The sequence below is a fragment of the Rousettus aegyptiacus genome, unplaced genomic scaffold, assembly GCF_014176215.1.
Source record: "Rousettus aegyptiacus isolate mRouAeg1 unplaced genomic scaffold, mRouAeg1.p scaffold_m13_p_9, whole genome shotgun sequence".
NCBI lineage: Eukaryota > Metazoa > Chordata > Mammalia > Chiroptera > Pteropodidae > Rousettus > Rousettus aegyptiacus.
This window is the reverse complement of record NW_023416312.1, coordinates 19,583,797-19,655,885: the sequence shown is the minus strand read 5'-3', so window position 1 is coordinate 19,655,885 and position 72,089 is coordinate 19,583,797. Positions and strand designations below refer to the sequence as shown.

Here is a 72,089-nt window from a genome sequence, read left to right as displayed (position 1 = left end):
CAAGGACCTTGTTAGTTTACGATCCTTTATTTTTTTAATTTTTTTATGCCTACAGCACCTGGTTTTTCTATGTGGTTTCTCATTGGAACACTAACCAGGCCTGACCCTGCTTAGCTTCCAAGATCAGATGGGATCGGGTTGTTCAGGGTAGCATGGCCGTAGACTCCCAAGTGCTCTCTTTTTGTCCATAACTTTTTCTTAAATGTAACTGGGAAAAGTTCTTGTACTGGAAATGGTAGTCATGAGAGGATTAGGAAGTGATAACTACTTGATTTGTGGGGAATTTCTGAGTCCAGTGTACAGTAAGTTATGTAAGGTATAAGTTTCATTCTTTGCACTTTTGACAGTTCAGGCTATTTAAAAATCTTTTAAAACTCACAATACATGACAGCATATTTTATGTGATTAAATTTTGGATACCAAATAGCACACTATAGTATTTTAAGGAAATCCTATTAAGGTTAATAAAGAGACTCTATTCTAAGCCCCCTGAGTAGACCTCTGCTGCCCAGAATCTTTACCTTCACTCCTGGGGCCCCTCAAATCTCTTCATGATTAAGAAACTGCCCAGCAGGTCACTTTGAAGATGCTGCTCCAAAATGAAGTCTGTTTTTCATTTGTCTAATCGAATTGTCAATCGGTCATTAAAGATATTAAATAGCCCTCAGGTTCCCATATACTTCTCGTTTTTTCTTTATGGCACTTACCAAGAGATATTTATTTGTTCAATGCCAAAAGGTCACGATCCTATTCTGTTTGATTCGTCACTGTAAACCCAGAACCAAGAAAAGATTTTAGCACAAGGGAGTATACTAAGTAGGTGTTGAATTAATGGATGAGTGAATAAATGAATATATATCTCTCATCTAAGTACAGATGACCGCTTTTTGAATAGTGTGCTATATCTGAAGTCTGGCAGAGAGTTATCAACAAATTTGAATACATACAATAAATTTAGTGTTGGGGACATTTAATAAGCACCATGAACAGACTTAAGATATTAACATTTGCATTTCATCGATATTAAAATTCATGTCATTTTTCTCATAATAGATGGAAAGTCTCACTCCTTACTTTATTGATGCTAATTACGATGTAAAACACATTTTAATGTCATCATAATGGATGAGATAATTAATCTTTGCAAACTGGTGAAACACTATTTAAATTACTAATTGGATTTCGATAAGCATTTAGTAGAGTATCAATGATTTTAAGTCTGTGTAATGAATGATTGGAAACCTTATAGAATATGGCATATTAATACCAAAGAATATGAATAACAAATATAATTCAGAAGTATAAGATTTTAAAGGATCTGTTAAAAAGACATTCAAACTTTAAAGACATTAAGTTCATGTTAAAGAAGTGAAGTCTACTTATCTAACATGTAGATGACTATTTGATTATAATAATTTTATAAATGCATAACATTGCAGAAACCTGTGGAAAATTATAATTTAAAGGAGAGGGAGCAATAGAAGGAATAATTTGCTTTGAAAATTTACTGGTGATAGAAATTCTATTATAGCTATGTGACTTTGGCATCAGACTTGAATTTAGATTTCAGTTATATCACTGACAAGCTGGGAGACTTAGGAAAATTCTAAACACTTTCCAAGCCTGTCTGCCTGCCTTTCTTTTTCAACATTTCTCTTTCCTCCTTTATTTTTAATTTCTCTTTTCCTTCTTTCTTTTTCTCTTTCTCTCTCTCTCTCCCCCACCTCCCCCCACACCACTTCTTCCCTCCCTCACTCTCCCTCTCTCTCTGATGACCACACATAGATTTGGTGATTGAGAACTCCAAATTTCTTTCTCTTTAGATGCAGTGTGGTTTTAGCAGTATTATTACCAGAGAATCTCATTGCTTAATCATGCATAAGACCTATTTTTCTCCTAGGGGGAAATATTTTCCATGCAAAAAGCTGATAAACATTAGGACAAATATAATGAAGACTGAATTTATTGCAGAGAAACATTTTACTCATCAACTCCTACTGATGCCTTCTGTGCCTGTTTTCGAGACAATTTAGTTCAAAAAATTTATAGATCGTATTCAACATTTCTTGTGTCCAGCTCATATCAACATCATTCTAGATTGACAGACAGACTTTGTTTTTATCTGCCAGCCTCTTTTATTTCCTAGATCCTAGGAGTAGGAAAATACTGCAAGGAAAATACATATGAGGATAGTTTCTCCTTCTAGTTTACCCTCTCTTTCAATAATTGTAATTTTTTGGTTGAAAATACCATCCTGGAATGCAAGAGGATTCAAGTATTTGTATTTCAGATTTTATGTGAGAGCATATAAAATATTTATATTTAGACTAAATGCATGCCTACTTATGGGATCTGCAGTAATGACAGGCAATCCAAAATTGGCCTTTTACAGAGTGGCACTCCAGCATTTGAAATAGTGGACATAAATATTGTAATTTTTAAGGTAATGTAATACCTGTTGATCAAGCAAATCTGTTTATTAGATTTACCGTAGTAAGGAGGAACATCTCGACAGAGGATTAGCAATGTCTCAAAGTGAGGAAGTTAAGAAAGGATATTTACAAGGTTTGGGGGCCTGGAATGGATGATTTTAAGGCAGATCTTGCAATGTGGGAAAATTGACTACAAGTAGGCAGAGTTTATAAAAATAACTTTCAATTGGTAAATCCATTGGGGCAAGGACTTGAATTAGTCTTGTTGAGCAAGCAGTTATTCTTGCTAAAAGAGCTTTCTAGTTAGCTCATAGTTTTACCTTTGAGTAGTGATGTTTCTTGGCTCAAGAGCTCAAGTACTTTTCTTTGGTATCAGTACAGTTAAACATAGGGAAAGAAAACATGCCTGGTCCCAGTATTGTTTAACATATGGACAGGAAATAATGCTGGTTTTAGTTAATTAAAAATAAATGAAGAATAAGTAAACCTTCATAGAACTACCTAATGACAAAAATCATCTTTGTGAAGTAGTAGCATCTACCTCATTGCAAAGAATTCAATTGCATTATTTTTAGGTAATTTTATGTTTACTCAATGTTTTTCTGAAAATAATTGAATGGACTGAGAGAGCAACCACCCCTTTTCTGAAGTAATCAATACTTTGTATCAATTTTATTAACTGTTTTTGGCACTCAAGAGATTTTGCATTTGTACATCTGCCCAACTGATTTTTTTCACACTCCATTTGAAAGACGGTGAGCAATAAGAGAAGACTGAATTTATTTTATCTTTCTGCTAATTAATATTTCTGGTATTTCAAATGTTGGTATTTTATTATGTACTGTAAATCTCCCTTTGGCTGTATTACCTTCCATGCACACTCTAGATTTTTGCTTCCTCTACCTTGCTTCATTAGTCCATGGCATCTTATCTTATAGGAACTCACAGATATCGCTTTTTTTTCCATTCTCTCTGTTATTTTGGGTTTTTATATTTTCTATTCCTTTGGTGTGACTTAATGGGGTTTTAAGAGTGCATGGGGAGAAAATAGTGCATATTTGGTCTGTCATCTTGACTGAAAAATTTTTGGTTAACTTCATGCATCGATTTGGATATTATATTTGTTTTAAACTATTAGGTAATGAAATCTGTACTTAAGAAAAAGTCAAACTTACCATTATAGTATGTTACAAAGAATACAAATGAACAGCCAGGTGTGAAGTATATAGGTCAAGGCCTGGAAGGTTCCTGAGTGCAGAAGCCTCTGTCCTGTATAATTGGGATACGCCATTCTCCCAACACATGGATGTGTTCACCAATTCAGAAGCTCCCCAAACTCCATCATTTAGGATTTTTTTGTGGAAGATTCATTCCATAGGCATGATCGTGGCCATTAATGATTAATTCAGTCTTCAGCCCCTCTCTACTCCCCAGCGATTGGGGGGGGGAGGGCCTGAAGTTCCAAGCTTCTAATCAAGACTTGATATTTCTAGGACCAGCCCTCATCCTGAAACCATTTAGGGGCTCACCAAGAGTCGCTTCATTAAAACATTAGAACAAAAAATGTTCTTATCACCCTTATCACTTAGGAAATTCCAAGCATTTTAGGAGATCTGTGTCAGGAAATGGGGACAAAGACCAAATATATATATATATATATATACACACACACACACACACACACACACACACATATATGTATATATACACACACACACACACTTGATCTTAGCCAAAGGCCGAGAAGTGATGACACACACACACACATACACACACACAAACACACATACAATTAAAATTGGTAGAAATGTCTCTTACTTAAAAGTCATGGATTTTGATTCATTTTTTTTTTACTAAAGGAACTTTTACAAGAAACTGATTAGAATGCATAAGCAAACAATATCTAGAATTTTACATATATACTCAACTAGTTTCATCAGGGGCATAAACTACTCCCTTATGGTATGTTAGATACTTTGGGAAGTTATGCTGACTCTTTGAGTCACCAGGGTACAATTTAGTAAATTGCAACTTAAGTGGATTATTAATGGTTTACATAATACATTTCGATTAAAACAAAATTGGATCCTGATGAAGTCAAATAGTTGATATTGAGTTTAGTCTATGAGCAGGAAAGTAGCCCAGAGAATGTTACTTAAAGCCATATTTTCTACAAGAAAGTCAATCACTTCAGAAGTGAGTTCACTTATATTTGACTGCAGGCAACTATATATAGGATAAGTGGATACACATTTTAACCTTTGATCTTCCTCAAAGATTCTCCCAGATCTTATCTCCAAAAGGGAGAGTCTTACAAAGAAATCCTCACTTGAATACTACAGAAATAACCACTTTAGAAAATTCAGCTTGAAAGTATTGGTATTAATTTCCCTTACATAATTATTTTGAATAAGTAAGAATTCTTCAAACCTACTATACTTATAGACCTAGAGTGTATCTGTCCATATAACTACACTCTATAACAACCAACTAATTTTGAAAGTAGAATTAACTTGACCACTAAGGAAAGACCCATTTGAATGCACTGATGAATAGTTAATTTAATCCATATCACCTAAGCTTTCATATACTGTTTATTTTTTAATTGTAATTTGAAGCTTTACTGGATTCACTGAATTCTACAGAAAAAAAATATATTTTGTTACTTTTATTTATAGCATTTTTGATTGATTTTTGTTATACTATTTTAACATTGTGTAGTTTTCACTGTCTATTCCTGTTAGTGTCCTGGACGTCCTAATACACAAACCCACTGAGGAACGGGTCCATTAAACTGTGTTCCTATTAGTGCAATGTAAGTTCTGTATAGTGCCAGTGTAGAGTAAATATTTGATGGAATATGCTACTCTCTCTTGAGATATTTTGACTTTATCTTCCACCCCCAACACATTTGTGCTTCTAATTTAAATAGACTGGCTCAGTACTCCCTCATTCTGACTGAATTAAATCTTTGGTGATACTTATTTCTAATGTATCCTAGTGTTTAGTTCCATTCATTAAAAATATATCTCTCGGGTTCTGTCTACAAGAAAAATCTTGATAGTAGACTATATCTAAATTTTTAAAGGAAATATTCCTTCTCTTTCTGTAAAAATAAAACAGGTATATAAAAATATAACTGCCATTATTACTTCCAAATTACTACTTCATCATTTGACCATCATGTGCACAATGTAATCTTTCTCACCTCATATAATAATTAACTCATTTATAGAACTTGAAAAACTTGAAGAAATTCAAGCCAGATCCATCCTGCTAAGCTACTCCTGAATTGCTGCCTAACTAAGGTTTGGGGTAATGTACAGCAATAGACAAATAATATACCATATAAAAGACTATACCTAACATATATGTTATTATAAAATGTAGTAATAAAACATCCATGACACTGTCCCTCCCCCCAAGTTTATAAAATAGGACATTATCATATAATTGCATCCATCTCTACTTATCTACCCCTATGTTAGTACAGCACTTTTAAATTACTGATGGGTATTGTCTCCTTTTCTGGCAGAATATGTGTCCCCCTTCAACTTTTTTTTCTTCTTTAGGAGTAGTTTTGTTATTTTCTTTACCTTTTCCTATACATTTTCTTTTCAATTAACACAAGCTCAAGATCTCAGGATCCATAAAGGACACTTTTGGGACACTTGTTTGAACTGTATTTTGGACAATTGCATATTTGATATTGAATCCTCTTACCTATTAACTTCGTTCGTTTAGGTCTTTCAGTAAACTTCTATAATATTCTTCATACAGGTTTCACACTTCTTTTGTTGTACTTATTCTTGGGCACCTTACATAGCCTTAGAAGCTGTTCTTCATTAACTTAATTCATTAAAATTTAATTTCTAATTTTCATTGGCATTTTACCCCAGAAGTAGGAACATAATCATCATTTTAAAATGAAATAATTTATTATTATTATTATTGCTCAACTCATTTATATCTCACATAAAGAGATTAGGTTTGGTAATATTAGAAATCAAAACAACTTTTGCAACCACAGCCTAATGAAGAGCAGAAAAAATAATTTATTCAACATTGTATTTGCTTAGCTTTTAAAAACAGATTCTGTGTGACTTATGCTTTTTCCTAGGTGAGTTTAAAATAACATATGATTTTTCCCATACATTGCCAAATATGATGGTAAAACTGTAGTAATAAAAACACATAGGCCAAATCAGAAAGAATCAGCCAAAATAATATATATATAAAGTAAAATATGAGTAAATAACCTTTAGTGAATATGTTCGATATTCTTTATCATTCATTTCACTATTATTCCTTTAGATTTAGTTTCTACTGAAAAGTGAGAGATAAATTATATGCTATCCAGTCAATTTATTGAAAATGTATGTACCTATATTTTGCATAAGAAAAATGGTTCATTTATATAATAATTGCTCTTTGTAGAGTTAATAGTAGTCAACCTTAAGATCAATCTATTTTCAGACCAACCATGACTCTTTGGATCAGAGTACACATAAAACATTGTCTCACAATTCTTAAATTTGTAATCAAAGATATTTTTAAACAATAAATATTATGAAATTGATGAGAAGCTAAAGTAATTTCTCAAGACAAACTAGTTATGAAACCTAAACAAAAGATTTGCTAGTTCCTCACCTTTTAATAACAGCTTCACAGATGACTTAGAAAATCAGCCTAGAGGTAAGTTTAATAAATGACATTTTCCCCCATTCTCGAAGCTGACCATTCTTGAGAAATAATCTAATAGCACTTGTCTTTGAATATCACAATAAAGGTTAAATTTAATACTAAAGACTCGATTCTGAATCATTCTTGGACTGATAACAGTAATTTCTTTCCTGGAATCCTCATTAGTGAATTTTAACAAGTATATATGAGCATTTTCTTCTCTTTCAGCTCTGCAATCTCTTCTGGTAGAGAGATCTATTGTAATTTCCCATCTCAGATGCACTTACTAAAGCTTTTATTTTTAAGATCTAGTGTACCAGAAGTAAGGTAGAAGTAACCTCTCAAAGCATCGGTGGAATGAAAATGGAAACCAATGGGAATCTAATAGGTTTTATAGAATAAAAGATTATAGGTGCTGCCCATGAATGAACTTTCTATGTCATTTTGGAAGGGTGTATCCCAAAAGATGTCCTCTCTGACTTCTTGGGCTGCAGCCAGGGTCTTGGCTCCACAGGCCTCAGTCCTCCAGGACCCAATACTGGGGACTTCACCATCTGCTTGTTTCATTCCATGGAATTTATCAAAAAATGTTTGATGATTACTTTCCTAGTCCTACAATCTCAAAAGTTATCCTGTAGAAACTTAGCAGAGGACCAAACACAGCCTTTTGATATCTGAAGAGGCACTTTCTATGTTTCTGTGTTTATTTTTGACTTATGATTGAGGTAAAAAAATGAAGCTGTAATCTCTCAGTGCTGGAGTGTCTAATTGAGAAAAGCCTTTTGGTGTTTGAAATATTTTCCTATCTCTGGAGGGTGAATTAAATTATTCGGTCTCCAAAATGAATGGAGCTTATTTTAATAGATTCATCGAGATGTTATAAATGCTTCTCTATATCTTGCAGTTCTAAAGATTTTTAGAAAATAAAGAAACTGATATTTTAAATGTGCTAGGCTTTCAATAGACAAAAAATCTTTTTTTTTTTTTACAGAAATCGTGAGCAGGTTTATATAAGAACTGAGTTCACATATTCAAGTTGCACCTTTGTACAAATTAGACTTGTTTCAAAATATATGACTTTTCTCCAATTTTATAAGTGTTAAATATAATACAGTCAAAGCATTTTATTTCTTATTATATTTAGGTTTATTTTTTATGAAGAGACTAGTAATTCTGAGTTTTGTAAACTTTTTATTAGTTTATTGATTAGATAAGCAAATTTATTTCTATACACTTTAAGACTGTGAACAATTTAAAATTATGTGTTTATAATTCTGACAAAGTTTGTATATCAGTGTTAATTATGTACAAAATAGTATGGATGTCTGTACATAATTTCTAAGATCCTTATACAGACCCATGAGCTTTGCTCCATTTTGCTAATTATTTTGCATGATAGACATTTCTTTGTAAAAAAAAATAGGTTAGTTAAATTGATTAAAACATATGGTTTCTGTCCGTAACAGAGACTCTACTAAATTAATGATAGCAAAAAAAGGACAACTGTGTGTGCAAGGCATTAGGATGTATTTTATTTAAAAAAAATGACAGTAGTTTGTAAAACAAAGTGTCTGTTCAAAAATATAAAAGAGGATAACAAAAGACAGATATAGGAGGCTGCAGAATTTTTGCAGGTAGAAAATTTAGTCTTGATTTATAATAACTTCAAACGATAAAGGTGAAAAGAAGCATTGAAGTGTATAACATTTTGACAAATTTTGTTCAATGTTGATGGGCTTATTCACAAGACAATTTATAAAGAAAGGAGCCTGTAAATCTTTTATTCGGTTTTCTCTTTGTTAAAATGAAAATTGATATTGAAATTTTTAGTTTTAACAAAAAGTAGTCAAAAAGTTACTCTTTGTGTAATCTCAGAGAGCAGAGATTCATTATCTACCAGAAAGAATTTTAACGTTTTCTGTTGACTTCATTGAATTCTAGAATAGGAGTCATCATTTTTTTTTTTCTGTAAAAGCCTAGATGGTAAATATTTTAGGCTTTGTGAACTATAAGGACTATAAAATCTGGTACAACTTCTCTGTCACTGTAGCAGAAAAGCAGCTGTAGACAATATGTAAATGATTAAGTGTGGCTTTGTTCAATAAAACTTTATGAGCATTGAAGTTTCATATAATTTCCACATGTCACAAAATGTTATTCCTATTTTCATTTTTTTCAAACAATTAAAAATATAGAAACTATTCTTAGCTTATAAACTGTACCCACAAACTCATGAATAGGCCCATGGACTGCTAACTTCTGTGGTAGATTATTCAGAAATAAAAGAATGAAGGGTCCTCATTTTTGAAAGAGCTAAAACTTCTTACAGCCATGTAAACTTCTATGTTTATTTAAAAATGTTATATTGCCACTTTGTTTAATTAACCAAATATTATTTCTCAGGTTCCAATCATCCTATCTTAATAAAGTACTTAAATATCCCTTGATTAAAAAAAGATAATTTAAATATTTAGGTTTATTTGTTCTGTTCCATATTTATAAATGAGCTCAATAGTATTTCAAGAGATGAATGAGAAGAATAATCAAAAAATAAGAGAAGTTTATGCTTACCTAGGTTAATTTTTCACATGTGAAATGTTTTTAATATAATAATTTAAGATATTTAAAACTTCACAGCAAGGCCCTGGGTATTTGTCAATGTGTTCGCTATTCACAATATTTGGTTCTTGTCCTAAAGGGAAAAAGAATTAAAATCTTATGAAATAGTTTTGTGTTGTACATCCCAATGGCTCTTTTCTATTTATATATTATTGATTAGACATTTATTCTTATTTACAGGTGAAGCTTGTTTTCCTCTGGTTCTTATTTGAAAACTCAAAGGTTAGAACTCATGTCTTCAACAAAGAAGGCTAGTTTCTGTAGCTCAAGAAAAAGACTCTACCAGGTATCTTAATTATTGATACATCAATGAATAGGTTTTGTCTAAATATTGTTAAGCTGTTATAGCTTAGAAATCTTTTCAACTGTATCAGAGGACTGCATCAGGCTTTCTAGAAATCCTTATTTTACAAGAAGATGACTTCATGAAGGATAACTGCTTATCCAAAGTCCAGAGGATAAAGAATTAATTACATAAGACTGAATAAACTGATGAGAAAATTTTAATAGCAGTTATTTGTTTGAAATATTGTTGATGTTTTAATGCTCTATTTACTGATGAATATATAAGGAATCATTTTTTTCTTCCTTCTAGCTCTCTTATCCTCAATTTAGAACTATTTAGAACTATATGCTTTTATAAAATGAAATGAAACATTAAAAATGGAATCTAATTCTCACCGAAGTCTCATAATTCAGAACCAAATATATTTAACATTTTCTTATTTTGTAGTAATAGTTATTTTCATCATTTCCAATTTTATCTCAAATTGGAAAAGGTGATTGTGCAACCAAAGATATACTGCAGTAATATATTTGGGAATGAATCACTTTTAATCATGCATGACAAGCACACTGTTAAAGAACAAGAGCACCAACAAATACAAAACCCTCACAGGAAATTGGCCTGTTACTTGGTTTATAGGACTCTAGACTCACAAGTGATAAATAAAATCATGTCCTGGCAGGCCAAGAACTTAGCATATTTTTAGGACCTTAAAAAGGAGGAATTTTCTAGTCCTCTGGGTACTACTGCAGTGATATCTAGGGGAGAGCTTTTCTTCGCCTTGACTTCTTAGCCTAAACTTAATAGAGTCTTTCAAATTGTTCAATCTTAGATTCTTTAAGAAAATTTACAAACAAAAGCTAATAGTTTTGCCTTAGTATCTGTTGAATACAATATGATCAGGGAAGCTTATATAGTTATTTAACACCTTTTATTGCATCTGTGAAAATAATCAGTCCAAACTATAATGAAGCCAACTTTTTATTTTATTTTATTTTATTTTATTTATTTTATTTTATTTTATTTTATTTTATTTTATTTTATTTTATTTTATTTTATTTTATTTTATTTTATTTTATTTTATTTTATTTGAGATAATTTTTGACCAAGACAAGTAATATTATGAATTGAATGTTTGTGTCCTCCCTGCCCCCTTAAATTATATGTTGAAATCCTAATCCCCAATGTGATAGTATTTGGAGATGGGATTTTTGGGATGTAATTAGGTCACGCAGGTGGAGCCTTCATGAATGAGATTAGTGCACTTATAAGAAGAGACATGACAGAGATGATCTGTCTCTCTCTGCCATGTGAAGACACAGCGATATGATGGCTATCTGCAAACCAAGAAGGGAGCTCTCACCAGAACCTGACCATACTGGCAACCTGATCTTGTACTTCCCAACCTCTAGAACTGTGAGAAATAAATTGTTATTTAAGCCATCCAGTCTACTGTATTTGTTGTACCAGCCTGGACTAAAGGATATTTCAAAGAAAATTATTAAAACTGGAAAAAGGCAGAAAGGGGTGGTGGTGGTGGTGACATGTCTTTTCAATGTTATTCCGAGACACTTTAAGTAAGCTCACTCACAGATTATATAATTTTTTATGGGAATGTACCGTGTTTGACTTTGCTATTTACTACTTGATCAGAATCCAGACAGTATGAAGTTGCTTGGTAACATGTAAATTTCCATCTGATAGAAAAGATAATCCTGATTATAGTTTGATTTCCCCATAGGACAATAATAAGTTTATATCTAACCTAGAGTCCTATTCTAAAAATTTTTAGATTTCATTTTTGATAGACTGTATAAACTCCTGTTCATCAAATGCTTTTGGAGCACATTTTACCATTTTGGTGGTTTTCTCATTAATAAAATATTTGCTACATGCTCATTTTATAAAAGCTTGCATTTTATATAAAGAATTCATATTGGTAATCATATGAGATTTCAATGTCATAGAATAGAAAATAAGGCTATATTTTAGTCTCCTTTTACCTTGAGTTATATTTAAATTTTCTTATTCAGACTTTTGATTAATGAGATATGTATCCTTCTGTGATGGCAAAGAGAATGGCAGGCGTTCTGAACACAGACTAAATGGTCTTAATGTCGTGAACCAAGAATTGTCCTAGAAATAACTGATCCTATTTTCCAATTACTTTCAGAAATGGCAGAATAACAGTAAGTCTGCCAAGGCCAAAACTGTTTTTGGTAGATATTTTCCAGAGGTCATACTGTGAATACTAATGAAGCCAGTGCAGCAGTTTGTTTAGTTATATCAATGTGCATTTAGTAGCTGACTCAAACTTGGCAGGCCACTGGGAAATGGTGTTGCACAAAATTGGAATTATTTTCCACACAGGAGTAATACTGAAATTTTCCTCTGGCCAAGGCGGAATATACTTGCACATATAAATTTCCCATGTAAAGTACTTACACTGTAGTTTGCAATATGGTACCCTGGGGTCTTCATCCACCATTTGCTAAGGCAGGTGAATGAATTCAAAGCTGTTTGTAAGAAAAATGCTGACCTTGTCTATAGACAAAATTACTTAAGAGTTGAGAAATAATTTTGTCATCTCATCTGGGTGACGATAAGGTTTTTAGTTATTTTAATTTAAAAGCTCACACTCCCCCTCATCCCCAAACTGCAGTCCTTACATGTTTCTTCTCAGAAATTATCAACATATAACATAATACCTTTTATTTGGTAATTTTCTCTTTTCCTTATAAACTTCACAAGGTCAGAATTTAGTCTGTATATTTCTTCCTGCTAATTAATAAATATGTCTGGTACATAGTAAGTGCTCAATACACACAAATTAATTGAATCAAATGAAGTGAATGAATGAATAAATGAATAGGCCTAATCTAAGTCCACTTAATCCTGTGATAATATAAGAAAATTTTAAACTGGTCAAAGGATTTCTCATTTGAAATTTCCTTTTATTGCATTATGAGACTCATACTTTCTTTTAAATTCTATTTTGCTTTAGCAAAATTTAATGTTTACTAAATGACAGAAACTATTACCCTAGGTCATTATTATATTGCCTTCTTACAAATTCAACAATTTGTAAAGTTTTTCCTTTCCATTTTAGTAATTTCTTATGTATTTTTATAGGTCCTCTCAAATTTTGTTATTAACCAGATAAACTATACATCATAAATGTCATCTATACCTAACTCATAAAATATTCATTGATAAAAGCTCTGAAATGGTTGTTATAATATTATTCATATACCTATTCAATCAAAACCCTCCAGAAAACAAAGTAAGTTTGAAAGAGAAATACTTTTTCTACCTCGAATGTGCGAACAACCACGAATTTTGAATAATTAAAGAATCCCCACAAAATTGTTACATACATTTAAGTTAATTTGTAATAATAGATATTTTCTCTTAGGATATGTACTTTAACTACATTGGTAAGAAAAATGCGACATTTTCTTTTGAGAAAGAGATGATCAAAGCAATTAGTGTAGAGGGATAATTAAATACATGCAAAAATTGAATTCTAACTTCTAGGAGACTTTGCTTTCTATGTGGTGAGTTCAAATAAAATTTGCCAGCACAAAAATAAGTTACTAGTAGTATTACTTTGCCAACAATTCAGATTGATCAAACATATTCATTTTCCCACAAATGTCAACTAAATTAATCAGTGTACAGTTGACTAAATGAAACAAAAGATCTGACACTGCCTATGAATATATATGCTGTCATCTGCAGTACATGTTAATATTCTAATTGATATTTTGGACTATAAATATAAACACAAAAATATTATTAGGCTTCAAAATTCAATTGAAAGCATAAAAAGAGAAAAAATTAAAATACTGATAGGTGGTCTAAACATTCTATTTATTTGTGCACCAAAACAATCTTTTGTCAGTCTTTGGAAACTGTAATAATTTAGGGATTTTCAAGTTATGATGGCAGATAATGACTAATAATTTGCTCTTGAACCATTAGAATACATTTCAAACTTTCAACAGCATTGGAAGCCAGGAATTTCCAGTCTGCAGAACTCAAAGAAGTATTTCTATTTACTACAATGTAGTTGAGGTCATGGGGTGGAATGTTGTGTGAACAATAAAGAGAGGGAGGGAAGAAGGGACCATAGAAAATTTCATTCATTTATCAAGTTAAATTGCTTAATTCTCCCCATGAAAGAAAGAGAGGACCATATAATCTGTCCTCCACAATCTGCCCCATTTATGTATCTCATTCTTCAATCAATCCTGTTTGAGTTGAGAGAGCTGTGGGAATGGTGTTCTATGGAGAATGTTGTTCTTTATAATCTCTGCTAGTGAAGGAAAAAAAGAATTTTTAAAAATGTTCAGAAACATCTCTTTCTCGTGGGTATATAACCAGGCAGTGAGACCAAGGTGTCCTTCTTTAGATCAGAAAATTTATGTAAAACTGAACAATTAGAAAACAGCAACAACAAAAACTATTTTGCATCAGTTATGGTAGAGGCTAATCAGTTATCTCATTATTTTGCAAATTAAGAAAATAATTCTAATAGCAATCTCATGGCTATGATGAGAAAGGGGAATTCACTGATTTAGAGCTGATATCAACATAACACCAGATGAAGCTTTATATCTTCTAGTTTATGGATGTCACAAGTTGCAAAAACAACAATAACAAAGGAAAACAAAAATCCAAACATGTGAAGATGTACCACATGAACTGAAATTAGTTTTAGGAAGCTAATTCTCTACTATGTTCTTAGTCAGAGCATTGAAAGCTATGATGAAAACACAAGAAACCATGATGAAAACTGAGCTGCTTTTAGTGTCAGGAAGAAATTAAGAGAGAATACAGTGAGATAAGGAAACATGTAAAAGGATTTAATATTGCAGACTGAAATTCAGTCTTAGAAATAATGAAGTGAATCTGTCATGTGGAGGACAAATCTAGGACATTTACCCTGAATACAGAATAACAGAAAGAAAAAGGGACAATTACAAACCACAAGAGAAGACTTGAGAAGATCGAATGAGAAAATTTATATTCTTAAGGAGGAGATCAAAACCAAAGGATATGAAGAAAAATCAATATGAGATATAATTTAAGAAAACATTATACAACTGAAGAAAGGTTTGACTTATAAGACAAAGTATTTACTAAGAAAAATATCTAATCTTATCCTAGCAAATTTGTAAACCATTTCAAGGAAAAATTCTACAATCAAAGAGACAGAAAATGACTCTTACTCCAAGAAATAAAAAATGACCTTTGAAACTTCTGCAATAATAAGTACAGAGAGAGTAAATTTTACAATATTTTGAGAAAAGAAGTAAAAATTCATATGCCAGGAGGTTTGTCAATTATGTGTCTAAGTAGGAGAAAGTGAACCACCCATATTCTTTCATAAGAAACACTTGAATATATATTCTGGCCAACATAAATACAGATTATTTATGAATTTCTTAATTAAATATTTAATGATAGCTACCTGTAGTACAATTATTACAGTCAGACACTATGCTTGGCATTCAGGATAAAAAGATGGGCCAAATTTCACATAATACTACAAGGTGATACTTGTACTTATGCAGTGCTAGAGAGTGTGTAACTAAGAGATACGACCTGCAGAGGGAATCAAGGATACTTGAGAAAATTTTTATTTAGTTGAGAACTAAAGAATGCGTAAGAGTAATTAAAGGCATTGGGATAAAGGGAAAACTATATTCAAAGATACTGGGAAGGGACTAACCATGACATGGTCATGGAACTGAAACCACTGTGACTATAAAAGAAAAAAGAGGATCATAGTGTCACATAACAAATGGTAAGTGGTAGGAGCCAGAGCATGCATAGACTTATAGGCCATATTAACATTTTTGGTCTTTATCTGAAAAGCATGGGAAGCCATTTATTGATTTGAGGTGTGCATGTGTGCATGTGTGTGTGTGTGTGTGTGTGTGTGTGTGTGTATGTATGGGGGACATGTTCAGATTTACATTTTAAAAAGTTCACATTGGTTGAGTATTGAGGAATACACTAAAAGAGAACAATCGGGGCAATATGGATACAGGGAAACAATCTATGGGGTCATTTTGTTTGCACACCTCTGGAGATGAATTAGAGTAGTGGTGATGGAAATGGCAAAAGTGGACATTTTATAGGTGTGATGGACTGAAAACGAGGTTTTTGGTGTGCCCATTTATTGAACATTAATATTTTTCACTAAGATAAAACAGAAGGGGTGAGTTCAGTGTTGGGGAGAAGGATACATGTACAGTGTGGGGAATTTTTAAGTGTATCCTTTGATACATTTAAATGAAAATCTCAAATTTTGAGAAAGCAGTTAGGTTTGCATTTCTGAGGAGAGTTTTTAGACAGAGACACAAGTTGAATCATAACATGTGGGATTTATTAAAACTTTGGAACTGGACGGGACAGAGGCCTGAGCTCAAAAATATATAAGCCTGGTAAAGGGGAACTAGTACTAAGCCCTGAAAGAAGTTAAAATTACACTAAGAATATGAATTTTTGTAAACATAATTTTACGAAAGAATTCCTTACAAGAAGATATGTAATAAATGGTTTAATAAGAGGTTTATTTTTTTCTCACTTAAATCACATGTGTGTGTGTGATCCAGGGCTGATTTGGTAATTTCAAGGTTATCATCATCCTTAGCAAGTGATTTTGATTCTCAAGTTCTCCTCTGGTTCCTGCTGTAGCTCTTGTTTCAAGTAGGAAAATGAGGAAAGATGGAAAATATCCAGAAGAGTTACCTGATTTATGTTCCATCTCTTTGTTTACTCCTGGGTGGAAGGGCATTGGAAAATGCACTTTTGGGCTGGGCACATTGCTATCTAGAATAAAATGTGTTCTCTGTTAGTAAAGGAGAGAATAGACATTGAGGAGGCAACTAGTTGTCTCTGCTATAAACATACTGTGGGGGAAATCACTCAGTTTATGGTATGAAGTTTATGCTATAAACATACTGTGGGGGAAATCACACAGTTTATGGTATGAAGTTTTACAGACTTTCTGAATGAAATTTTGGCAAATTAGTTTCAAAAATTTTAAATGTTTATACAGTTTGACAGAATATTTTCACTTTTAGAAAGTTATTCTAATGAAACAGAGTAATTTTGTCTCACCAAGCAGATTTGGGAAGTTTATAGCTATGGTCATCTTGGTATTTAAGTCGGAAACAATCCAAGTGTCAAGACCAGTTGAAGTTGTAGGTTCCGGACACCAACTAAATACTTCTTGAATGGGGTATAGGCTATTGTTGTGCCCTTTAAGATAATTCAAATTGAGCTCCTGGTCCCATTATTTTAATAATAAAGATTAAGTAGTTATGTCAAACTTAAGCCTTTCATTTAAGTTTTGGTACCTTGGTCAGCTTTCCCAAAACAATCTATTATTTCACTCTCTTTTGTCCAAAGCTCTGTAGCCTATTGCCAATTAAATATTGTATATTGATCTGGTCTGTTACCATTAATGGAGACAGGTAAGCGTTATCATCATCTGATTATGTTTAGTGTTGCCATTCAGAGATTTCATGTCCCGATCAATGAGGAATATGATATTTGTTTCATTCTTCATCTTGTGAAACCAGCTGAAATTTCTTTCTTCCTATATATGATGAGAGACTACCAGTTGGAATCAATTTCTTTCTGTAGGATTTAATTTTCCTAAACTGTTTGGCTTACATAACAAATACTGAGAAAGGTAAAGCTTTGCTATTCATAAAAAGATAATTACTTAATAGAAAAAAGGATATTATATACATTATACTCTTATCATTAAAATTAACTAATTAAGCAAATAAAAATTACTCTATCAGGCTTCTGGTCAAAATGGCAGAGTAGGTAGATGCTGTGCTTGCCTCCTCTCACAACCACATCAAAATTACAACTAAATCACAGAATAGCCATCATTGGGAGTCACCTGAAGTCTAGCTGAACAGAAAACTTACAACTTGGGACACACAGAAGAGGCCACCTCAAGACTGGTGGGAGGGGTGGAGATGTGAAGTGGATTGGTCCCACACTCATGTGTGGCAGTTGAGAATTTAGATAAATAGCTTGGTTGCAGAGGTCCTCCCAGAGGGGCAAGGCATCCTGGTCCCACATTGGGATCCCCAGCTCAGGGTCCAGTATTAAAAAGAGAAGTCCCCATAACTTTTTGCTGTGAAAAACAGCAGAGATTGTGGCTGAGTGAAATGGAGGGCTGTGGGAATCACAGACTTTCCCCTTAAGGGGACTGCACTCATGGACTTATTCGGTGTTGGACTCACTTGCCCTGAATTCCAGCACTGCAGCTGTAGCTCAAAAGGGGGCAGGGACATATGAGGAGGAATTGAGTTGACTGGCTTCAGGGCAAAGGCTGGAGGGGCAGCTTTCTCCCAGACTGAAGTGCTGGCAGAATCCTGAGACTTAGGAGCTTTGCTTAGTTCATAGAAATAGACACAGAAAGGCAGCCAAAATGCAAAGAAAAAGAAGCAGAAATCATATGAGAGCACAGAACAGAGATTCAGAACAATGGAGTTAGGCAATCGAACAGAGGCAGAGTTCAAAACTCTGTTTATAAAGATGCTCAATGAACTTAAGGGAAGCGTAGATGAATTTAGTGAGAACTTTAACAAAGAGATAAAAAACACAAAAATGGAAATAGAAATTATAAAGGGGATCCAGTCAGAAATAAAGAACACATTATCCGAGATGAAGATTATATTAGAGGGAATCAACAAAGTGGATAAAGAAAAGGATCAAACCACTGATGTAGAGGATAGGGAAGCAAAGGACACTTAATCAGAATGGCAAGGAAAAATAAACCAAGACTATAATAATAATAATTTAAGGAGTCTATAGGACACTATTAAATGTAAAAATATTCATGTCATAGGGGTACCTGAAAAAAACACACACACACACACAAGATGTTGAAGAGCTGTTTGAAGAAATAATGATGGAAAACTTCCCTTACCTGGTGAAGGAAATGGAAATACAATTCCAGGAAGCTCAGAGAGTCCCAAAAAAGGTGAACCTAAAGAGGCCCACTCTAAGACGCATCATAATTAAAATGCCAAAAGTTAAATGTAATGAGAGACTCTTAAAAGCAGCAAGAGAAAAGCAGTGAGTTACCTACAAGGGAGCGCCCATAAGACTGGCAGCTGATTTCTCAAAAGAAACTATGCAGGACAGAAGGGTCTGGCACAAAATATTTGACATGATGAAAACCCAGGATCTACAACCAAGAATACTTTATCCGGCAAAGCTATTATTTGGAGTTGAAGGACAGATAAAGAGCTTACCAGACAAAAATAAGCTAAAAGAATTATCAACACCAAGCCAGTATTGCAGGAAATGTTGGAGGAACTTCTTTATAAAGAAAAAAAAAACATGTATCAAAAAACAGGATTAAAGAATGATAATAACTACATTCCTATCAAGGATACCTCAAATGGAAAAGAATTAAATGCTCCAACCAAAGAACAGAGTGGCTGATTGGATAAGAAAACAAGAGCCCTACTTATGCTGCCTACAAGAGAGTCACTTAAGATTAAAAGATTCACAGACTAAAAGGAAGGGGATGGAAAAAGATATTGCCTTGATGGACCTAGAGGGTATTGTACTGAATGAAGTAAGTCATATAGAGAAAGACGAATATCACATGATTTCACGTACATGTTAAATTTAAAGAACAAAATCAACAACAACAATAAAAAAAGTGGAAGTAAGTTCATAGATACAGAGAATATTTTGAGAGCTACTGGATGGGAGGAAGGTTGGAGGATGGTGAAAAAGGGCAAAGGAATTAAAAAGTACAAATGGATAGTTACAAAATAGGCATGGAAATATAAAGTGTAGCATAAGGAAAATAGTTAATAATGTTGTAATAAATATGTAAGGGGTAAAAAGGGTACTAGATTTAGTGGATTGATCACTTTGTACATTATATAGATCTCTAATCACTATGCTGTACGATTGAAATAATATATTATTGTATGCCAATTTAATTGAAAAAATTGATTGAATTGTACAATGCAAATATGAGCAACTAATGGTTTATTGTATTTCAATAAAGCTGGAAATAAAAGAGTTATGTCGTGCTTTTATTCGCAGAGTTGACTTGTTCCAAATAATTATGGTAGTGTTATTCAAGAAGTGCTAGTTTTTTGTTTGTTTGTTTTTTTGTTTTGTTTTATTTTGTTTTTGTTTCTTTTTTGTTTTACGAAGGAAGAGAAAAGGTATTAGAAACTAAAATCTTGGCACCGAGGGCTGCAAATCAGATTTTTCTACATGAGTAATTTTGGTAGATAGGATGAGATTATTGCTGGGTCAAATTCTAGCTAGAACAAGAAAAGATACTACTTTTAAAAGGATGGTGAGTTCATAATATTTACTGTTTAATGTTATTAAATCTTTATTTTTGATGTGAAGCTTAGTTTATTCTATCAATGGCATGTTCACTTAGATTATTAATCCTTCCTCAAAGTTAAATATGTCCCTTTTTCTTTTATAATTCTAATGTCTCATTGACTTCCATTCTAGAGTCACTTCATTGTCATTCACTATTGATTACAGTAAGAGAAAAAAATGTTTTCTAAAGTGTCTGTTCTTTTCAGTCATCTTATTGATGAGTAGTGAAATAAAATATACAGAAATAAGTTTATTTTTATATTGTAGAAATAAAGTAAGTTTTAGTTAATCAGAGATTAAAATAATTATTTTTAAAGCAAAATGTCAAAATGTATACTGTCATAATTTCATTTCGTGATATATATATATATATATATATATATATATATATACACATACATACATACAAATTTATGTTTTAAGTTAAAGAAAAAAACTCATTCTATGGTGTTATTTTCAACAAATACAATAATCGGCGACAGCATTTAGTGTGCTGTTATGAAGCACATCATATGTTATTTTGGAGGTCTCAATAATCCTTGTGCAAATATGAAATGGAGGTACATAATTAGTTAATTTATTAATAATTCATTTAAAATATTTATTAATGATGTACTCTATGTCAAACATTCTTCAGGGTCTAGGGATACAATAATAAATAAGATATTTATATCTCTCTTCTCTCCAAAGTTACAAAACAGTTGAGAAAACATCCAGTTAAACCAATGATTATAATGTAGCTTGACAAATGATATGGTAGGAGAAATTAGAATTTTATAGGAATCTATGGGCATGGAACAAAACCTGTCTTAGTGATGATCTTGCTGGGAATGCCACATTTAGGTTAAGAACTAGAGAATGAATAGGAGTTAGTCAGACAGAAGGTGGAGATTGTATAGTGGAAGTCATGGCCTTGTGCAGTGAATGTTACCTATTTTTAGGAGTCAGACATTATTGAAAGGGCAAAAATAAGTCACTGAAGGGACTTAAGTAGTGAATAATAAGATTTGTATTTTTAGAAATATCACTTAGACTAGAATTTTGAATAGTAGAGAGACAAGGCTAGAGGCAACAGAGCAATTAGGGGAGTTTCAGAACTGCAGTAAGGGAGGGTAATGGCCCAGAACGGTGTGAAGAAGTGATGACAGACAGAAGAATAGAAAAGAACCCATATCCAAATTATAAAAAAAAAAAAAGCGCGTTGAATTTAACATCAAAATGTTTCCAGAATCTGACCACTGTTCACCATCTGCCTTGCCACCGTCCTGGTACAAGCCAATAACACATCTTAATTATTGCAATAACCTATTAACTAAAGTTATCAGATTTAGCTAACAAAAATTTAATCTAGTAACCCTATTCCTAACTGATCTCCCACCTTCTGCTTCTTCTCCTATTTCAGTCTCTTCTCAACATGGCAGCGAGAGTACAATTATAGAAATGCAACTCAATTTTTAAAAGTTCTAAAAAGCTCAACTGGGTACAACGTATTGTGATTTTTATACGCTGCTGGGTTAAATTTGCTAATATTTTGCCTAAGATCTTGGAATTTATGTTATTAAGCCCTGTGGTCTCTGATTTCTCTTTCTCAGCCTGCCATGATCAGGTTTTGCTATTGAGGTTACATTTCATCATTAAATGGATTGTGAAGTAATCTATTTCTTATATTCCCCTCTTTTCTCTGCAAATGCATTGATAAGATTAGGTTAAAGAAGTACAAATTAGTAGCAGATAGTTGGTCACGGGGATGGGGAGCACAGCAAAGGGAATGCAGTTAGCATTAATATGACGGCTAGGTGGAGGGCCAAAGGAGGGAGGAAACAATTGGGGAGATCATTTTATGAACTATACAGATGTCTAACAAATGTACTGTGTACTTGAAACTAATTTAAATAAATAATTAAAAAATATTAATCTTTTGCAATTCAATAGAATTTGCCTAAAAACCACTTGGGCCTGGCATTTATCATTTTACATTTTAAAACACTGATTCAATTTATTTATTATAAGACAATGTTTTGAGCCAATTTTTACAACTCATTATTGTCTAAGAAATCGAGTAGACTATCTAAATTTTCAAGCTTATTGCTGTAAAATTCTTCATTTGTTTTCTCTTTGTAGTCTGAATTTTATCTCTACTTTTGCCCTATTCCCCTTTTTCCTCCCTCATTGCTTACATGTGCTGCTGTTCTTCTTGCCAGTGCTTGTGCAGTTTTACTTTTTAAAATAGTCAACTTTTATCTTGCCGTTTCTCTCCATTGTATATTTGTTTTGAATTTCCTACATTTCTGATCTATATTCTTTGGTTTATCCCACTTTTCATACACTATTTTGTTTTGTGTGTTTGAAATTCTCCTAATTGTTTGCTACTTGTCAAAATTTTATATAACTTAGATCTGGATGTCCAAATAATTCAGTTTATTTCATTTTATTCTTTATTTTGGTAAGAATTGTTCAAAACTGGTGCTATGTAATTCTTATTGATTATTTTACCTTATGTGTGTATCTACTGAATAATGAACTGGTTACCTAAATAAAATTTCAAGGGATGAACACTGAAGTATTAACTATAATTATGATAATCATGGTAATTATCAATTTTAATAGATTTCATACATTTCAGTATTCATTCTTTTCAAAGCCCAAATTGTTACATCTTTGGCTAATGGGAGTCCATATTGCCTCCTGTGTGCTTTTATACTCTTTGATAGAGTCTAGACATAGGATTTCTGAAATAACAAGATAACTAGTCTCATCTTGGATATTTCTGGTCATAGCTTCGAATTGTATATATCTCCAAGGAGCCTTGGTATTTTCTCTTAGTGGAAAATGATATTTGGAAATTATATCTGGGTGGTAGGTTTGCTTTTTCTACTAGATTGTCACAGTTTCTCAGGCATTTCAGTGGAGAGCTAAGAGACATGTATTTTATTTATCTTAGAGCAAGAGAAATAAATTTTATCTTTTCATGCTACCCAGAGAGGAATTTATATGGCATTGTTCTGGGTTCCTATGAAAAATGGAAACTTTGCAATGTCGGGAGCCCAATGTATTGCAAATGAAGGAGGATGTTGTCCTCAAATTTCTTGCAGCAGGGACTTACTTAGGTGGCACTAACCTTGACTTCTAAATAGAATGCTATATCTACAAAAGGAAAAGTGATGGCATTACCTCAAAATTCTCAACAGAACCTGGGAGAAGCTTCTGCTGGCAGCTCATGCCATTGTTACCACTGAAAATCTGGGTGATGTCAGTGTCATACCCTTTAGGAATATTGGCCAGCGGGCTGTGCCAAAGACTGTAGCTGCCCCTGGGGCCATATCTATTGCTGGCTGCTTCACTCCCAGAAGCTTCATGAACTAGATGGAGGAGAGCCTCCTGGGAGCTGTGACTTCCAGTGGTTACTGATCCCTGGGCTGACCATAAGCTTCTCACAGAGGCTTCCTATGTAACAAATATCTCTGCATAACAAAGATTCTCCTCCATACTATGTGGACATTGCCATCCTGAGCAATAGCAAAGAAGTCCACTCTGTGGGTCTGATGTGGTGGGTGCCGGGTGGGAGTTGTCCTGTGTGTGCAGCATTATCTTGTGTGAACACCCACACAATGTGCTTTACTTCTACAGAGACCCTGAAGAGATTGAACAGAAAAAGCAGGCTGATGCGAAAAAGTCTGTGACCAAGGAGGAATTTCAGGGTGAACGAATTTCTCCACTTCTGAGTTTACTGCTACTAAACTCAAGGCTGCCAACTGGGCTGAAGGCACGAAAGTGCCCTTAGTGCCTAATTCAGTGTTTCCCTGCTGAAGACTAGAGCTCTCAGCTCCCACTGAAGACTGGTGAGCAGATACCACTGCTCGGGCCACTAAAAGAGTAGGAACAACCACTGAGTGATCTTATCTTCCACAGACTCTTAAATAAAAATAGAAATGGAAAGTTGATGGAAACTAAAGTTTCTTAAAAAAAGTAAATAAATTCTAAATTCATAATACTAAATCCCCAAATTTAAATGGAAATCATAGGATTTTATTTAACTTATTTGATTTATGTTCTTGTCTTTTATGCTAAAAATGGTGGTTTCTAATGGTATTAGTATAATTACTTATATGCTATAATCTAGTTTGTAGTGGAGTATGTATGTATAATAGTTTTTAAATTATATCAACATTAAACTTAATAACAGGACCACTAGCTGCAATTTCTGATTTAGAGATCTTTACTTTTACCTTTCTCAGTATTTGTTATGTAAGCCAAACTGTTTAGGGATATATAGCCAAAATTCATTAGGATACATATCCTTGGCTTTATGCCACAAATTTGATATAAAGTAACATTAGTGAGTTTCAATTTTTTTATTTTTTTATATTAAGGATTGCTTCACTTTTTTTAATTTTTAGTCATCGTTATCTTTCAAATATATAAAAAAGAACAAGATTCTAAGGTGAAAATTGCAAAACAAGGCACATTAGAAAATATCTAGCTTTTATTTTTTCCCCAGATATTTTACCTTTAATAATAAAACTTTTTTTTCTCTCTCATACATGAATGAACACATATTTGACTTTAAAATTAAGTCTCAATTGACACAATGGCTTATTTTTCCAGTCAAGTGACTAAGCTGCTGAATCTTAAGGCTTCAACAAATGTTCCATCTTATTATTTTTATTGAACAATAAGACCTTCTATTTTGATTATTCCTGGTAAACAGCAATTTTGTTTCTCCAGTGGTTTCCATTTGCCAAACAGTCATGACAGATGGTTTAACATGGTGGCTACTGCTTTCAGGGGATTCTATCAGATGAATCTTCATTTCCAGTGCAACAGCTGTTGGCAATCTTTCATGGCAAGTTCGTTCATCAGGGCTTCTCTATTGTTTTTGGCCAAAGAGCGCTGCTTTGGCTGCCAGAGTTTCATTCTATTGAATATGATATTCCTGAAATCTCATGGATATTCTTCGTGTCATTTTAAAATATTTCTGTAAGCAATGTTCTGAACACATGGCCTTTTCAGGTTTTACTTCTCTTCTTGTGAAGTCTTTTAACACAGTCCAAAAAACAAATTTCTGTGTTTATTGTAGGTTCCAAGAAATTCTTAAACTGTTTTATCTGATCAGATTCTGGCATTTTTGCAGCCATATTCTTTCAGTACGTTTATTAGTCGCCTTTTCTGGTGCACAAGTTTCCTTTCTTTTCTGGAAAAGTAGTTGTCCAACCTGTGCTTGAATGTCTCCAGTGAGGCCTGATTTTTTAAGCACAGACTCTGACTTCAGACAACAGCCTGAGGCTGGGGGAACTGTGCTGCCAATAGAGTCCAGGGATGGAGAGCCTGTCTAGCTTTTATTCTCGTTCTTTCCACCGTCTCTCTTTTGTCTTCTTCCCATCTAAACTTTACTATTTCTTTTAATTAATTATTGGTTTATCCTTCCATTGTTTATTTTTGAAAATATTAGATAATATGCATATGTATATGAGTGTGCATGAATTCCCACATCTTTGGTACCCAAAAGGTACTCCAAAAAAGTGTAACATATTTCTTTTCTTCTTCTTTTTTTTTTTTTACAACTGTTTTGCTTTTGCAAATGGTAAGTAAATAAATAGCCTTGTATATAAGCCATTTCTTTTTCTGTGAGTGTATCTTAGGGATAGATTCTTAGCAGCAGGATTGCTAAATCAAAGGGTAAATACATGTTTAATTTTGCTAATTAATAATTTGCTAATATCAACTTCTTAAAGGTGGTATGGTTTTGCATTTCCACTAGCAATGTGAAAGTGATTGTTTTCTTACAGCCTTAACAACAGAGTATGTTGTCAAGGGCCCTATTTCTGCAAAGATTATAAATAACACCTCAGTGTAGTTTCAATTTGTATTATATACGTGATTACTTCATATAATTAAGGACCATTGCTGGGTGTTTTTCTGTGACCTGTTTTCCATATCATTTGCCTATTTTCCCTAAAGTTTTGGAATTTTTCTTCCTATTTTAAAATTTATTTACTTACTTACTTACTTACCTACTTACTTACTTACTTACTTATCTATTGATGCAATTGTAAAATTTGCTTCTTACTTTATCTGTTCCCCCCTCACCCTCGGCTTTTTTGAAATATAATAGTTAGTTGCTTGTATTTATATTTTACAATTCAATGAATCTTTTTCTTTAATCGATTGTGGTTGGCATACAATAACATACCAGTTTCAGTTATATGGCATAATGATCAGAGATCCACATAACTCGCAAAGCTATCACCCCACTAAATCTAGTAACCCTTTTCACCCTTGCATATCTTTACAACATTGTTAACCATCTTCCCAGTGCTGCACTCTACATCGCCATGTCTATTCTGCAACTATCTATTTGTACCTCTTAATCTCTTTGCCTTTTTTTGCCATCCCTATAACCCCCCTCTTATCTAGTATCCCTCAAAATATTCTCTATATCTATGAGTTTATTTACACTTTTGTTGTTGTTATTGATTTTGTTTTTTAGATTCTACATGTATGTGAAATCATGCAATTATTTGTCTTTCTCTATCCAACCCATTTCATTCAACACAATACCCTCTAGGTCCATCAAGGCAATATTGCTTTCCATCCCCTGCCTTTTAGTCTGTGTGTCTTTAAATCTGAAGCAAGTCTCTTGTAGGCAGCATATGTAGAGGTCCTGTTTTCTTATCTATTCAGCCACTCTATCCTTTGGTTGGAGCATTTATTTATTTTCCATTCGAGATACTTGTTGATAGGAATGTAGCTATTACCATTCTTTAATCCTGCTTTTGATACACGTTTTTTCTTTATAAAGAAACTTCTCCAACATTTCTTGTAATACTGTCTTGGTGTTAATAAATTTCTTTAGCTTATTTTTGTCTGGGAAGCTCTTTATCTTCTCTTTCCTTTGACTCCGAATGATAACTTTGCTGGATAAAGTATTCCTGATTGTAGCTCCTGGATTTTCATCACATCGAATATTTTGTGCCAGACCCTTCTGTTCTGCATAGTTGCTTTTGAGAAACCAGCTGCCAGTCTTATGGGAGCTCCCTTGTAGGTAACTCACTGCTTTTCTCTTGCTGCTTTTAACAGTCTCTCTTTGTATTTAACTTTTGGCATTTTAATTATGATATGTCTTGGTGTGAGTCTCCTTGTGTTCCTTTTTCTTAGGACTCTCTGAGTTTCCTGGGGTTGTATTTCTATTTCCTTTACCAGGTAAGGGAAGTTTTCCATCATTATTTCTTCAAATAGCTCTTCAGCATCTTGTTTTCCTTCAGGTACCCCTACGACATGGATATTTTAATTTAATAGTGTCCCATAGGCTCCTTAAATTATTATAGTCTTGGCTTCTTTTTCCTTGCCATTCTGATTGGGTGTCCTCGGATTCTCCATCCTCTATATTGGTGGTTCAATCCTCTTCTTTATTTACTCTGTTTATTCTCTGTAATATCCTCTTCATTTCTGACTGGTTCTCTTTTATAATTTCCATTTCCATTTTTATGTTTTTTTTTATCTCTTTATTAAAATCATCCCTGAATTCATCTATACTTCCCCTAAGTTCATTGAGCTTTTTTATGACCAGTGTTTTGAACTCTGCATCTATTAGATTGCTTGACTCCATTATTTCTGGATTACTGTTCTGTTCCCTCATATGGTTTCTACTTCTTTGTCTTTGCATTTTGGCTGCTTTTCTGTGTCTGTATGGACTAAGCAAAGCTTCTAAGTCTCCTAGTTTTATTAGCATGGCTTTGTGTGGTAAGTGTCCAGTGGCATAGTCCTGAGAGAGGTTCAGCTGCAGGCCAAGTTTAGCCCCAACTTGTGCCCCTCCAGGGCTACCTTTTAAATTTCAGCAAGCAATCCACAGATGCTGTGCTTATAGTTGCCTCGAAGGACCATGCCAGAAACTGAGGCCAGTTGCCACTACTGTCAGTCTTGGCACTGCTCAGCAATGAGCACCTGACTTGGGGAGGACACTCCTGGATGTGGCTTAGGTAGATCCACAATTTGGGGAGGCAGAGTTTCAGGGAATCCTCTGGGTGGAGCGACCTCTGTTATCCAGTTTGATGATATCTCAGCTATGGCAGAGCCGTGTCCACACAATGAGAAGGGGAAGGCTCTACAGAGGAACTATGGATACTGCCATCACTTCTGTCCAGGAGAGATACTCGCCTCTGGCCCTCACTCTGACAACTCATCATCCCCCTATAAATCCCTGATGCCTCTGTTGCAGCCAACCCAGTGCTGGTGCTCAGAGCAAGCAGGTCCATCACCACAAAAGTCTGGTTGTGGACACGGTCCCTTTAAGAGGCATCTGCAACTGCCAGGTGCTGCTGTCATAGGCTCTGTCCCACTCAGCTACTGGGGACTGGGCAGCCTCGTGTCCTCACCCTCTTCTACCTTTTATTGTTGCAGTTTGATTAATTATTTCTCTCCCTAGTTGTAGTGCTTCTGTTCCTCTAGATCCCAAGCAACTTTCCTTGCTGTTTGCTCCGTGTTTCTGTCCTAACTGATTTTGTCGCAAGAGGGATGAACAAAGCCTCTATCATCTATGCCATTTTTTCTTTCCCCTTTTCTTTCTATTTTTTAGAAGTTCTTTCTATAATAGCAGTATTTGTCTTCTATGTGTTATGTAAGATGGCATTATTTTATCCAACTTTGTTATTTGTCTTCCTTCTTTCCTTTTTCTTCTTTATACCATGCACATTTTTAATGTGATCAAGTTTATCAATAATTTTCCTTTTTCCTTCTAAATTTTGAATCATAGTAAGGCATTTTTTTACCCTCTTCTAGATAATAAAAGAATTCACTCATATTTTGTTTTAATACTAGTAGAATTTTATTTTAGCATTTAAATATCTTATATTTTAAAAAGTTCTCATGGTCTATAATACACATCATCTTGATATATAGTATTTTATTATTGGTTGGTTCTGAATATTTTTTAAAAATTTCTACTATGATTTCTTTTTTGTTCAATGAGTTATTTTAAAATAGTCTGTGTAATACTGCTTTGACAGTTTTTTGAGATTGCTTTATGAATTAAGTGGCCATTTTTCTAAAGCTATATATACATAGTATATACTGAAGTTATCCTCCATTTATTTCCGTAGAGTTCTACATATTGCCACTAAGAAAAGTGTGTTTGCATTTTCCCCCAAATTTTCTATATGTTACTGGCTCTTTTGTTCACTTGACTTGTTAGAAACTAAGAGAAATTCAAAATGACACCACTTGTAAGAATGTTCAAATCTCCTACTATTTTGTTGAATTTGTCTATTTCAACTTATAGTTCTGGACAATTTTGTTTCACATATTTTAAGAGTATTCTATCATGTACAAGAATTAGCATTTGAATATCTTAGAGAACTGGCACTTTTCTATATATAAATATATTATACCTATTTTTAATATATACTAAATCTATCCTGCTTGGGTTTATTTTTTCTAATATTAGTTTAACTGACTCAACTGTAATTTTATTAGTGTTTGCTGGTATATATTTATTAATTTTAAAAAAATTCAATTTTTACTTGACCTCGGGTTTTAGGTACACCTATTATAAAGAATGTATGGCTGAAATTAGATTTCTGTTTGAATAACTTGAAAATATGTATCTTAATTAATAAGCTTAGTTCATATATAATTGAGAAGTAAGATTTAATTTGCCTAGAATAGTCTCTGGTAGTTTGTCCCCAGAAACAAAAACGTTGAGTTCATATACTTTTGTAAAGCTTTGTGGAAATGAGATATGGCATGGTGACTAAGAAAATCATTCTTGATACAGATGAAGGTTTGGACCTAAGCTCTTTATTATATGAAGGGAAGATGTCAAATCTTGCTGCTGTGTTGACGTATCATATGGCTATAATCACATGGCTAGAACAAAAAGGGGGGCAGATAATGCTCCCTACCTAACATAAATGCTGAAATTGCAGGGCAGGGCGGAGTCAAGGTTCTACCATGTCAAATTGCTATTGTAGTCTGGTTCCTGATCTAACCATGGGAGGAAGTAATGCTTCCCATGCATTAAGGATGTGTTAAAGCTCCGCAGCTTGTGTGTGAGGACCTTGTTCCAGAGTCTGAGTCCTACCCTAAAAAATCTCTTTATTGCTTGTAGAATTCAATGGGCAACGGGACATGCACACTTGTTATTGCTTCTATTTCCATGAGTTTTCCCTGATAAACACTACTCCAGGTATGTCTGGTATGTGGGCTTATAGCCATATAAATTTTACGCATGACAATAAGTATGATAAATATTGATAATACCTACATTAGTTTCTATAAATTTATTTTTTCTTTTATATTTATTTCATTTTCTCTGAGCTGCTTCTTTTCTCCTTTCTTGGTTTTCTTTGGGGTTTGATTAAGTTATGTTCATTTCCTTTTCCATATCATTTTTTCTCCTATTGGTTTTGAATGAATACAGCAATTTTTTTATTGGTTATATTTGATATTTTATCCTGAAAATTTACTTAACAGTATAAAGTTAATAATTTAAACACCTACTGACCAATACAAAGACCCTACAATTTTAACTTTAATCATCCCAGTTTTGACATGTTATATCATATTTTTTAAGCATAAAAGCATTGTGTAACAAATTACCACAAATTTATTTTTTTCTTTTATATTTATTTCATTTTCTGCCTTATTTGAAATCCACATATTAGGCTTATTGTTGCTATTGTTTTTATTCTTATTTTATACAGAAAGTATTTGTTAGATACTTTTTAATCTTTTCGTTCTCACTGTTAAACGTTATTGCCAGAAAGTAGATCCTTTAGAAGTTCTTTTAGTGTAGGCTTATTTATGGTAAAATCTCTCCATTTTCATGTATCCTAAAATGTTATTGTTTTCTTCTCCTTGTTGAAACACAGCTTTGCTAGGCACACGCTATAAGGTTGATAATTTTTTTCTTCAACAATTTGAAAATAATATTTCGCTATCTTCTAGCTTCCATTATTACTGTTGATTTTTTTGTTTTTCATTTGTTTTGTTTTTGTGAGTTTCACTCTCATTTCTCTCTAGTAGTCTATCTTCCCTAAGGGCTTTTTAAGTTTTTCTATTTACCTTTGGGGTTCTTCAGTGTTACTCTAAATGTACCTCAGAATCAATTTGTATTTCTTCTTGACTATGCTATATTTAAAGTCTATGCTTTCCAACCACCCATTTAATCTTTATTTCTTTACAATTTCATCATTCTTCCAATACTCTCTTCAACTACATCTCTCTGCCAAAGTAGCTCACTCCAAAGTCACCCTGCTCCACTCAATTAACAATACAGCATTTTTTACTTAGTACTTGACCTTCTTTAGACTGCCATAGCTGTTTATACTTGGTTTATCTATTTGTTGTTGATTTTTTTTTCTTTTGGTTATGGGAAAATTTCTAAAGATGCCTCGACCCAAAGATTTTCCCCACTTGATTATTCAATCAAATAGTAATACAGGAACTATTGTGAAGGAATCTTGCAGATGTGATCAAAATCTCAAGTCAGTTGGTCTTAAGATATGGAGATTATCCTGGAGGACCTGACTTAATCAAGTGACCCCTTTAAAGGTAGAGTTTTCTCCAGTTGGTTGTAGAAAGGCAAGTCAGAGAGATTCAAAGTATGGGAAGGAATTGACTCACCAATGCTTGTTTAAAGATGGAATGGAGGGTAGGGAAGCATGTGTGAAGGAATGTGAGCAGTCAACTTGCTGAGAGAGGTCCCTGACCAATAGTCAGTAAGAAAATGTGGACTTCAGTCCTATAACTATATGGAACCAAATTCTTCAAACAACTTGAATGGGCTTGTACATAGAATCTCCCCCACAGTCTCCGGATAATGGACCGACCTGACTGATAGTTTGACTTTAGATTATGAGACTGTGTGCCAATACTTCTGACCAATATAACTGTGATGGAATAAATGGTTGCAGTTTAAAGATACTAAATTTGTGGTAATTTGTTACACGACACTTTTATGCTTAAAAAATTTGCTAAGAGGGTAGATCTTATATTAAGAACTCTTACAACGAAAGAAAAATATTTTTAAAAGAAGCAATGGAAAATTTATATCCTGGGCCTCCATACTCCTGGCTCTCCTTAGACCATTACGACTATCTCTCGTTTATCTTCTGGATTCTCTTCCTCTCACCAATTCTTAAATTGGGGGGTTTTCCATAGATCTTTAATCAATCATTACCTTTATAATTTTGTTACCCGGAACAAGAGAGTAATCAAGCTATGCAAAAGTCCTTTCTTTCTTTTTCCTTCTTCATTACTTTATGAGGGAATTTATATATTTATACTGTGTTTCTATTTAAATAACATTTGCAAATCTTGAGTATTATCTCACAATTCTTCTGTTTAAAGAAAAAAATAAGGATAAATATAAAGAAAATAACTATATAATGTTTTAAATTTGATACTAAAACTTCACTTACAATTTAATTGAATTCATAATTTTAAAAACTATTCTAGTCTCTGATTTATTTCTTTTTCAACCCCTATTGTCTCTTTGATAAAATGTAGAATTTAATATTTTTATTATCATTGTTTGCTAGTATTTTCAAGTATATGTGTCTCCTTTTCCTAAAGGTGAAGAATTCTTACATTTTTATACTCTATTTTGATCCTTTCCCCCAGATAGAGCATAATTCTGGGAACAGCAAATATGTTTAATGTGAGTTTTATGACTTACAGAGAAAAAGAAAACTAAAAAAGGAGGGAGGGCTTCTGAGTAAAAGAAGAGATGGGGATATTTTGCAATAGTTCATACCACCACATTATCTTGAATTTCTGTCCATTGTCAACATTTTAACTCAGCGGTACTAGTATCATAGTGCTACAACATAGAAAGAAGAGGATCATATTCTACTTGTTTACTTTCCTTATCATAAAATACATAAATCTATGTCCAGCATCTTCTATATACATCTACTCTGGCTATTTTCTTTTCGGTTTTGTAAAAACGCAAGTTTTTTTTAAAAGCAGAGACCTTGATTTGTTTCGATAGAGATAGCACAGGGAACATTTGATAAATGCTAAATAATCAACACGTAAAGATGTCTGCCAGAGCTGGCAGATCAGGCCCATTTAAATTCCTTTCTCTGTAAGCCCACCCTAGCCTCTGCACAGCTGGTATGTAATAAGCTCTTTCTTAGGTTAGATAAGAATGCCCTGAAGACCATAGGTTATAGAGACCAAAGGTCATATCTGGCCGCTGTGCTTCTCTTTTGTTCCAAATCCCAATTTATTCATGATTAGTTCTGCTAACTACTACAATCAGAAAAGCCAAGGAGGTCATATGGAAAGTAAAGGAAAAAGATGTGATGGATGCAGAAACAGTAAGAAATGATGAATGATCCTGTAGCCTCTCTGGGCAAGAGGTTTCAAAAGAATGCATACGAAAGAATAGATTTTCCTGTACTCTGAATGTATTGTCAAGGAATAAACTACTTAAAAGCCTCCTTTTTAATGTTCTCATTTATCTTTTCTACATATCTCAACATACCTTTTTGCAGAAGCAAAATACCACCAGCCTAATTAAATATTAAAAATCACCACAAATAGTCTGTGATAAAATGTTATAAGTGAGTGCCATCAAACGAATTTCAGAATATTATAATACAAGTTAAATAAAAAAAGGTCAAGAACTATACCAATATAGTGATTATTGATAATATGATGATAATAATACCAGCTACTGCTTAGTAAACATTTTCCTCATGCCAGACACAGTGCTAAGCAGTTTATATAAGTTAGGTCATTCAATATTTTTCTAAAATGTATGGTAATGTAGACAAATGATAAAATAGAGGAAAGACTAGTCAAAAGTCATACAGCAAATATAATGTAGAATCAGGATTTTTACCCATTCTTGTTTGACAAATTTTAAAAATCCTTGATATACTGCCTCTCAAAAGAAGTTACCATTGCTTTTGAATATATCCTTAGAAATGGGGGTTAGGGGCTTTTGTGGAAGATTTATGTTTTATTTGATACTATTTTCCTAGTGTCATCCTGAAAATAACTGTTTCAGAAGTGGAGATGTGCTTCTGAATGACATCAGTATGCATTTACCTCCTATGTTTATGTCAAATGATGTTAATGTATAAATGTTGAGAGGATAATATGAGGTCTACTTAAGAAGTAACATGACTTCGTCAGGTTAGATTATAATTCTGAAGCTGACATGGATTAAAGGAATTAGAGTGAAAAAAGGCTTTTATTTTTTCTAGATAAAAATATTTTTAAGCACAAGTCGAATACATAAATCGAATTCAACTTAACTCCATTAAAAAAAAATCTATTGATGTTTAAATAAGCAAGCACAAGGTCATACTTTTCCTCTCTGTAATTCTGGTGATTTTTCTTTGTCTCTGTAGCTCATTGACTGACTTGGATTTCATGCTAATGGAAACACTGGTTTTCTTTTGTGGTGTTTAAATTGATGTCTTCTATATGGCAAGCTTATGACTCGTTTAAATAGGTAGCATGTTTTAATAGATTAAACAGAAATGTTGCTATCCTTTTTCTGATAGATAAAATTTTATATGCGATAAAATAAAGAGATATTTTTAAAGAATAGGCATAGTCTATCTAAATTTTCATAGCTTTTATGTCTAGTGGGTTTTGGAGATATGAATCTGTAATTTTCAGAGATAAAAGATTCACGGAAAATTCTGAACAAATATCTATACATAATATAAAATGTTGTGAAAGCCATCTTCAAATAAATCTTGGAACAGATAATGTTAGCTAGCATGGAGGATTTCAGTTTTCTATGTTGAATGGCTCTTTACAAAAGCTTTGATTGCAAGACAGGGGCCAATCCTAGAGACTTTGGGCTTGGAAATAGATGTACTCACTGGAAGAAAGTTGTTGGCAGTTGAGGAAGTCCAGCCATATAGGAAAAGCCAATTATCCTGAGAAAAACTGATAGGTAACTGGTCAGCCTGAAGAATTACAGTAAAGGTGGCATAGCTTGCATATAGGACACAAAACACAAGGACCTATGGGGAAGCAAAACAGTGTTGAGATGTGGTAAGCAGACAATTACTTGTCAGGAGATGTGAGGAAAAAGGAAGCCATCCCTAAGGCACGGGGTGTGAAGTTCAGAATCAGGTCTCAAGTGCCAAGTATGGGGGTATGAGAAAATCAGAATCTCAATCCTGAAGTCACTAATGTGCTGGGTTGCTTATCACAATCAGGAGTAACAGCAGAGTCATAAGATGAGGTCCTGATCCCAAGAAGAAACTAAGTTTCTAGAACTAGGACATAAAGTAGAACTATAGGAGCAGCCAGATAAACGTGAGTATTGCCTGGAATCATGATATTCCCCTCCAACAAGGCTTGAAATCTTTCTAAAACTGAGACAGGGCCTCCATGTTGGCATTAGTGATGGTAGGCAGATGATTACATGAGGGATTTTTAAAAAGTCTTCTGGGAACAATAAACCTGAAAGTTTAGGGCAAATTTTAACTTCAAGACTGGTATTTAAGGCAATAAGAATATAATTCATTTTGGTTTTAACTGAATTTGTTTGAGTAATCATTTTAACTATTAGCATATATACATGATAGTTAGGAAAACATGGATAGAAAGAGCTACAGCCCACCAAACCAAATTGGATAAACTAAAAGAGGGAATGCACAAGAAGATCCAAAGGCTCACATTGAAACACCCCTAAAAATTATGCTCTGACTCATAAAAAGCAGTAGTGATTTATCAGCCTGATAGGTTGCTGCTTTAAGGAAAACATTTTTCAACTTTGTGTTCAAGAACTTGACTAGAATAAGGGAGATTATACTTTTACTTCTAATTTACTATTTAGATATGAGATTTCTTTGGGCCTTTGAGTGATTCCTACCTAAACAATAAATAAAAGAAATGAGATCTCTTAGAAATACCTAATTAAGCAATTCTTTGTTTAAGAAAATTTATGATAATAATATACACTTGCTAATAGAACAGAACTTTAAAAATAGTATGTTAGTAAAAAAGTTAAATGATCACCTTAGTGTTCTGATCACATATTTGCTTCTCAATCACAACCATACACGAAGATTATAATCATTGTCAGATGTCTTTAAACAGGAAGTACATTGATAAATAGCTGTAATTTCACAGATGTCACTGCATTCTTCAAACTTTAGTGATAATTTTAGTTCTCACTGTGGACTTTAGATTTTAATTTATGTTTTATATAAAATATATTAGTTCTGACAAAAATGAGATAAGTATGTTATGAAGTAGGAGCAATGATATAAATTTGTACGTTTTGTAACTTTAAGGCACAAACCAACTCATTTTGTTTGATAAACATAGGCAGATTTTTTTTTACTTCGGTGAATGCAGAATTTTTTGTCTCTTTAAAAAATAAAAATAAATAAATCAGTAGTATTTGGGGATTTTGTATAACTGGGGAAAGACATTCTGGCATATCTAGCACTGAAGATGTAGTACTGGAATCATGTTTGCACACATACACATCATTTTCCTTTCACATCTCAGAGCTGCTGAATTGCTGCTTCTTGGCCATGGCGGTTTGATTATTTTCCATGCTGGCACCTGCTCTTCTATAGCTTAACGAACTTAATCACCCAAAACACATGTATATTTGTTCTCCAAATGACTTCAGTAGCAGGTGAGGCCCAATCCCTGAATTCCCTGCTTTCTTTACATAACCCATATATATTTTACATCTTCCCTTTATTCTCACTGCCCTCAGACCCCAAATCAGATAAATTATGTGTGTTTTTAACAAACACACTGTAAACTGCCAAACTGGCTTTGCTCACATGAGATACATGCTCAGTTAAAATGTCCAATTCTAAAAATATCTTAACACCTTAATATCTAACCCCTTGACCTCTTCATCTTTCACAATCTCAAAATATTTTGCCATAGAAGGGAAACTGAATGGATTATACAATTATAATAAGGGCTCTATACAAGGTAAAAATAAGAAAAAACACCTTGTTAGCACATTATAAAGTGCTATGGAAATGTAAATTATTATAATTTTATTATTTTAAGGTCTTGGCATCGTACAGACATGGAATCCAAAACACAAAACAAAGCACCTAGATATACAGAGAAGAGTCCATTTTGATGCTGACACTTCTGATAACCTCACTCAGTTCCGAGACCTTATTAATTCTAGGGATCTCCACTTTTATCCTCTATTCCTGATTAAGTTCACACTTCTCTGAAAGCAGAGCCTCACCTCCAAAGTCTCAGTGATGCTTTCCACTTCTCCATCTTTCACTCTTTTTTAACTTTATCCTAACTCTCTTTTTTCTCTCTCATCTCTTATTCTTTCAACACAGTCTTAGAAACACATTTCTTTTGCCCTGTTCGGACCCCAACACAGACAGTTTGAATGACCTCATCACTGACATCCTACATTTCCTCTCCCCCTTCACCTGGCTTGTCAATTTCCTTCAAGTACAGATTTCTGTTTTCTCTGGCAGGAAACAAAGATTTAGGTACATTCTAAATGAAAACGCTTACTTGCATTCTATCATAAATTTATCCTATCCTACTTCATTGGCAACAATGACTCTTGGGACCTGCCATTCTCACTCTTTCTATGATTTTTAGAACCAGAAAAGCAAACTTTGGAGGAATATAGCAAAAAGAGGTGCCATTTTCTAGCACTTTATTAGAAGTCTTTAGAAGAATTGAAAAGCCGTTCTCAAAATGAGATTGAGGTTGATAGTAACTATTAATAATCACAGAATGTTGGATTAGAAAATCAATGCCAATTCATTGTAAAGTTTATTTGTTACTAAGCATTATATTAATTGATTAAATATGCTCACTCTACTAGCCATTTAAAATAATCTCTTTCTAATTACATTTCATCTTTTTTTTATTTCATATCTCCAATGAATTTCTTCAAAAGAGCCCTAGCAACAGACTTCTGCCCAATCAGAGCCAGGAATCACCTTTTTAAGCCTGTACATTATAGTACTACAAGGCAGAAAGCTCTATGTTCAAATTTACAGCCCTTTTTAGAATAATTCCAGAAATCTCTTTGACTTTTCAGACCATGGGCCATGTCAGTTTGTATTATTGGCACTTAACTGAATAAACCTGTTATAGGTGTGTCCTACTGGCTTGAGATTTCTGTTAAACCAGGATTGTAGGATCTCTTCCTACAAACTTCTCGCAGCAGACTTTGTCACGTTATTGTAACTCATAAGGCTTATAAACTTCTCATTTATTCATTACTATATAGACTAACAGTTACGTTCACAGGTCCCCAAGTTATACTGAGCGTGTTTAAATTTAAGTTCAGCCACTTATTAAGCTCTGGGACATTAGGAAATTCACAAATCTCTCTCAGTTCACTGTGATCATCTATGAAATGGGAGTAAAAATAGTACTACCTCTGACATTGTGAGGAAGGAATGAAGTAATTCATGTACATGTCTTAACCTAATGTCTAATACATAATGAGTTCTCAGTAAGCACAAGTTGTTTTTATTGGTGGATACAAGTAGTGATGCTCTAAAAGCTTCCAATAAGTACATGTACGTTTTTCTTAAATAAAGAGTTGCCATTAAGGCTGCCCTCATTTTTTTTTAAGATTACCTTTACTTATAGATTGCTTACAGATTAAAATTACAGTGGAAATAACTTTTTCTAGCTTTGAAGGATGTTTTTAAACTAGTCCCTTAGAAGACTCTCCTGCGATCCATACTAGTAGAACGTACCTTCAAGTGTCTCCTCTGTTTCTAGGAAACAACAACATAAAATATGTAAACAAATGAGTAACCTTGTTTGCTAAAATTTAATCTGTTAATCATGCTATATTACTGCTCTTCCACAAATTCTCTCTCCCTCTCAGGTAACAATCCTCATTATCCAGAAGAGGAAATTGTTTAACATATTATTTTGATAGCATAATTTATCCAGATAATTGTCATTATAATGACACTTTAAATTCATTTAGTGTCCACTGAGAGGAAGAATAGCTGGCCTACATTCTTCCTTATACCTTATTAAAAATGGCTGCATTTTTACTTGTGCAAGTATCTTGAATGACTGTGTAGCATATCTCTTTATAAAGTGGAGAGTGATAAATGAAAACACTACCTAGCTATACTCTTGACTTAATTAGTTATTAAAATAATCACATATTGGAACTTGTATTTTACTTTTAGAAAATTGGCAAATTACTAATATATTTGGTTTAACTGAACTAAGTCCATGTCTTATTTAAATTTGATTCCCCAGCATAAACTTGTTTATTAAGAAGAAATGCTGGTTCAGCATGCTTTAAACCTTTTACATGTGACCTCAAGCATATTGGTAGTAGTAGCCAGCATCAGTTCACAGCTTAGGCATTTCTAGGCACCTTCAAGTCCAGCACAGGAAGCTACCACCAGCAGATTACTGTGTAGCTCTTACCAGGTGGCTCCAGGCTGGGTATAGGCAGAGGCTGACCTGGGCCTGCTGGGAGCCCTCCCAAGAGGGCCCAGAACCAACACTCTTGGTGGCCAGCTTTAGACCACAACAGGCCACCACCCAATTCATTCCACAAACAACACACCCAAAATGTGGGCTTGGCAGGTACCAGAGCCCAAGTAAAGCAAATCTCACTCTGTAGGGTCAGTCCCCACACAGTATCATGTCTGCTATAGTCACAGCCAGTCTTCATTGCCAGTCAGCCTCATGGTCAATCCCACTGGCTGACATGCCAAAAGCAGGCAAGGCTCAACTACAAAAGGAAGGTACACACAATCCACACAAGGGACACATCTGGAGAACCCAGCTTAGATGACCAGGGAGACTGTGCCACTGGTCCTCATGGGACACCTACAATATTAGGTCACCCTGCCAAGACTGGGAGATACAGCAGAGACCAAACGGGGGGAGGCACCCAAAATGAGGAAACTAAGAAATAAGTCCCAAATGAAAAAATAACAACAACAACAACAAAAATAGGACAAAATTCCAGAAGAAGAACTAATGAAATGAAGATGCACAATCTATCAGATGCAGAATTCAAAATACTTGTTACAAGAATACCCAATGAACTTGGGGGAAGAACAGATGAACTCAGTGACAAATTACATAAAGAGATAGAAATCATGAAAAAGAACTAGTCAGAAATGAAAATATAATAACTGAAATGAACAATACATTAGATGGAATCAATATCAGATTAGATGAAGCAGCGGATCAAATCATTTTGATTTCAAAACAAGGTAGCAGAAAACACCCAGATGAAACAGAAAAAAAGGATTAACAAAATGAGAATAGTTTAAGGGGCCTCTGGGATGACATCAAGCATAACATTTGCATCAAAGTGGTACCAGAAAGAGAAGAGACAGAGCAAGCAATCGAAAACCTATTTGAGAAATAATGATTAGAAACTTTCCTAACCTGGCAAAGGAAATAGACATACAAGCCCAGGAAGCACAGAGAGTCCCAAACAAGATGAACCTAAAGAGGCCCACACCAAGACACATAATAATTAAAATGCTAAAAGTTAAAGACAGAGAGAGAATCTTAAAAGCAGCAAGAGAAAAGCATTTAGTTACCTGCAAGGGACCTCCTATGAAACTGTCAGCTGATTTCTCAACAGGAACTTTGCAAGCCAGAGGGATTAGCATGAAATATTCAAAGTGAGTAAAAGCAAGGACCTACAATCAAGATTACTCTACCCAGCAAAGCTATCATTTAGAATAGAAGGGATAAGAGCTTCCCAGACCAGAAAAAGCTAAAAGAGTTTATCACCACCACACCAGTATTGCCAATATTAAAGGAACTTCTTTACGAAGAAAGAATATAGATATAGATATATAGATAGATAAATAGATATATAGATAGATATACATATATATGATAAAATAGCAATAACTAAATACCTATTAATAATTACTTTAAATGTAAATGGATTTAATGTTTCAATCAAAAGACATAGGCAGTTGGACAGATAAAAAAGAAGCCCCATAATATGCTGCCTACAAGAAACCCATTTCAGATCAAAAGATACATGCAGACTGAAAGTAAAGGGATGCAAGAAGATATTGCATGCAAATTGAAATTTTAAAAACCTGGATAGCAATAATTATGTCAGACAAAATAGACTTTAAAATAAAGGTTATAACAAGAGGGAAAAAAGGACATTTCATAATGATAAAGGGATCGATTTAATAAGCGGATATAACTCTTGTAAATTGTTACCCATCTAATATAGGAGCACCTAAATTCATAAAGCAAATATTGACAGAAAGAAGGGCGGATATCAACAGTAATATAGTAATAGTAGGGGACTTTAATACTCCATTGACATCAATGAAAAGATCATCCAGACATAAAATCAACAAGGAAACAGCCTCCTTAAGTGATACATTAGAGCAGATGGACTTACTTGATATTTTTAGGACATTTCACCAAAAAGCAGAAGAATATACATTTTTTTAAGTGTACATGGAACATTTTCCAGGATAGACCACATTAGACCACAAAGGAAGCTCAATAAATTTTAAAAAATTGAAATCATGCTAAGCATCTTCTTCGGTTATGATAGTATGAAACTAGAAATCAGTTATAGGAAGAAAACTGAAAACCACACAAACATGTAGAGGCTAAATTACATGCTATGAAACAATAAGTGGCTTGAGAGCAAGATCAAGGAAGAAATCAAAAAAACCTTGAGACAAATGATGATGAAAACACACTAACCCAAATCTATGGGACAAAGCCAAAACAATTCTAGGAAGGAAATTCTCATCAAGAAAAAATGATAGAGGACCCAAATAAATGAAATCAGAAATGAAAGAGGAGAAGTGACAAACTACACCACAGAAATACAAAGGATTATAAGAAAAAAATGTGAACAATTATATGCCAACAGTTTGGATAACCTGGAAAAATGGATGAATGCCTAGAAACATACAATCTCCAAGACTGAATCAAGAAGAAACAGAAAATCTATGAGACTGATAACTATTAACAAAATTGAACCAGTTATCAAAAAATTCCCAACAAACAAAAGTCTTGGACCGTAAGACTTCACAGGTGAATTTTACCAAACATTCAAAGAATTAAAATCTAATAAATTTTTCTCAAACTATTCCAAAAAATTGAAGAGAAGGGAAATCTCCCAAGCTCATTTAGAGGCCACCATTACCCTGATTTCAAAACCAGATAAAGACATTACAAAAAAATAATATTATAGGTCAATATCCCTGATGAACACAGATGCAAAATACTCAATAAAATATTATCAAATTGAATTCAACAATATATTAAAAATATCATACATCATGATCATGTGGAATTTATTCTTGGAATGCAAGGTTGGTTCAATATTTGCAAATCAATTAAGGTGACACACCATGTAAACAAAATGAACGATAAAAATCAAATGATCATACCAATAGATGCAGAAAAAGCATTTGTCAAAATCTAGCATTCATTTATGATAAAAACTCAGCAAAGTGGGTATTGAATAAATATACCTCAACATAATAAATAAAGGCCATATATGACGAAACCACAGCTAACATCATACTCATTAGTGAAAAGCTAAAAGCATTTTTCTTAATCTCAGGAACAAGGTAAGGATGCCACTTTCACCACTTTTATTCAACATAGTATTGGAAATCCTAGCCACAGCAATCAGACAAGAAAAAGAAATAAAAGGCTTCCAACTTGGAAAGGAAGAAATAGAACTCATTATTAGCAGATGACATAATACTATGTATTGAGAACGCTAAAGATTCTATCGAAAAACTATTAGACCTGATAAATGAATGCAGAAAATAGCAGGATAGAAAATTAATATTCAGAAATTCATTGAATTTTTATACACTAATTACAAACTATCAAAAAGAGAAATTTTTTAAAAATCCCATTTACAGTTGCATTAAATAATACCTGGAAATAAATTTAACTAAGGAAGTAAAAGACCTGTGTTTGGAAATGAGTCATTGAAGAAATTGAAGAGGTTATGAATAAATGGAAGCATATACCGTGCTTATGGATAAGAAGAATTAATATTAAAAATGTCCATACTATCTAAAGCACTATATAGATTCAATGTAATCCCTATCAAAATACCAATGACATTTTTTACAGAACTAGAAAAAATCATTCTAAAATTTATATCGAACCACTAAAGACACCAAATAGCCAAAGCAATCTTGAGAAAGAACAAAGTTGGTGATATCACACTACTTGATATCAAACTATACTAAAAGGCTATAGTAGTCAAAACAGCATGGTACTACTATTAAAACAGAGACATAGATCAGTGGAACAGAATAGAGAACCCAGCAATAAAGCCACACTTATATAGTCAATCAATCTATGACAAAGGAGGCAAGAGTATACAATGGGTAAAGACAGCCTTTTCAATAAATAGTGTTGGGAAAACTGGACAGACACATGCAAAAAAATGAAAACTAGATCACCTTCTTACACCATATACAAGAATAAACTTAAAATGGTTTAAAGAGTTAAATGCAAGATCAGAAACCAAAAAACTCCTAGAAGAAAACATAGGCAATAAACTCTCTGACATTGCTCTTAGTAATTTTTTTTTGGATATATCTCCTCAGGCAAGGGTAACAAAAGAAAGAATAAACCAATGGAACTACACCAAACTGAAAAGTTTTTTCACAGCAAGGGAAACCATCAACAAAATGAAAAGACAACCTATGGAATGGGAGAAGATATTTGCCTATGATATATCTGATAAGGGGGTTAATATTGAAAATATGGAAAGAACTCATACAACTTAATACAAAAAACAATCTGATTAAAAAATGGCAGAGTAGTTGAATAGGCATTTCTCCAAAGAGGACATGTAGGTGGCCTATAGACATATGAAAAGATGCTCAACATCACTAATCTTCAGAGAAATGCAAATTAAAACCACAATGAGATCTCACCTCACACCTGTCAGAATGGCTATTATCAATAAATCAACAAACAACAAGTGTTGGCAAGGATGTGGAGAAATGGAAACCCTTGCGCACTGTTGGTGGTATTGTAAATTGGTGCAGCCAGTATGGAAAATAGTCTGGAGGTCCTCAAAAACTTAAAAATAGAACTACTATAGGACCCAGCCTTTCCACTTCTGCATATTTATCCAAAAAATACAAAACACTAATTTGAAAAGATATGTATGTGCATCTTTATGTCCATTGCAGCATTATTTACAATAGCCAAGATTTGTAAGCCATCTAAATGTTCATAGATAGATATATGGATAAAGAAGAGATGTTACATATATACAATATAATGTTACTTGATCATCAAAAAGAATGAAATCTTACCATTTGTGTCAACCTGGACGCACCTAGAAGATATTATTCTAAGTGAAACAACACAGAGAAAGACAAATACCACATGATTTCCGTTATATGTGGAATCTAAAAAACAAAATAAAGGAACAAACAAAACAAACTCATAGATACAAAGGACAAATTGATGGCTGCCACATGAGAGGGAGGTTGAGGAACTAGGTGAAAAAGGTGAAGTAATTAAAAAATACAAATTGGCAATTAACAAAATAGTCATGGGGATGTAAAGTACAGCATAGGGAATATAGTTGGTAATATTGTAATAACTATGTATGGTGTCAGGTGGGTATTAGACTTATCAGGGGATCACTTCATAAGTTATATAAATGACTAACCAGTATGCTGTACACCTGAAAGTAATATAATATTATATTATAACATAATATAATATAATGTCAAGCGTAATTGAAAAAATATTTTTTAAATTTCCATTTTTAAAAAAAAGAATATATGCCATTGAATTGAATTAAGTAGTCAAAGAGAAGACAAATGAAAATTGTTAATAAGATGGATCAGATGCAAATACTGTTCTTGTTGAGCTTACTTAATCACCTTGTTATTTTCGAGCATAATATAATCATTTATTAAAACGATAGAATATTTTCCATGTTGAGAAAATAATAGCTTAGTATTATGTTGATATTTGCCTGAGGTGAAAATAGGCATGCTATCAAATTCATTGGAAGTGTCATGAGAATTGATATCTGAGAGTAGCTGTGAAAACACATTTAAATTTAAAAATCTGCAGGAGTTCATGCTTAGATATTGCCTCACACCAACTACTATTTGGGACTAGGGCAGTTTCAATTTATAGACTTGCATCAGGTATTTCAGGGCAGGAGAGAAACTTGACAGTTTGTCGAACCTAAAGTGGAATGCATTGCAATCAGGTACTCATCCAAAATTGAATAATAATGTAGGTAATAATGTTGATGATTTTTATTGGATGAAAAAGATGGATGTGTAAGATGCTACACATTAAGCACATTATTCATTATATATTTATTTAACAATCCTGGACTTTATTAATAAAACATTTATAGCATATATGCCTTTTTCTAATAGTTAAATGTCTGAATTTTGAGGAATTCCAGCATCTTATTTCCAAAAAAGTGCAGGCGCAGACTGATTTTGACCCAAAGGTATATTACTGACCAAAATTCAGGGATTTATTCAGGAAAATCAAAATGAACAATTCTGCTGCTAGTGAGATGAATACAAAGGTAGAAGGAGGTGAAAAATATCAGCTACTTGGCAGCCTTTTTCTAAACTCTGATATAAGTACTGGAAAAAAATATCAATGTTATTATTCCAAGAAAGCCATTCATTTAGAAATAGAAATTAGAATATGATGGAAAAATACGGTGTTAGAAGTTATCCATCAGGAAACAAAATGAATACGTGTGAACCTTCACAGCAAAGGTTCCAGTTGCTCATAATGACTTCTCAGTGAAAATGAGTGAGATTTAGGTACCCCAGGTATGTGCTTCTGAAACAACACATGATGAGATCTTTTAACATTTCCAAAGCTATTTTCTTTGCAATTTACCCCCATGTTATAAATTCACAATGTATATTTTTTACATTAGACAAAAAATTCCTAGTGAAACAAAAACAGAAACACAAAAAATATTTTTAATTCAATTAATACAAATATTTTATAAATGTGTATCTCCATTTTTCATTGAATACCTACTAATATTTTTGGAGCATTATCTGATACTGAACTTAGAAAGGCTGGCCTAAGAAATTAAAATCCTGCAAATTAAGAAGAAAATACTTAACACTTTGAGGTGAGAAGGGATGCCTGTAGTGGCCCTCCCTAGTATGTATTTCCATTCAGAAAATTGTTATTTTACCCCTTTCACCCTTTCATCTTTTTTTCTTTTCAGTGGCATCTATACAAGAGATAAAGAGAAAAATGTCATTTACTACCTTAGAGGAGCTATTTACTGTAGTTACAGTGCAGCCTGGTAAAGGTGTGGTGATAAGAAGACATATTAGCTTAGGTTCTCTTGGTAGCAAATAACAAAAATTAAAGTTGGATACATGAAACCCAAGGGCAAAAATACAGCCAGGCTCAGGGAAGACCTAGAAAGTAGCTATATCATTTCAAATAATGCAATCGCTGAACTGGTTTTCAACAAAGGGTATCTTCCTGAGCAAACATTCAGAATCTAGCCTGGAGATTTGAAATAAACTCTGCTGCTGGATACACACGCTCACAGGACACAAATGGGAAAAAAAAACCATACATAACTGGATTTTTTTTTAACTGCAACGTGCATGCCAAACATTGGTGACTATGAGAAGTCAGCTCCCTGTCTGTGGGAAAGCCAGCTTAAGGCTCATTCGTTTTTATCACTGTTGCCCAGTATTAGCTCGTCAAGGCAATGCTCTACTATTCAGACTTCTAAGACTCCCATCTTGCTACCCAGGCTTAACTACTAGTATTTGCATAATTTAGCATGAACATTCCAGATAAAGCTGAAGACCTCCGTTATTCTAATCCCTAACCAATCCCATCCCCTTTAATTTCCCCCTAGAGGTAACTGCAATCCTGATTGTCAGGTCATGTTTTTATACTTTTACTCTGCATATGCACCCACATTAACCAGATTCCCAAACCACCCACATCACCCCACATTATTTATAAGGGTAAGAATAATTTTGTGTTTTCCAGGGTCCTATGGAGTAACTTCTCCGTCCATCCATGGAGATCCCCAGCTGCATGGGGATGGGGCATGGGTCGCTGGAGACTCCTGGATACCTGCTTAAAATGTAAAAGGTGAGAGTTCTGCACACACTAGTCAACCAGAGACCATTATTTATTTACGAACCAAATAACTTTATTGGAAGAAATAGCAAAACTCGAAGAAAAAAAAAACAAATGAACATTTTGCAAGGGCAAAACTGCAATATGCATGCACGGCCATGGGGAAGGCAGTCCAGGCTCAGTTCTTGTCGCTGTCGCCCAGGGTGAGCTTGTCAAAGAGGTACTCTGTCAGAGTGGATTGCAGGGACTCCATCTTGCGCAGGTTGATGATATGGCTCCCCAACTCTTTGATAGACTTCACTTGCTTGCGGTGGTAGTGATGCTCCAGGAAATCGCACAGGTGGGCATCATGCTTGTTGGTGGCCAGCTGGTGCGTATCGGCTAGGCTCTGGTTCACAGTCCTCTCCAGGTGCAAGGCGCATTTCATGGCTTTCAGGCCACTCTCCCAGTGGTTGCTGTCTGGCTTCTTGATGTCACGCAGGCGGATGCGGCCCCCGCGCAGATTCTGCAGCCACATCAGTGTCTGGGCGCGCCCCCGGTCCTCCCTCGACTGCTTCAGGAAGAAGGGGGCAACGTGCTTCAAGGCTCCTTCCAGGTTGTCGAAGTGGAAGGCCATGGACAGGTACACGTAGGAGGCGTAGAGCTCCAGGTTGATGAGGCGGTTGATGGCATTCTCACAGTAGGGGTGGTAGTTCTGGCGCACTTGTGAGGGCGGCCCGTTAGGTGCAGGCGCCAAAGCTGGCAGCACAGGAGGCGGCAGGACTGGCAGCGCTGGCATAACAGGTGGCAACAGAGGCATGGCTGGTGGCGGGGCCCCTCCGGGTATGGAGGCCAACGAACGAATGTTAGGGGAGATGCGAGGTGGGCAGCGGCACGGGCCGCGGCGGCGGCGGCGGCTGCTTCGGGGGCCTCGGAGTATCACCATGGCGGTAGAGGAGGGCAGCCAGGGGTTGTCACCAGCGCCAGCGGTAGGGACCTCCCCAACGGACTAGGGGGCAGTCAAAGGAGGTCGGGTTCCGCAGCCAGTCCGCGGGCTGTGAGGTAAACCGGAAGTGACGGTTACTTACCCAGCAGTGTTTGCGCGAGGCGATGCGAGGGCAGGAGGGGGTCCGAGGGGGTCCGAGGGGGCCGGCGCCGTCCGCGTCTTCCAGGTTCCATCCGAGCCTGGGCGGACAGCGGGGCTCGGTGCTGAGCGTCTGGCATATATTGTATTTTTAAATGTTATTCATGAATATAGACGCAGCCACTTTGATTTAGTCACCTGCATGATTTCTTTGGGGAACTTATTTAAATATTGTCCTAACGTGGTTAATTTGTTAAACATAGTGCTTTTGTGGTATCACTGGTTATATTTTACTATCACAAAGCTTTATCGGAATGACTTCAACGTCCATACCAGTGACAGTTCTGATGACCTCCTCACTCAGTTCCTAGACCTTATTAACTCCAGGGATCCTGTTTTTCTCCTTCTATTCCTGATCAAGTTCACACTTCTCTGATGGCAGAGCCTCACCTCCAAAGTCTCAGTGACTCTTTCCACCTCTCCATTTTTCACTCTTTTTGAACTTTTTCTTAACTCTCCTATTCTCTCTCACCTCTTAATCTTTCAGTCCGGTCCTAGAAACACATTCCTTCTGTCCTGTCCAGACCCCAACATGGACTGTTTGAATGACTTCATCACTGACATCCTACATTTCCTCGCCCCCTTCACCTAGCTTGCCAATTTCCTTCAAGTACAGAACTCTGTTTTCTCTGGCAGGAAACAAAGATTTAGGCACATTCTTAGACAAAACACTTAACCATTAGATATATTTATTTCTTCCAACCTAATTTGCACATCGTTGCCACTCAGCAAGTCTTTTTTTCAAGCCTTCAATTATGTTCTATGGAATGAGCCACCATGGTTGGGAGTACCACCCATCTCAAATTGCCTTTCACTAATTTATTCATTCAACCAATATTTATTGTATAATATGGCCTAGGCACTGGTTTAGAACTTGGGCATATATTCGTAACAAAGAGACACAAAGTCTCTTCCTATGGGGTTTATATTCTAGGGGAGAAGCAGACCAAAACAAAAACAAACACAAAACTGCCATTTTTCCCTCCTTATTTTCTCAAATAAATACATAAAGATATTATACAAGTATATGGCAATTTAAAATAGAAAATATATTCTTATAATTCAAGGATATTATAGTGGAAGACATAAGAGCAATCTAAGTATAATTAATTTATTTGTGCATTAATTAAGCAACCATTTATATACTCCAAATATGTGTCAGACACTGATTCTGGAGGTACAAAAAGAATCAAATGTGGTCTCTGTTCTCAAGGTACAAGATAGAGTGAACGAATATTATAAGTGTTCTCAAGTGGTTTTAAAGTTATGGATAAACTGCCTGTTTTCACTTCAAGTTTTATTCTCATGAATTTGATTAACATACCTTTCTTGGGCTTCTATTCCTCTTTGGAAGCTTATGCCATTTTATAATCAGTGTTTATAAAGAAAATAAAGAATCATATATGAAATGTTACAACGTAAACTTATCTAATCAGTTTTAGAGGCATTTAGTTGTTGATTCTGTAAAAAAAAATAGAGTAATAATGTTTTTAATAAGTTGATTGTAATGATAGAATCACATATTAGAGATGGGAAAGAACTACATGATCAATTGAAAGTACACTTTCAAAATTTCTTTGCAAGATTTCATTGTAGACCTCACTGTAAGAATCTATTTAAATAGAAGAAATCTTGATTTTGTAGAACATTTTCTCATTACGTCCCAATTATTTAATAATTTATCCCCACAATTTTACCCTACAGATATTTAAAATATTAATACTCTTGTATTGAATGGTTATATGTATACTGAGGAGTGACAATAGTGTTTTTCAGATATTTCATTCCTCATTTTTACCTCCTAAGAAAGAAGGTAATGGCAAAAGATATATAATGGCAAAAGATATAAACCACCTTAGGTTTAAAAACTAATTTTTCTAAGGGAAGTCAATAAACGAACATGGCTAGAACTTCAGAATTCTATGAAGGCAATACAGATAAGTGTAAACAAAAGCATTCCATCCATTTTTTCTTTAATGACGAATATAAAACTAAATATAAGCACAGAATGAGAAAACTTAAGAGCAGATTTTTAAAAATATGAATGTAGGACTATAAAATAAAGGTTTCTTTGAAATGTTTGTGGTCAGTTTTTATACTGTGTTAGTGTTAGTCAGGGTTCTCCAGAGAAACTTAACCAATAGGAGATTATCTAGCTATCTATATCTAGGAAGGTAGACATAAATTAGTAACATTTACATGTCTTCAGACAAAATTTTATAACATAAACAGCACAATACATGGCCAAGATTTTTGCCATTTGAGAGATCTTCTAACTGTATACCAGAGAATTTCATGTGTACCCAGCATGAACCATCTTATAAAATAGAGCTGCTTCTGTTTGATTACTTCCTAAATATTATGATCTATATTAGTGAATTGGAGCTGTGGATCAGATGATAAACTATGCATACATTGAGAGAAGACCATTCTTCATATTTTTATCTGGAATTTATATTAAAAAAATAAAATGAGCTTTCTAGAAATATGAAAAAAAAATATTAGCCTGATGTTTTCATCTTGGGAGTTTGAGTAATTTATTCTCCCTTAGCCTCATATTCTTTATTTTCAAAAATGGTTTTGGACTATATCCTGTTGGAGATACTTTGGCCAAATGATTTTATGTCCAGGGATTTCAATCCTTGGCTGTGAATCAAAATCAATTAGGGGAATTCTAATTCCATAGGTTTGGGGTAGAACTCTGTTATATGTACTTTTAAAAAAGAGCCACAGGTGACTCATAGTTAGCCAGGGTATGGAATACTGGTTTTATGCTATTTGATGCAAAGAACAAAATGGGACTCTCTAAGACTACTTATTGCTTATAGTTTATCTAAAATCATACTTGCTAAAAAAAAATGTCAGTGGTCATAACTGTGGTAAAATAGCTGTGGTAAATCTCTTTAAAAAAAGACAGTTTTAGTGTTACTGGTAGAAATATGATTAGAATGGACAGTATATTCGAGTTTTCCAGAAAACACATCTAATAGGCTATTTACATTATATTATATTATATTTATTATATTGTATTATGTTATATTATATTATATATAGTGTGAGTATAAATATATATAAGAAAGAGATTTAAGTAATTAGCTTCTGTGATTTGAGGGTCTGGCAAGTCAGAAATTTGCAGGCAGGTCAGCAGATTGGAAATTCAGGCAAAAGTTCGTGTTGCAGTCTTGAGTCCAGAGGCTGGAATCTGAAACAGAATTTCTATATTGCTATCTGGAGGCATGGTTCTTTCTTTTTGAGAGGATTTCAATCCTTGCTCCTAAAGCCTTCAATTAATTTGATGATGCCCATGCACACTATGGAGGGTGTACACTAGTTGGATGTCATTATTTTTAGTCTCTCAGCAGACAGGTATTAAATATATGCATGTTTACTAACCAGTATATTAGCTTTACTCTAAGCCTACTAAATTAACTGTTAAACACATCTAAAAAAGCAGCTTCACAACAACTTCTAGACCAAACCACAGGGCACCATAGCCTAGCCAAGTTTATACATAAAATTAATCATCACAGATGGTAAACTCAGTGAGGGCTCAGAATGAATGTGATTGGATATCTGAGAAGGGCTGGTGGAAGCTGTGTGTGGGTGAGGGAGGCAGCAAGGTTGCAAACCAAGTGAGTCCGTTGGGGCATGAAAATGGTGCCCTGAGCTAGAGTTTAGGTCTATAGTAAACAAAGTAGACAGCTGAGGGTAGGCAGAGGCAGGGTGTCAGAATTGGGACCAATGAAGCTTCATTTAACCAGTGAGTTTCATCACATGGATTTTCATAATTTATTCTCATTCCCTTGTTCATCTGTTCATTATATGCATCTCCAGTCAGTCTTTCAACCTGCTGGGGCATTTGTTTATTAGCTTGGTGGGTGTCGCTTTTGGTTATCAGTACTGCACTATTCATTTTTGGGGTAACACTTCATATCGATTGAACAGGCCAGTGTAATTTCTCTGTACTCTGTAGTAATGTCAGTTTTCTTTAACCCCAGGAAGAATTTTTGCATAAGCAAGTTGCTACTATTTCTAGTGTTTTTACTGCTATTTGGATACTTGCAAAACTTCTTAGCTCTTCTAGCATGACTCTGTTGTCCCGTGTGGCTACCAGTTATATGAATATTATCTAAGTGAATTATTTTGTCCACAGGCTTCTCTAATTGATATTTTCTTTTCCATTTTATACATGCTGAATTTTAATTTTCTCTAAATTTGGTTACTTTGGATAATACCATTACTATTGTGTGTGTGTGTTTTTTAAGCCTTTGAAAGTCTTTTGGGCTTATAAAAGGCACAAGGCTCTTGAAAAGTAAGTCTCAGATTTTGGACCATGCAAAATGCAGATTCTTGGCTCCATTTCTAGAAAATTCTAAAGGGTATATGTGGAGCAGGATTCCACAAATTTACATTTTAAAGGAGCTCATTTCTCTCTTGTGCATTTAATAGCTATTCTATGTTTATCCATCATAATGCAATATATATTTTACAAAAACAAAACCTTTTATTTTGGAATAATTTTAGATTTATAGAACAGTTGTAAAGACATTACAGAGAGTTCCTATGCACTCTTCACTCATTTTCTACTAATGCTAATATCTTACATAGTACATATATTAAAACTAAAAAAAATAATGTTGATACATTACTTTATTTTATTTTATTTTATTTTTTAATGCTTACAGCATCCAGTATTCCTAGGTGGTTTCCCATCCAAGTACTAACCAGGCTCGACCCTGCTTAGCTTCCGAGAGCAGATAAGATTGGGCACGTTCAAGGTGGCATGGCTGTGATATTTTACTTTAAACTCTAGACTTTATTTAGATTTATAATTTTATTTTTTACATATTTTTTTCTGTTCTATGATCCAATCCAGTATGCCACATTAAATTTAATTGTCATATCTCTTTAGTCTTCTATGATCTTTCACAGGTTTTCGGCCTTTCCTTGTATCCCATGATGGTTTTGAACAGTATTGGTCAGGTATTTTCTAAAATGTCCCCGAATTTGGGTTTGTTAAGTTTTTTTCTCATGATTAGACCCAAGTTCTGGGTTTTGGAGAAGAATACCATAGAGGTGAAATGTCTTTCTCATCACATATCGGGGCATACATGATACCAACATGACCTATAACTGGTGATGTTAACCTTGCTCATTGGATTAAGGGAAAGTCTGCGGATTTCTTCTCTGTAAGGTTATGTTCTCTTCTTTATAATCTATTCTTTTGAAATCCAGCCCACACTCCGAGGAGGGTGTTTAGCCCCACTTCCTGGAGGAAGGAGCATCTACATATATTATTTGAAATTCTTTGTGAGAAAGATTTGTTCCTTCTTCCTCATTTATGTATTCAATTATTTATATTAGTATGGACTCGCGAATATTTATATTGTGCCATAACTGTAAAGTTTAACTAATTTTGTTGCTCCAATTCTTTTAGCTTAGGTCATCAGTACTCCTTCAGTTTGGCTTCTGTGTCCCTTTGATCTGCCTCCATCCTTTTGCTTTTTTAGTACTTCTATATTTTCTGGCACTACATAATACTCCAGGCCCATCTTGTATTTTCATTGCCCCAGCACTTGAATTAGTCATTTATCCAAGGATGTCTTGGTTTTGTTTTGCTTTTGCTGTTTTGGAGAAGGATATTTAGAAACTAAGATCTGGATGCTAGATGTGCTTGTTGCTTGTTGGGTGTCATTGTTTCTAGTCTCTCAGCAGACAGAGCTATGAAATATATGAATGTATACTAACCAATATATACACACATATCTCTAATCATTTCTATGGGTACCTGTCTCTATACATATTAAACTAAACATGAGTTCATACTAATGTCTACGACTCTAATCCAGCATCACACAATTCTCCCCTTGCTTGTTTGTAACTTCTTTTACTGGCAGTAAGAAATATGACTTACATTATTTACCATTTATTTACTTTTTCAACCCTAGTATACATGTAGTTTCACATTTTTAACCATACCCTGATGAAAAACAAATCTGCCAACTAAAATTGTGTTTGTGTACAGTTATTTTTTGTTCGGTCTTGTATTTCCCAATCAGAACATCATTTTCCAGGTACTTATGTCAGCAACTTTTCCCCTCCAACCTTTAGTGCAGTTATACTATATATTTGTAATACAGTTAGATTCATTTGTCACAATCTACATTCTATCCTGGGATACTCTTGATTTTTTAAAAATGTAATCATGTATCTTTCATCCAGTAAGATACAGAACAGTTTCATCACCCTAAAATATTCCCTGTGAGAGTCGTTTACATCATTCCTTTCCAACCCCTGACCAATACTGATTTGTTTCCCATCTCTATAATTTGTCTTTTCCAGAATATCAAATAAACAGAATCATATAATATGTAGGCTTTTGGATCTGGCATCTTTAACTTAGCAACATGCATTTAAGATTCATCTATGTTGTGTGAATCAATAGTTTCTTCCTTTTATCACTGAGAAGTATCCATTGTCTCAAGTACCAAGTTTGTTTATCTATTTACCTGTGAAAGACAATTTGATTATTTCCGGGTTGGTACAATTATGCAGAAAGCTGCTATGTTAAGACTATGTTTAGGTTTATAGGAAACTGCCAAACTGTCTTTCTTAGTAGTTGTATCATTTTACATTTCCACTAGCCACAAATTTGAGTTTCTTTTGCACTAAATCTTTGCCAGCATTTGGTATAATCAGTTTTTAGATTTTAGCTATTCTAGTAGGTGTGTAGTGATAGCTCATTGTGGTTTTATTTGTATTTCCCTAATGACATGATGTTGAGCATCTTTTATTTGTCATTTATATATCTTCTTTGGTGAAAAGACATAGTATTTTTCTTTGTTTTATAAATATACAATATACAATGCAGTAGGCAATTAATGCCATATATATAAATTAGGTTTTCTTATTTTTTGAGTTTTAGAGTTCTTTATATATCCTAGACATGAGTCCTTTTTACAATATACTCTTTTGAAAAGTGAAAAAAAAAAATGAAGTGAATGCGAGGTACAAAAGAAAAAAAATAATGAATGGTCATATGAAAAATTTTGAAGTTGCCCAATTGAACATTAGGATATTTTCGATAAGTGAATACTCATATTAGCTGGCTAGTTAAAGTATGGTTAAAGTGAATGGTTGAAGCACTGCCTCTTGAATTTAGTGCAAGTGCCATAGAATTTCTCTAAATCAGGAAGTTAAAAGTATACCCATATCAAAATTCTGCCTTACTACTTTAACATCATGAAATCTACTAAATATCTTGAGACTTTAAAACACATTCTTACAATCAATCAATAAAAACATGTATGAAATATAAGTAGATCCCTATGATATTTGTTTCCTCTTTATGCTCTGAGTACAGCTTACCTCTATTTTCTGGTTATAATTAAGCTGTATAAAATAGCAACATTATACTGGATGCTAATTCTGTACCAGGTAACATGCAAAATCATGTTATATAGATTATTGAGATTTATACATAATCCATTTGTTTGATTTCATAAGAAATTTAAGAGGAATATATGTTGTGTCCAATTTACAGAGGAGAAGCCAGAAGCAAAAGAAGCATTTATCTTGCCTCATTCACAGGAGGAACTAGGGCATAGTTGCTAATAATGGTAGAAAATATTATTTGGCTACATCTAACAAAGGAAACGATAAACAGTTCTTTGACAAGTTAATAAACATGTTCAGAACACTTTATTATGTCATGAAAAATGATATGGTAAAAGAATAACCCAAGATGAAATTGTTTATATTTAAAATCTTTATAAAACAGCTTTTTCACAAGTATTATAAGCACTGCAAAAGAGATAAAAATGTAATTGGTATTATTCATAGAAAAATCAAGGACTGCAATTGGATCTGTAGAGTAAGAAATATAAATCTGTGACATTAGTTGCCTACTACTTTAAAGAACAATGCGTTAATTGTCATGGTCTAATGTATTTATTTTTATTTCTTTGAAGCTTTCTTTTATAGATCATATGCCACCACCGTTTAAAATTCTCGTATTATTCCTTCATTAAAAAAATCATTTTTTAGGTACCTCTTAAAGAATTTTTTAAATATGAATGTATGATGAGAAAACTTGCTTAGTGTTTGCATGTTTGCCTTAATTCACAGAATTGATCATCTGGGTAAAATTATTGGTACACAATAGTTTTATCAGGCATTATTCTATTGATACTTAATATACAGCATTTCTAGTAAAGGGTTGGATGCACATCTGATTCTTATTCCTTAGCAGGCACCATGTTTTTCTGCTCTGAAATCTTTTTAAAAAGCCTCATCCTTGAACTTTTAAAATTTAATTAGCATGTATTTCGGTATAGATCATTTTTTCATCCCTCGAACTCTATACTCTAGGATTTATTTCATTCTGAAAACTTGGATATTTCTTAAGCTCAGGGATATTATTTTACTGATGTCTCTTTGATGATTTCTTTATTTCTTATATTTTCTTATTTTAGGACTTCTGTTAGTTTTGTGTTGAACTTAATCACTACATTTTAAAATTACCTTTTAGATATTTAATCACCTTTTTACTCAACATTCTGTAATATTTCCTGAATTTTACTTTCCTTTTGCTTGATATAGTGCATTATTTAATTCATACACAGAATATTTAAATTCCAGAAATAGTATTTTAGTGTTTTATTTATAATATATAAATGATATGTAATTTCAAAATATTAATTTATATTGCTTGCTTAAGCTAAATTATAAATACAGATAAATCCTCATATCTGAATTTTTTCCCAAGTGTGTTCCACTTGATCTGTGAAAATTTAATAGGTATAACTTAAAAAAAATCAGTTCTGAGGTGAAATGAGTTTAGGAAACCCTGCATTTGACAAATATTAAACTTATTTCTTAAATCCATTATTGTAAATGGCATTTAAGAAATTCATGGGTATTGGGAAACTCTAAGAAGTCATTTTATACAGAGAATTTTCCAGATTTATTTTGCTAAAAGTACTTATCAGTTAAGGAACATATTAAGTAAGGCACAGGGCAGTTGTAAGAAATGAAACAGTTCCACTTTGGCATATACGGCATTGGAAATATATTGCTTACAATCAAATTTTGTTAAATTTAATGTGGTATATTTCTAGAAATTTCTAATATCTTTGTATTGAATAAATACATTAAGAAGTACTTTCTGAATACAAGATTAAGGGAATATCATTTATTCCTTTGTACCCCATTTCATTTCCTCCACTAAGATTTCAAAACTAAGTTTTTCATCTTTGCTTTGGTGACAGTTTTGATATTTGGTTGTCTTTTTTCTGGATGATTATAATGACAAATGAAGGGAATTAAAGGAGTACTGAAAGGCGCGACTGAGTTTATTTCAGTTTTCCTCCTTATCAGTATTAGAAAAACAGTATTCAATCAAGATCTGACTATATAGAGAATAACTGTTGACAGGGTCTAAAAAAAGCTCTGTGTAAGATTATTTATTGCATAACATTTATTATAATCAGATCAACAATGGGCCATAGAAATAGCTTTGTAAAACTAGAACCAATCAGTCAACATACATATTGATTGCCTGTATCTTTGTAACAAAGTCTGCTGTATTAGATATTGCCTGTTTTGTGGACAAATTACGGTAAAAAAAGGCATCTGTTTATTGCAGTGACCTTTTTTTCCCCTCCCAACAGGAGGGACAAAATAGTTTCAGAAACATTAGAAATATTTTCAATGTAGTCAATTTTGGGTTTGCAACTGTTATTTATTTAATTTAACTCATATGGTTAAATGTTTGTAAGCCCCTTTTAAATGTAAATCTTTTCTGCATTCTAGTGCATTATTGAAACTACAGTTCATTAGATAATGAAATTTTATGAACTTTGTTAATTTTTCCTTTTCGTATTTAAGAGTAAAAAATTAAGGTTCTTGTTTTAAATAATAACATTTGTAACTTTTGGTAAGATGGCTTGAGTTTAAAAAGGCAAACATAAATAAATGAAAAACTTGTTACTATCTTCTGCAATCACCATCTTGCAGAACACAAATTTCATATTCACATTAAAAAGACATATTGCTGATGTTGATCATTAACTAGGAAAATGAGCCATAGGGGATACATTATGCTAAAAACAGTTAAATGAGACATATTCCCAAAACACTTGCCTTTTGAAAATAGCCTTTAACTAAAATCTTTTAAACAGCTTTGTGTCATTTTATAAATTATTATACTGAAAAAGTAATAGCCAACACTCAAACTTAAAATGTAACCACACACCTACATTGCATGACCTCATATATCCATAAATTGAAGTCATCCTTTTATATTGATTTTAGTTATAATAGTGAATATTCTAGTAGTTGGAAAAAATTATAAATAATAGCTTTATGATATAATAGCAGCCTTGGGAATTGACAATTCATGATCTATAGTCTCAATGTACTGCTACTTCATTTAAGATATGTAGGTACACAATGAATGCAATATGCATTTTTTATTGCTTTCTTGGTAGGTGATTGGAAGACTTGGGCAGTTCTGTGTCAAATAGTTCTCAGGTGAAAGGCTGACTCTACCCATTACTAGCTGTGCGAGTTTGTGGGTATAGTGATTTACTCATCAGAACAATAGGACTAATAATACCAGACATTATAAGTATTAAATTCGGTGATGAATTTAAAATGACACTAATAGTACATTTAGTCCATTGGTTTTAATCAATACATGGTAGCAGTTTTTTTTTAAATCCTTACCTTGAGAAAGTAGTCAATTTATTATGTAAAAACTCAACTTAATTTTTAAATTTTAGATTCTGTTGTTTTAAGTTTGGAAGGCTATATAATTTCTTTCTTCTCTTTAATGTTATCATTTTTTTCCCTTTTCTAGCTAATCACTGAAATCTTATGTTTCTTTTTTTTTCTGGTAGAAGTGTTAGTAGGTAGCATATTTCTAACATCTGAATAGCTTTTGGAATCAATAAATCCCAAAGATTAGTTTGAGACGGAGGAACTAAACTTCAAGAAGTAGCTTATAAAATGCTACATTTATATAGCCTTTAGACATTTCTTATATTATTGTCCAGGATTGCTATTGAATTTTAAGAGTATCTGTCTTGTCTCTCTAACAACAAGAAAAGGAACCATATATTTTGTCTGTGTTTCCATTACAGATTTTTTTTTTCCTGGAGACTCAAAAATGGTGTAATAAGTAGCAGATTTTATAGAGCTATTTTAATCTATTGAATACAGATTCACTAAATACCAGCATGGATATTTCGTACTGTATTGTGAAAATTTTGATAGGTAACAATGCTGAATTTAAAAAAAAAAAAAGGAAATGAAGAAAAGATTACATATGAAACATATAGTTAGTAGATTTGAGTGATTTTTATTTTTATTACATGTTTCTAGCTTTATCGAAATATAATTGACTTATAACTATAAGTTTAAGATGTACAATGTGATGATTTAATACACATTATTTATTGCAAAATGATTACCACAATAAGGTTAGTTAATATATTCACCACTTCACATAATTACAGGGTTTTTTTTGTATGTGGTGAAAGCATTTAAGATCTACTCTCTTAGCAACTTTCAAGTATATAATACAGTATTGTTAACTATAGTCACCACACTATACATTAGGTCCTCAGAATCTACTCATATTCTAATGGAAAGTTCGTACCCCATGACCAACATCTCCTCGTTTTCCCCATCCTCCAACCCGTGACAACCACAACTGTACTCTCTGTTTCTACGAGTTTGGTGTTTTTAGATTCCACATGTAAGTAATATCATACAGTATTTGTCTTTCTCTGTTCTCTGAGAAAATATTATTTTACTTAATGGCCCTAAGATTTATCCAATGTCAGGCGTCTCTTCTTTTTTTATTGCTGAAAAATACTATACATATGTAATTATATATAATTATATGTATGTAATATATATATATATATATATATATATATATATATATATATATGTCACATTTTTTTATCCATTTGTTCATCAGTGGACACTTAGATTGTTTCCATGTCTTATCTGAGTAATTTTTAGATGTTAGTTACTTTCTCATGGATGCAAGAAAGAAAGTCTGGTAAATAAGGTATAATTAGTATAGTTAGAATCACATGTAACTGTCAACTACTCACATGACAAAAGATTGGAGATTAAGGACTCAGAATGGTTCTTTTTAAACAAATATTTAATTTACGAGCTAGAGCCCACAAGGGACAAAATCTAAATTATGAATTTAGGGACCAGTAAGTAATTCTACTAAAAATTTTCCTCTAGTGTTTGGGCAGTTGCTCTGCTACCTTCCCATCCTTACTCCATCCTATCAGATACCCACAATAATATTCACTCTGACTTTCAGTATCAAATTTGTTAATTATGAGAATTAGGCCTCTTTCTCCAAGTTTCATTTCATTGAGAAATTAAACCTGCTACTGATGCCTTTGATGTAGGTATTGTGTCATCATAACGAACTATTCAACTACCATGTGTATATGGGGACTGGATCCTCCTATAAGTTAATAGAAATACAACTATTTTCATTGTATAAAATAATCTAATGCTTTATTTTCTCTGGCTAAAAATCTATTTTAGGATTGAAAGAAATGAGGTTGAACTCTGCTTCTCTAGTGATAGATTGAACATGTTTCCACATATATTGAGATCATAATTACCCTTATCAAGGGTAATTTTTAGTCCTTTATTTGTATGACATTCACTAATTGGTAAATATTGTGTAATTTATGATATTTATAACATGTTCTTATTGTCTTCTTTATTCACCCCTGTCAGAAAGATTTTGAAAATGACAGAGTAGGTGGTTGGTTTTTAAATTGTACTGGCACAAGATTGTGATTGTTTTTTTTTTAACATTTTCAACTTTATATAAAATTACATAATAATTACATATAGATCATAAAATTAATAAAGCAAGCAGATTTTTTACATAATTTGTCAGATTTAATAGTCTCTTCACTGATTCTTTGTAGTGAGAAAGGATATTTTCATTGTCTCCCTCACTCTTAAGACTAATATCAGACTTTGAGTAATCTTCAACTTCTTTAGTATCAAGGAGCTCTTCTCTATTCACTTCCAGATTTTTCTCTGTGGCTTTAATTTGGAGAAGTATTTTCAGGATATTTTTTTCTCATGAGCTATTTTTCCATGTATACTCTTCCATGTCTGCTTCAGTCTTATTTTTCTCCTTCATTTTTCCAAGACTCATGGTATAAAACTGTTAGCAGATACATTATATAATCATAACTCTGTCTCTTTAAAAGGGCATCCATCTGTCTTGATGGTAAGCATGTCCATGACCATGCAGTATCCCTCTCCTACAAGTTTAATAAGTTTATTTTTTGCATGATCATCTAAATTCAAACTGGAAAGTTTAACCCATAAGGTTACTACTCGTGCTTTGGGGTATCCACGATGGAACATAATCGGCTGTGTCAATTTCTATTGGAAAATGCTTCTCGCATTTCTCATCACTGTCTAGTGCAGGTAACCACTCAGTGCAGAAGCCTCTACTTTAAAAGTACTAGATTTCCCTCCTTTTCCATAGGCACCCCCTTCTTTACTAGATAACCCATTCGAACAGGAAGAAGTACTTCAAAGGGTTTAAATGGTGTTGCAACAGGGTAAACACTAGACCTGTCCTGGTCAAAAGCCATTTTCTCTGGCCTAGGAGGTAGTCCCCTTCTTCTCAGAGGACTTTTAGAGCTAGATATTCTTTCTATTCTATGCGTGCTTGATCTCTGGGCAAGAGTGGACGGAGGCACAGCAGTGGAGAAGGTGCGTAGGTCCCTGGCTCCAGGCTGCAGAGCCAGCCACGTGTAGGATGTGGCAGGCACCGTGGCTGCTAAGACGGCAAGCCAGCATGTGATTAGCTTTTTTAATCCCCAGGGCAATACCTGAAAATACATATCTTTGAATATTAGTAAGGGACATATTTCTGGTATCATTTATATTCCGATGTTCAATAATGTACACTTCATCCAGTTCTCATTGAGCTCAAAAATTATGTTGCATAGATAAGTAGTATTCTTCTCCATGGCGCTTGGCAGCATTTTTTTTTCAATATTTTTGATGTGGTCTAATCTAATTTTATTTAAGATATAACTGAATGGCTGGGGGAAAGTATATTGGTAGAATATTTAAACTTAGTTCTGTAGTTCCTTGTTCATATACATTGGATCTAAACATTAGAATTAGAGAAATTAATCAAGCTTTGTCTGATGTTTACTTCAGTTTCCTCTTTGCACTGAGAATTTAAAGCAAAGAGGTATTTCATGTTTAACTCATTACCAAGTGATGAAGGGGGAAATTTAATTGATAACTAAGATTTTTATAAGCAGTCATACCTCATTTAATCTTCAGAACCTGGATAAAATAGGTATTGTTATTCTACATTTGAGATGTGATAACATATTCTGTGATACATCTTGTCTATAGTCATAGGACAAGAACATTGCAGTACTGGAACATAAACTTATTTCTGCCTAGCTTCAAAGGTCATGTTCTTAATACTCTGTTATGGAAATGGTCAGAAATGAAAAACAATTTCCTTCATCTTTAGTAAATACATGTTCCTAGAGCCATATTCTCCAAAGGCTTTGTTATCCCATATATCCCATATATCCAATATAATTGATTATTACCATGTATAATATACCATCAACTTTAGGGGCATGGTTGGCTTAAAGTGGAGACTAACATGGACATACATATCATAAAAGGAGATTTTAACAGAAAATTTGCTATAGCCTACTGTATCGTATTTTTCAAACCTAAGCAAATCTTATTTAAAACAAATTTAATATGAACATAATTAAACTTGTTAGCAATATTTCATAATTTCACTGTGCTTGTTTTTGCTAAGGTTACTGCAAATAGAAAAAGTATTTTCTGAAAAAAATAGGTAGGAAGAGGTATTACATTTTTCCTTTTTTAACAGGATACGATTTGATTCCAAAAGTTAAGTGCTGTGCTCTTGAGCAAAAAAAACGATCAGTGAAAGGAGGATAATTAAGAAATCACAGGTTTACAATTTTATAAAATATTAAATAAGAGTGGCCTTTTCATTATCTTTCAATTTTTCTATGTACTATCACCTTCTTCCTCATGATGCGATTATCTGTTGAATGAATTATACTATAAATGTTTGTTTTATTTAAATGCATAGTTTTTATTTTGCACAATGAAGGTTCCCTATTTACTCTAATGATATGTTAAAAAGAGGGCAGTATCCTTAACCTCTGTTTAGATGGTAAGAGATCAGGAGAGCATGGCATGGGTATTACTGGCCATGCAATCCAATTTGGTTTGTGGCTTTTACATACTTCCAGAGTTGAATTTAATTTATCCCTACTCTTGCCACACAAGTGACAAAGTTTTGGTTGCTATACCAAGCAAGATGCAAAAACTGGGTACAACTGGTTCCAAAAAATGAAAGTGTGTCTTTATGTTTCCTGTATTAGAGGCCCTGGTGCATATTGTCTTACCATAATTTGCATCCAAGGTTTCAAAATGACTAGTTCATTGTCTATGATATTGCTGAATGTCAGTGTAGAAATAATACACAAAATTAGAAGACTTTGATTTGGACCTCACACTTTAAATAACAAGTTATCTGGAGTTTTCTCACTTATGAATGGGGATAATACCTTTTGGTTTTCTCTATTTTGCAAACCTCAAAAAGAAAAATAAAACTCTGAAGGGGATTTGAAAACTTTAGGAGGCTATGTTAACACAATTACTTGTCAGGCTCTCCTGATTTCCCTCTCCTAAAATGTACAAATTTGAGGTCAAGTTATTTTTTGAAGTCTCACTGGTGCTAAAAATTTCAAATGGATCAAACACTGCTCCTGTTTGTTTCTGTATGACAACTAATACCAATGCAGGTTATTACAGCAGTGGGAAAAACCCACATAATTTCTCCAGGTAAAGTTTTCTTCACAAAGTACCCATCACCAGTAAGCAATAGGAAGCTTTACTATGACTCTTAGTTTGTAAATAAACTTTTTTATCTTAATCAGATAAGATTGAGTGAATTTTAATTGAAACCTATCACACGGGGTAAACATCATTAAAACTTTTTTTTCTTGGCTCTTTTGTGCCTATATAGCACTCTCCTTTCTTCCTCTTTCCCTTCTACTCTTCCACAAATATACACTGCCTATCATTCTGTGATGCTTGTGCTATTAGGCACTTAAATAAAGTAATCCTTTAATTCTCACCAAAATTTCAGTTTGATGGTTTCCATTTCATAGATGAGGAGACATGTTCTGTGAAATGCAAAATCACATAACCAAAATGTGGAAAAGCATATTTTATGGAACGAACAACGAATGTATAAGGGTGAAAGCTGCTGCATGTATCCTAAGGCTTGAAACCAGATAATGCTGAGCTAGAGGTTGTAATATTAGTCTCTTTGATGTCTGAATAAATATCCAGATTTTGAAGGCATTAGTGATTGACTTCTCTAGGATATTAGAGTGTGTTCTTTAGTAAAAGACAACTGGGAAATGAGAGTCCTTGTCTAAAAATATAAGATCTTAATAAAACCAATCATCAAATTGGCCTTGGAGGAGAAAACATTGAAGTGATCACAATGGTCTGAGTGAAAGCCTAACAATAGGAAAGGTAGTGCACAAAGACATGGAGGTATGAAAGGACATGTTGACTGGGGTCTGGAATGCAGGAGCATGTTTGGCCATACGTGTGTGGGAGGCGAGTCTGTGTATATAGATAAGTTTTAGATGAACCTGGAGAATTAACAAGCTTACGAATTTGACCAGATTTACATTTTAGAAAAATATATTTACAGAGCAAAAAGGCTAGTTTGGAAACTATTGCAGAGATAAGGTACAGTGGTGACAGAGACTTAATTATGGTGAGAAATTCTAGGCCTTGGCTTACAAAAATACATAGAAAAGACCTAGTTCTTCAGGTACATGGTGCTCACAGAAAAACTTCACTTAAAGAAGAAAATCTGCACATAAATAGATATCTGTCCTGTCTTATAATGATGAAACATATACATATACTTCCTATTAGAGATGAATTCCTTCACTAATGGAAGCAGAAGTGTACTCTAGATCGGCACTACAAATCTTTCTAGCTATAAATTCTCCTGTCCCGGACAGTTCTTGCTGTTATTTTGGAAATATAAAGAAGTTGTCTGATTTCTTATTTTAAATTTATGGTAAATTTTAAATTTCTATTTATGAATGCAAAGATTAATTACACTTGAATAGATATGAGAGAATATTTGATGTCGCTGGGTAGTTTTGCTCACTCATCTATATTCAGGACTTGAAGCTCTCTGCCATTCTGCACAGTGTTATATGATATGGAAACACTCTTTCATGGTGAATTTTTATGAATATGGTGAAAAATTTGATTGGGATATTTGATGAGACAATATAACTAAATTTTGTCCTATAATTTTGATAAATATTTTTCAATCTGGTTCTGCACCTTGATGCAATCTGAATAGGGAAGATAACAATTTTATTATTAAATGAGGCTAACATTATTTTGGCTACTGATTTCAATTTTTGCTTGACAAAATAATTCTCATAATTAATTCATTATAATTTTAATATAAGTGGAGCCATACACATCTCCTTTCGTTCAGCACAATTATTTTGAGATTCATCCCATGTTGTAGTTGACATAACAAGATTATTTTGTGCACATCTAGCATCCTGTAGCCCTTGATTACAATGAAATCTTTAAGGACAATTGTTACATAAAGATCATCAAGAATGTTTGGTTCAAGTTTCCTTTCAAAACTCTCATCTTGAGTTTCAAGTAAGACTTTAGGGTCAATCAAAGGTTAGTCATTTATTACCTTTTCCCACAACTTGGGCTTCAGGTATCTCATCTTCACCTGATTGGGTTAAGGAGGATTATGTGGTTTCTGGAGTTTTCTCTCCCAGTTTTCTTCCTGTAGGGAGAATTTTCTCTATTTTACCTAGCTGTATGCTTTACTTTATATCCAAAGGAACCTGGTACTTTATTTGGCCCATACCATAGGTTGGCTTACACTCATGACTGGTATCAAACTGTTTCATAATGAACTCTTCATTAATGTCCAAGTCTCCAAAAGTATCAAGTCATCTGCAGAATTTACAAACTGCTCTTGGGATTTTTTTGTGAAGAGGAGAACCTTTGGGAAAATCCTTTGCGCTTGACTTCCTTTTTCTCTTTTTTTTCTCAGGAAGCAAATTGTCTGAATGTGACAGGGGGTCTTCTTGGGAGGTTCCAGGTAGACTTCGGCAAAACATTTTTCACAAAGCTTTGTGGGGGACTTCATTCTTTTCTTGGTGCCCTGACAATAAGTCCATGTGTCCTCCAGCTTCCTGTCAGAATCAAGTGCTTCCAGCACATTTAATAAGAGATCTGCAGGTAGATCTTCCTCCAGAATCAGGTGGTGAGCCAAGGGATGCTTGGTCAGGCTGGCTTCACTGTCCTCTAAGAATGCCTTCTGTGCTTGCAGGGCTGGCGAGAGTGTGTAAAACATGTCTGTTTCTGTGGGCAGCCTTTTTCGACTCTTTTTGGGGGCAGTTTGGGAACTCTATGAGCAATCATGGGGAGAAAGCCCTCCATATGGCCACGAGTAATCATATTTTCACAAGGTGGACAGCCTATCCTGAAGTCATCCAGTCCCTCTTTGACACATATCCACTGCTGGCTATCCAGGGAGGTGGGGAACTTCAAAAGCCTGTTCTTGTGCTTTGCAAAACACTTGGAAGGTAACTTGTCCTGGTACCAGGTCTTATAGTTCATTCCCAGGGGCATTAGTTCCAGTGGTTGTACTATTTAACATTGGGTTTGCTAAAATATTCCCAAAAGATTAGTGCATCACTGTTTAGGATGGATATCTGGTGACTGGTTTCCTTTAAAGTTATTTGAGTTTGTTATCAGGGTAATACTGGCTTCATGGAATGATTTGAAAAGTATCTCATCTTTTTCATTTTCTGGAAGTATTTTGTATATGGTTGGTATTGTTTCTTCTGTAAATGCTTTGTAGAGGTCACCAGTAAACTGTCCAAGTATGGGGTTTTATTTGTGGAAAGGATTTTCTAACCTCAAATTCAATTTTTTTTAAATAGATATACGTATTTCAGATTATCTCTTTATTCTTGAGTGAACTTGGTTAGTTTATGTATTTGAAGGAATATATCTTATTTCAGCTGTCTCATCAAAATTAAAGTCAAAGTATTCATAGTATTCCTTGTTATCCTTTAAATATCTGTGACATCTGTAGTGATATCACCTCTTTCCTTGCTGATTTTAGTGGTCTTTATCTTCTCTCTTTCTTTCCTGATCATACTGACTTGATGTTAATACATTTTATTGGTCTTTTTAAAGAATAAGCTTTTATTTTCATTGTTTTATCTCTGTTTCTTTTTTCTATTTGAGTTCTCCCAACTCTGTTTACTATTGACACACATTTTGCTTACATGTTTGTTATAAATGTGACATTACTTTAAAAAATTATGTTTGCTTAAATACTGCATCACCATTGATTTTAATATCTAAAAAAGTGTTATGTATTTACCCATGTAGTTATTGTTTCCACTATTCTTTATTCATTTATATAGAGTCTTATTTCTATCTGATATAATTTTCTTTCTGCCTGAAGGAAATTCTTCAGCTTTTTGCGGGGGATGGGGGTGGGGATACTTTATGTCTGTGGTGATGAATTTGCTCATCTTTTGTATGGCTGAAAAGTTTTTTTTTTTATTTTGCCTTGTTTTAAAGAGATGTTTTTGCTGTGTATGGATGGAATCATAGGTTGACCATTTTTTTCTTCCTGTATTTTAAGGAGGCTGCTCAACTGTTTTATCAATTGCATTATTCAAATAAGAAGTCTGATTTCACCCTGATTTTTGTTCTTTGTACGTAATGTGTCTTTTTTCCTGGCTACTTTTAAGATTTACTGTTTATCACTGTTTTTGAGCAAATTGATTATGATGTGATTTATCATTTTTTTAAATGATTTTTGTGCTTGGATTTTGTTGAAATCCTTGTAATTGTGGATTTGTAGTTTCCATCAAATTTAGGGAAAAGTTGTCATCATATCTTCAAACATGCTTTCTGTCCTGCCTTCTCTCTCCTCTTTTTTATAGACTTCAGTTACATATGTAGTAGGTTACTTGAAGTTTTCTCACAGCTCACTGATGCTATACTCATTTCTTTAAAAAAATTTTTTTGTTTACATTTTATCCTATTCTTGCTTAGTCTTCAAGTACACTAATATTATGCAGCGTGTAATATGTCATGGATGCTATTCAATGTTTTTTTTTATCTTATGCCTCAAAGTTTTCATTTCTAGAAGTTTGATTTAGGATTTTTTTTTTATTTCTTCTATGTCTATGCTTAACTTTGGAACATTTTGAGTATAATTATAAGAATTGTTTTATATTTGTTTCTTCTAATTCTAACATATTGTGTAGATCATGAGTAGGCTTTGATTGTTTCATTTCTTCCTTACAGGGCCGATTACTGCATATTGCATCCCTGATCATTTATTATTGGATGCCAGACATTGTAAATTTTACCTATTTGGCACTGGATGATTTTCTATTTTTAAAAATGTTTTTTTACCTTTTCTGGGGGGCACTGTTAAGTTGCTTTGAAATGGGTTGATCCTTTTGGATCCTTTTTAATATATGATAGAAATGAAGCAGTCCTCTGTTATGTTATATGGTTAAATAATGTTATATTGTTATATTATTAAATATACCCCCCTACTGAGGCAAGACCCTTCCATATAAACTCTCCAGTGTTCTGTGAATCTTGAGGTTTTACAGTCTGGCCAACAGTAAAAGTCACTATTTCAGGCCCCGTGTGAGCATCAGGCATTGTTATATATAATCCATTTAAGTGGTTTCTTCCCTGGCCTCTAATAATACATAAGCTGGTCAGTATTCAGCTTAACAATTAGTGTCTGGTGCAAGATTCTCTAATTCCCTCTCTGCATCATTCGCTCTGGTGCTCTGTCTTGAGAACTCTACCAACCTTGGTCTCTGTAGTCTCTAAGCTAGATTTTCTTAACTTAGGTCTTTGCCTGGTTTCCTCCTCTCTGAGCTGTGGCCTGGAAACTCAAGTAATGTGAAGCAATTGTAGGTCTCACCTCATTTATTTCTTATCTCTCAGGTGTCAATCTCTGTTGCCTGATGTGCAGTGTCTTTCAAACAATTGTCTTACTTCCCTCCATTTTTTTTAGGTGTTCCTAGGGTAAATCTGATCCCTGTTATACTGTCTTGGCTAGGTCAGAAAATGTAACTTATTCTTTCTTTTGTCTCCACTAATTTGTGAGTCTATCTTCTCAAAGGTCATCACCAGACTTCTAAAGCATCAAATACCTTATTACATTGTTACAGATCACTATCATTAGAAATTGTAGATCACACCCATATTGTTGAAACAAAGTCCTCTCTTAAAATCGATACCATTCTATTTTTCTTTTTTTCCTAATACTCATAATATTCCTCTACTTTAAAATCCATGAAATAAATACCAAACTCCTTAGCATACAGCATTAGGGGTTTTATAATTTTGATGCAGCATAGATTTTATTTTTTTGCCATTGCCAATAATACTCTAATACACAAATTACATATTAGATGTAATTCTTCAATCATATCTGCAGCTTGTATCTTTTCTCAAAATCCATTTTTTTCATTCATTCAGTTATTCAGTACACATTTGTTAAGTTCCCATTTTGTGTGAGGTAGTGTGCTAGATCCCCAAACAATTGCAATTAAATATGCAAACATGTTTTCCCTATAATAAAATTCCCATCAGTTCTTTGCAAGATAAAATAAGTTTTTTATATGCATTATTTGAAAGATTTTGTTCAAACTTCATCTTTGAAGTATATCCTTTCTGAGTAGGTGTTGAGTGAGGAAGGTTAAGACTGCAAATCAATGAAATAGAATTAAATATATCAATACAACCAGGGTGACTTAAGATTGCTGTCAGAAGTTAAAGTAAAGGAATAAAAATTTAGTGACCACCATTCAGTGGGAACTTGGTGTAGTCTAGCAATCATTGCTTGTAACATTTATTGTGGTGGTGGTGGTTGTTATTATTTCCTGAAATATGAAACACAAGCAGAACATCTCTACTTAAGGTCAAGGATGAAGTGACATTTTTATATAAAAAAAGAAGACAACTAGCAAATTGCCTAAAGTTAATGATCAGTATAGAATAACACCTGATATTCAAACACCTTTGAAAGTTCACTATAGTCCCACGTTGGCATATGGCATATACTTTTTCCATATGAGGAAAGATAGATGTACAACAGAAATTACATATATCCATTATTACAGTTATCAAGTGAAATGTCATGAAGGAGTATCATGGATTCCAAGTAATGCTTCCAGAGCTCACTTCACTCTTAAAGAGATTATATTACTGTATGGAAATCAGCATCTTTCAATTATCCATTCAACTCTGGCTATGGAAGTCAACATTAGGAGATAGGATATTGAAAAAGAGTGCTGTGGTTGTTTAATGCCTCCTAAAACACATATTTCTGAAAAGTGATTATCCATGTAGAATGCTCATCTCTTTGCTCAATTGCCTCCTTTTTTGCTTCTTAAATAGGGAGCATGCTAATGGCTAATGTTGTGTGTCTTAAAGGTAATTGTGACCATAACTTTGGGCCTTTATTCCAGTATACAATAAAAACATATCTAATACTTTGTAATCTAGCAAAACTTTTCAATATCAGATTATTCCACTAGCTTCCCCTTTTAGTTTTCATTTTGATTTTTCTTTTTTATCAAAATGACATTGGTAATTATTTTCTCTGTATTCTTGGCTTCTATGTGTCACTTCTCTCTCCTTTGACATCTATCAAATATTTGTATATAATTATGTTTCCACTTAGTCATCTGCTATTCCCAGTCTTCTAAATTTAGTCTCCCTTGTTTAATATTTCTTCATAAGTTATTCCAGGCATGCATCATTTTGTTCATCTTCTCCGAACTTCAATTTCATCTAATTTTGACCTTAATTTTCACTATGGAAACATGCAAAGTTTGTTCTTGCTGAAATATCAAGAAAGTTCATATTTTATTGCTTGAATATCAAATAAAAAGAACATGACTGTAAAATTTTAGATTTATTTCTGGACTTGCAAAAGGAAAAATAACCAAGATTCTGTGTTGTATAAAGGGCAACAATGTAGGAGAAAAGAATTAGCCACTGTAACATTGCAAGCATAATGCAATAATCACAGACCAAAACTGTGAATTTTAGAAATTAAAGAGTTAAAAGATGAAGTTAAGTTTTAAACTACTATGAAAGGCATAGATTCTTTTTTGTAAAAGTGCAATATTTCGTTTAAGGAAAAATACTGGATTATGCACTCATTTCTATTTCTCAAAGAATAAACATCTTTTATCTCTTCAAAAATATGTCTTATATGCATTACTTTGCTTAC

At 33.6% G+C, this 72,089-nt stretch overlaps 1 protein-coding gene and 4 pseudogenes across 1 annotated transcript; all 5 read right to left on the bottom strand.

Annotated features, from left to right (window-relative positions):
* Nucleotides 1–46: 46 nt before the first annotated feature.
* On the bottom strand, nt 47–164 carry LOC118608521 (annotated as a pseudogene).
* Nucleotides 165–25,291: 25,127 nt separating this feature from the next.
* LOC107511404 lies at nt 25,292–25,559 on the bottom strand (annotated as a pseudogene).
* A 22,081-nt stretch (nt 25,560–47,640) lies between these two features.
* Nucleotides 47,641–48,366, bottom strand: LOC107511408 (ferritin heavy chain-like). Its single transcript, XM_036227031.1, has one exon. It carries the CDS (start codon nt 48,302–48,304, stop codon nt 47,684–47,686), a length of 621 nt encoding a protein of 206 aa, XP_036082924.1. The 5' UTR covers nt 48,305–48,366; the 3' UTR covers nt 47,641–47,683.
* A 92-nt stretch (nt 48,367–48,458) lies between these two features.
* Nucleotides 48,459–66,509, bottom strand: LOC107511403 (annotated as a pseudogene).
* Nucleotides 66,510–66,741: 232 nt separating this feature from the next.
* Nucleotides 66,742–67,426, bottom strand: LOC118600337 (annotated as a pseudogene).
* Between the last annotated feature and the right edge of the window lie 4,663 nt (nt 67,427–72,089).

What these genes read in the sequence shown, in the direction of transcription:
- LOC107511408 (XM_036227031.1), bottom strand. Translation starts at nt 48,304, where the DNA reads ATGCCTCTGTTGCCACCTGTTATGCCAGCGCTGCCAGTCCTGCCGCCT.